At 34.5% G+C, this 72,089-nt stretch overlaps 3 protein-coding genes across 12 annotated transcripts; all 3 read left to right on the forward strand.

The window, feature by feature from the left end:
- The first annotated feature begins 968 nt into the window (after positions 1-968).
- LOC120082769 (beta-glucosidase BoGH3B-like) lies at positions 969-7,260 on the forward strand. Of its 10 annotated transcripts, none has more exons than XM_039038068.1 (9): positions 969-1,237; positions 1,336-1,540; positions 3,117-3,207; positions 3,986-4,131; positions 4,290-4,533; positions 5,054-5,158; positions 5,240-5,422; positions 6,112-6,313; positions 6,414-6,555. In XM_039038068.1, exons 1-9 carry the CDS (start codon positions 1,078-1,080, stop codon positions 6,437-6,439), a joined length of 1,362 nt encoding a protein of 453 aa, XP_038893996.1. In that variant the 5' UTR covers positions 969-1,077; the 3' UTR covers positions 6,440-6,555. The 10 variants fall into 10 exon arrangements, 6 of the variants coding, with proteins under 6 accessions (XP_038893996.1, XP_038893993.1, XP_038893994.1 ...); XR_005483273.1 differs by having other exon boundaries at positions 970-1,237; positions 6,203-6,313; XR_005483271.1 differs by having other exon boundaries at positions 970-1,237; positions 6,207-6,313.
- Positions 7,261-18,826: 11,566 nt separating this feature from the next.
- On the forward strand, positions 18,827-25,800 carry LOC120083950. Its single transcript, XM_039039856.1, has 4 exons — positions 18,827-19,119; positions 24,979-25,148; positions 25,278-25,416; positions 25,479-25,800. The coding sequence occupies exons 1-4, from the start codon at positions 18,827-18,829 to the stop codon at positions 25,798-25,800; spliced, it is 924 nt and encodes a 307-aa protein (XP_038895784.1).
- Positions 25,801-38,066: 12,266 nt separating this feature from the next.
- On the forward strand, positions 38,067-44,053 carry LOC120083083 (beta-glucosidase BoGH3B-like). Its single transcript, XM_039038622.1, has 9 exons — positions 38,067-38,315; positions 38,412-38,616; positions 40,472-40,562; positions 41,149-41,294; positions 41,530-41,773; positions 42,081-42,185; positions 42,263-42,445; positions 42,933-43,134; positions 43,269-44,053. Exons 1-9 carry the CDS (start codon positions 38,156-38,158, stop codon positions 43,790-43,792), a joined length of 1,860 nt encoding a protein of 619 aa, XP_038894550.1. The 5' UTR covers positions 38,067-38,155; the 3' UTR covers positions 43,793-44,053.
- Positions 44,054-72,089: the final 28,036 nt, after the last annotated feature.

The raw sequence follows: 72,089 nt of genomic DNA on the forward strand, positions 1-72,089 counted from the left end.
TTCCTATCATTTTGAAAATACTTCATTTAAATTTCTCTATTAATGAAAACGGTTAAATTCTTACTACCGATTGACATGACCTTTATTTTAATAACTAGTTACAAGTCACATGTGATGTGCGTGTTTATAAAATTTGTGATGTAAATGTTAGAAAATTTATTTATTTTTTTAAAAAAATATATAAATCATGTAATGACTTTAACTACTGTATACTTTATAAGTTTGTGATAAAATTAAAATTTTATCTAAAAACATTAAATAATATTGCAAAATTGGTAAGGGATGCACCAATTCAATAAATTATATTTATTCCACTTAAAGGTATATATATATATATATTTGTAAAATGGAAAATTTGAATAACCACACCTCTATTACCTAATATCTCACACGTAAACTTGAAAAGTCTTTTTTTTAATATATAAATTGTATTAATATATGAATGAATTAATGCATTCCATGTATAAATCATCTAGCAGATTGTCGTATTCCATATCTGAACAAATATCTAAATCCAAAGAGTTATATTTTAAAATTCGAAGGATATCAATAGACACTTGATAATAAACTATACCCTAAACTAATAATTATATCACTTAAAATTCTAATTTTTTTTTATAAATGTATCAATTTAAACTTTAAACTTTTGTAATTATATCAACTTGAATCTTTCATTATGTTTTATCTGAATACACTTATAAATGTTTGGAGGTTAAATTGATACAACTTAAAAATTTAAGATTTAAATTGATATAAGTTTTCATTTAAAATTAAAAAATGATATAGATAAAAATTGCTCCAAAAGAGTGGTCACAGAGTTGTGACGTGTAAAATCATTTGAAAACATACGTTTAATAATGAGGGACTGAGAGGTGTCTTGGGAGTAGTGGGCGGTCACCGGTTTTTATGTTGTCTCAAAAAGACAAAAAGACAAAAAGCAAAATAAAATCGTAAAAATTGACTGATTGAGACTTGGCCGTGTCAACGCCTATAATAGAAAGCTGCGCTTGTAAGCTTCATTCTGGAGTTCACTCTCGCCTTCATAGCGAGTCGAGTTGGGTGTTCTTAGAGACAAAAATGGAGGCCACCGATTGTATCTATAGAAATTCTAGGGCGCCCATAGAAGATCGGATCAAAGATCTTCTCTCACGGATGACTTTGAGGGAAAAAATCGGGCAGATGACCCAAATTGAGCGCACTGTGGCCACTCCCTCTGCGCTTAGGGATTTCGCGATCGGTACCTGCTTCGATTGCCAATTGAATTCCATATTTTGTTGCTTTTTTTCTTCAATTTCTTTGGATGATTGTTGTGGTTTGTGGCCGATGGATTTGTAGGGAGCGTTCTCAACGCCGGTGGTAGCGCTCCTTTCCATGAAGCTTTGTCGTCGGATTGGGCAGACATGATTGACGGGTTCCAGTATTCGGCGCTTCAGTCGCGTCTTGGAATTCCAATTATATATGGGAGTGATGCTGTTCATGGAAATAACAATGTTTATGGTGCTACCATTTTTCCTCATAATGTTGGCCTTGGAGCCACCAGGTATAAATAGTTTTGATACTGATGATCCATTTTGGAGGGTCCAAATGAAATCGGACCCTTTTTTTTTCTTAGAAACTATGTTTTTGGCTTCTGAAATTACCAAAACACAACTTTGAATATTGTGCATGTGGGTTGGTATGTCTCTCTCGTTCCTCTGGCTCTTTAGTCTTTAGGGTTTAGATTTTTTCGCTCTTCACTTACTTTCTCTATTTTCTCTTGCTCTTTTCTCTCACTTTTTGTTCTTTGTTCTTTTTTATTGGCTCTTTTTGAGACTTAAGAGTAAGGATAGAAAGCAAGGATGCATAGGAGAGAGCGAGAGTTGAGAGTCGAGAACCCGACACGCTTGCACATTAAGGTCGTTTCGGTAATTTTCGATGATGATGATGCAACCAAAGGTAAAAAAGTTTTAAGAGGTGGGGCGGATTCTATTTTGGGTCCATTTGGGTGAACTGTACTATTGTCTCATAATTTCTCTTCTCTATAGTTTATATACATGTTTATATCTGCTTGGCATGCATTGAAAATGTTTGTGAATATGATTCTTGTATGAAAATTATTTAAAAGTTGCATCTTGAACTACACCAATCTTTGTGCAATCTGTTCAATTCCCCAACCACAGTTTGTAACATATTAAACTTTTTTTTTCTTCTTTGTTATTGTGTGATTGGAATGAACTGCAAAAAGATGTGCATAGTTTTAAATGCACCCAGTATTGCTCTTTTTGTATTTCTGATTGGACTTTGAAAAATACGATGAAGTGTCTTGGGATGCAGACAGACTTGAGAAATGGTAAACTGGCTAACAGTTGATTTGTATTCTCTTGCTTAATTGTCCTGACGCAGCTGCGATTTTATGGCAATCTCCATCTTATGATTCTCGCCATTGACCTTTTGGCTTTTAGAGCTGAGAGAATACACATGCGAGAAAATTTCATAGAGCTACAGTTATTAGATATAATAATTTTTTATTTATGGCCCTGCATAATTATTAAATATTTCTTTTATGGAGCCTATTACTGCCACATTATTGGGAAATTTTCTATACATTTGCCACTGCCAACTCTATCTTGGGCCATTTGGGATGGCTTCTGATGGAAGAATCACTAACTAAATGCTTCTCTTAAAAAACCCTCCAAACAATTTTTTATTTTAAGAAAAGTTTGAAAAGTGCTTTTAGTGAGGGAAAAAAAGCACCTTTTACCCTTTCGAAATCATCCCAAACTCATCTTTAGTGCAAACCAAATGGATTTGGCACTGCCCAAGATTACAGAAGGAATACTAACATTGCCTACAGTAACTCTCAAAAAAAAAAAAAAAAACATTGCCTACATTACCATTCAACTTTTCTCGTCAGGAAGAAAACTGAACTTAGATATCGAAGTAATGAAGTTGACCTTTTCCTAAGTTGCTGAATTTTTTAGAAATGCATATGCTGGCACATTTTATTTTCAAGAAAACTATAGAAGGATTTAAAATGCCAACTTTGAGCCGTCCTTTCTCTCTTTCAATTTTTTCTTTTTATTATTATTTTTCCTCTGGCTTTACCAGAATCTCAGTGTAATTTGAATGGATGATAGAGATGCTGATTTGGTTAGAAGGATTGGGACAGTAACAGCTCTTGAGGTTAGAGCGAGTGGTGTTCACTACGCATTTGCCCCTTGTGTTGCTGTAAGTAGACATGCATAACTGTACAATATAAATGTGTGTGTTTATGAATATAAGGAAACAAAGCTTTTGCTTGAATTAATGAAATGAGATTAATGGTCAAAGTGTAAAGGAAAAAAAGAAGACAAAATCTTTCGACCATAAAACAAAGAACTAAATAGGAAAAACAAAGAACTAAATAGGAAAAACAAAGACATTCCAAGTTAAACATAAACCTTGAATAGAGAATCTTCTTGCAAAAGACTTGGAACTTAGCACAAAGAGGAGGCCTTCATCCGAGCAAGCTGCAAACCAATCAAACCAAGGAATAGCTTTTAACCGCATCTGATCATTCAAATATGGGTATACCAATAACTGAATTATGTAACCTGTAAACGAATTTTCAAACTCCCACTAAATGCAAAAGATAGAGAACAAGCACCTTAACAAGACTTGAAAAACACAATCAAGGAATAGGTGTTGAAGGTCTTCAATACTAGCCATACAATACTGACACATAGAAGGAGATGATCAGCAAGAAGGAAGCTTCGTTTGTAGAGTGAAGAGCAATTTAAAGACTACCAACATTACCCAAAGAACGATATTAACTCTTCTTGGGCATTTTGACTTTCACAAAGCATTATATTTATTGTTTCTTCTCCTTCCATAGCACATGTTCTGAGAAAGCATCTGTTTGGAGAATGGTCTACTGAGAAGTCTTTTATTTGTTAATGTGCTATATGCTTCCCTTTGTATGTACCATCAGAGTGCAATGTGTATTCACAACAAATGAGTCTGTCAGGTATCCAGAGATCCTAGATGGGGAAGGTGCTATGAGAGTTACAGTGAAGATACTGAAATTGTTAGAAAAATGACTTCTTTAGTTGAAGGGTTGCAGGGGAAGCCGCCAGAAGGATACCCAAAGGGCTATCCGTTTGTAGCTGGAAGGTATAAAGAAAACTTTATCCATATTTCCTGGTCATGCTTCATTGATTCCACTTATAATGATAATCATAATTAGTCTGCATCAACTTGTTTTTTTGAATTACTATTTCTTGTTGGCCTTGTAAAGATTCCCTCTGATTCATTCTTTCTATTTACCTTAGAAATAATGTCATCGCATGTGCAAAACATTTTGTTGGAGATGGGGGGACAGATAAAGGTTTGAATGAAGGGAATACCATTGCATCTTACGATGACTTGGAGAGGATCCATATGGCTCCTTACCTGGACTGTATTGCTCAAGGAGTTTCAACTGTTATGGCATCTTATTCTAGCTGGAATGGGCGTCTGCTTCATGCCGACCGTTTTTTGCTGACGGAAATGTTGAAAAATAAACTTGGGTTTAAGGTACATTGGACAGTGATATTTCTGCAACTTATTTATTGTGTGTGAACTTTTCAGACCCAAGTTGGCTTTTCATCATCCATTACATCATAAAAAATTCTTAAATCACCAATTGACCAAAAAATTTAAGCTGATGGGTGAAGACAAATTTAATTCTCTATCATCTAATACTCTCTTTCACTTGTGGGCTTGAAATATTTAGAAGACCCAATAAGTGGAAATTAATATTAATTGGGAAGGAAATAATATTGTAGGGGTTGAACACAAGACTTCATGACCACCTCCTTTGATCAATCTTAACTCACCAATTACCCAAAAGTTTAAACTGATAGGTAAAGGCAAGTTTAATACGATATCATCTAACAAAAATGTATCGTTAGAGTGAGGATGGTACAATAAGAGTGTTCATGAATTTGTAGTCATCCTCAAAGTTGTAGCTTTCTAAGAGATTATATTTTCCCTTAGAGTTCGATTTCTATTAAGGCAAATGGCTGTAACATTGTGTTGGCATTACTCGATGCAGGGTTTTGTTATTTCTGACTGGCAAGGAATTGATCGGCTTATTAAACCAAGAGGCTCAAGCTATCGGTGGTGCATTTCTGCTGCAGTTAATGCTGGCATAGACATGGTGGGTTTAAGGCCTAAACTACAAATTCATCTTTTTATTGGTTACTTGAGTTTTGCATTTAAAGGACGAATTGATATGCAGGTTATGGTGCCCCTTCGATATGAAAATTTTATCAAGGACTTGCTATTTCTGGTTGAATCCGGGGGGATTCCAATGGCTAGGATTGATGATGCGGTTGAACGGATATTGAGAGTGAAGTTTGTTGCTGGTGTTTTTGAACATCCTTTCAGTGATAGATCATTGCTAGACGTCGTTGGTTGCAAGGCAAGTTTCTGACCTTTGTCGTAGACTAGTAGCTGTTCCACATTTGTGATTACTGTTTTCGTGAAATGATGAGGCAGCATTACTTACTCGTGAAACATAAATCTCATTCATCCCTTCAGCCAAATTGATTCAAGTTGGCCACTTTTTGCTTCATCCATGATCTTCTAGTTACATCAACTGTTTTATTGATTTACTTGTTCAAACAATAAAATGCAAGGGAAAAGATTAGAGATCACACTCAATTGTCATGTGTCTTTTCAGATGCGAAGTTATAGTATAGGCTGTATAGCTAACATTAGCGGCTCTTATGTAGAGAATCAAAGAAGATGAGTTATTTTTCATTTCCATGAGTAGGAAATGCCTTTGGGGGCTTGGGTTGATCAACAGTGAAGTAATTGGAGTTGAGCTAAACCAAGTTCTTGTGCTATGTTGTGCTTACTTTAAAAGGTTTTCCTTTTCAAACATTTTAGTATTCGTTATGCAAATCTTTCCTTTGGGTGCTCTCTCTCCAAGTTCAAGATATATATTTGAATTGGAGTGCTTTTATTTTCTTCGATTAGTTATTTTGTACTTCCTAGTATTTCTATTCTTGTTTCTATTTCATTGTAATCCGAGCATTGGTCCCTTTTCATTATATCAATGAAAACGTTTGTTTCCTTTCCCAAAAAAAAAAAAAAACTTCCCTTCAGCTTCACCGAGATCTAGCGAGAGAAGCTGTTCGCAAGTCTTTGGTTCTTTTGAGAAATGGAAAAGACCCAACAAAACCTTTTCTTCCGTTAGACAGGAAAGCGAAGAAGATTCTTGTAGCTGGTTCACATGCAGATGATCTTGGATATCAGTGTGGAGGGTGGACAATCTCCTGGGATGGGATGACTGGCAGAATCACCATTGGTATATAATTTAATGCATCTCTTCTCAATTTAGAGTTCTTTTTTTATTCTTAGTTGGTATAACATTCTAACACTTGAACCTCTGGTCTCTTGGTTGAAAGGATTAAGTGATTGTCATCTTTGTTAGGTACCACCATCTTAGATGCAATCAAAGAAGCAGTTGGAGACCAAACAGAAGTAATATATGAGCAAAATCCATCAGCAGTCCGCTTGAATGATCAAGATATATCTTTTTCTATTGTGGCTATTGGTGAAAGTCCATATGCCGAATTCACTGGCGACGACTCCAAGCTTATGATACCCTTCGGTGGAAATGACATTGTAAAAGCAGTTGCTGGCAAAATCCCCACATTGGTAATTCTAATATCTGGAAGACCCCTAGTTTTAGAGCCAACAGTAATGGAGAATGTTGAAGCTCTGATTGCTGCTTGGCTTCCTGGAAGTGAAGGAAGCGGAATCACTGACGTTATCTTCGGAGATTATGATTTCACTGGCCGATTACCGGTTACATGGTTTAGAACGGTCGAGCAACTCCCAGTCCATGCTGAAAATTTGCAGGATGCATTATTCCCTTTCGGGTTTGGGTTATCATATGGTAAGGAGGAATCTCCTCAGCAATCACAAGAGTTCAGTCATGAACTGATCTGAGTGAGTCCACAGATCTGATCCAGAAATTGGGCTGCCCTTTCTTGTTGATAGGTATTTTCCACTCTTCTCCCATTCTTGTAATTGGTATTTATGCTGATAGTTTGTGGGGAAATTTGTATGCCTTGGTTTTATGTTGTGCTGCCATTCATCAAATGTGGCTCAAGTTTCTGTTGGAATCATGTGTAGAGTTTGTATAATAAAAGTTGTTTGTATAATAAAAATGATGTCAATAAGAAAAAATTATCAATATGTACTGTATTGTGGACAAGACATGTTTTCAGAATTAAAGTATTTACAGTCTGTTTTGGTTTTCGTCCAAAATAAAAAGTTAACCATGGAGGTTACTTTGCAGTTTGCTGTATATAAATTAAACTAAACAGTATACAAACTATTCTTAAAAAAAAAAAAAAAAATAGCTAAAAGGTCGCCAAACCAGTTGGGTTAGTTCGGCTGGTTTGGTTTGGTTTGGTTGATTTAATTTAATTTTTAATTTGGTTAAATTACTAGTTTAGATTCTGAACTTTCAGATTTATTTTTTGTCTCCAAATTTTATAAAATGTCTAAATAAGTCTTAACTTTTAATCTTAGGTATAATAAGTCCTTAAATTTTTTATGATGTATTTAATAGATCTTTGACAAATTCAAAATTTTATAAAATTAAATGACCTATGAGATATAAATTTAAATATTGTCTAATAGGAATCTAAATTTTTTATGATCTAGTAGATCTGAATTTTTTCTCTCTAGAAAATGAATGTTTAAGGATTGAAATTGTAATTTTGAAAGTATATTTTGGGGATTAAATTTGTAATTTAACATTTTCATTTTACACTCTTTAACAAAATAACATAATTTGCACTTAATCTTTATAGGCATATGTTTTCAATTGGTTCAATTGAGGTAGGATGATTTAAACTCCAAATATATTGGTTTTTAACATACATATCCACGTCCGTGCATGTGTAGTGTGTGCGTATATATACATACGAGATAAGAAATTATAAATAAAAGAAAAAGTTTATTGTTAAGATGCACTATATATTGAATTGAATTTTATCCAACAATCAACGGTATAAATTTAAATTCCCCTAGCACCCAAATAAAAAAAAGAGTTGAATAACCAAAATAAACAAGATCTCGATTTTGTATTAGGATAGAAATAAGCAGCTGCTTTCTTGGCTAAAAAAGACGGCCCTTTAGGGCATTTCCAATTCCATTAGTACTTCAAATTTCTTTTGCATTTAGGGCCCGTAATGGATGGAAATGGAATGGATTGAGTTGTAATTATATTACAAGCAAGAGTACCAAGAAATATCATGAAAATGGCCAAAACCGAGCCTAATGCTCTCAAAATCGCCTAAACTCTCATATTTGGCAGCAGCACTACAACACCACTAACAACGCTGCATCTTTTGAGGGTTAACTTGCCGCTAGCACCTCCGTCTGAAATTGCGAGTGCTATCGCCGGATGCCTGCTTCTATCTCTTGCGTAATGTGCTGGTATCGCGCAGTGTCGTGGTGCCAAACTTCCTTTGCAAGTTAACCCCGAACGACCGAAAACATTTCGAGATGCATGTACTACTTGAGTTCCTATAAATATAGACATTTAAACCTATTAAACATTCTAAACGAGTGAGATTAGAGACACTAAGATAGCTCATTTCAGAAACTATCAAACATTTCCAATCAAAATATTGCTCGTCCTCAAGGAAGAAAAAATAAAATCAGTCATTTGCTGCAAATCAATGACTCTAATCTCAAAGTAATAGATAAAAAAATATTCACAAAGGTAGATTTGCTTAAATGCATACAATCAATAAGAAACTTAAATCTAATATTTCATCCATTACTTGTATGTATGTTTACCCCATCCTACCTTGGTCTTTATAAGTCCAGAAAGATTTTATTCAACCTGTAACTTGTTACCCTACTTTGGTTTGAAAAAGCTCAAGAGCTAAAGTTTCCTAGACTCAAAATGGTGATGAAATACTTAGGGTCTGTCTATTTCACAGATATTACTTTGGGATTTCAGAAAAACATTTAATATTTTTGTTTGTTCACATGATTTCACTTTTTAAAACTCAAGATATTATTATCGAGTGAACTTTAAAATCCATCTGACATTTTTTTAATAATCTTCATACGTGTGAGATTTTTATACCTGGAAAATGAATAGAGTCTAATTAATTAATAAGTTAAATCAATTAATCATTATTATTGGTTTTAATTAATTATTAAATATAAATATATTATCTAGATTTAATAAATTTCAACTATTACATTTATCATTGATATTTCATATTATCTTAATTATTTAATATAATATTTTATTATTAAGTATTAATATTCTAATTAATTTGTATTTATTTAATATTTTTATAAATAAAATAAAATAATTTAAATAATGTTTAATCATTAAAAAATTGGAAAATTCTTATAAATAAAAAAATCCCAAAAATATTTACACTTTATAATAAAAAGTTTGAAAAGTGCTTCGTACTTTTATAACTTTTTGTTAAAATATGTAAATATTTTTAAAGATTTTTTATATTTGAAAAGATCCCTAAAAAATATTTATTTATTGATATTTTAAGGGATTAAATAATTAACCAATATAACAGTATATTAAATAATTAGTTTTAATTATGACTACATTAGTTGTTCTCTTATATTTGATTAAATAATTATTTAGTTTTAGTTTCTATATACAAAATTAATAAATTAAATACATTGATTTAACTTTCTGACATTAAATATTCTGCAAATCTTAACGCAGACATTAACTATCCTAGATATTTAAATTTCAGACATTTAATATCTATACTCATGATATAATATCTACATCAAACGACCCCTTGAGGAAACAAAACTTTTATTTATTTTCACAAAAGAGGAAATTTTGTATAGACACGTCACCTTCGTTTTGGCTTCCCCATACAGGTTATGTGAAAGATCATTCAACTATGAGAAACATATCCTTAAAGGCGTCGAAGTTTACTCACGTTTTCGAAGTGCGTTCATGTAGAGGAAACTTACAGGTGTCATAGTGGCCCCTTATTTCTAGTACCTTTGTTAAGGAGGGATGATCCCCTTCAAAAATATCATATACTACTTTTTTACTTTATAACATGCTCTGTCTTTTACACATTTCTTTTACTTTACAAAACAAGAGTTTAGTAAAAATCTAAGCATGCATTACTAAATTGAGCTTCAGACTCTTTAACAACTATCATCTAGATCTTTCAAGGTGACAACAAGCATATGGGTCAAATAACCCAATCCTGCCTTCAAAATTGTAGATAAGATAACACTATTTGCTCAAAGATATAAAGTAATCAAGATTTTTTTTCTTTTTTTTTTTTTTTTAATTTGGCCCAAAATAATATATGCATTTTCATGATTTGAAAACAATGTGTATAGAAATTCTCTAGAACTAATCACAGGTCATCTAACATCACATAACATGCAGCAAAATCATAAACATGCTACAAGATGAGATGTAAAGTGGGAATGTAAAGATTATTCCCATTTCGCCTCTTTTATATATAGTAAATATTATGCGTCAAAATCAAGTGGAGGAAATCTATATTCAAATGTTAATTCAATTTGATCTTTAAAAGCACAATTATTTTAAATTAAATAGGAAGAAAAATGGAGATTTAAATGTGATAATGATTTAAAAACTAGTAGAGGAAATTTAGGTTCAAATTTTGGTTTGATTTGATCTTCAAGTCCATTTTTCCCTTTTAATGTGATAAAGCCATTTTTCTTTTCTTTTGTTTTTTGTTTGTTTTTTTAAATCTACCATCACCCTTCAGATAACATGAGATTATTTTATTTTATTTTATTTTTCTTTTAGATTGAGTTGAAGATAAAATGTATTTTTTTTTCAAAATCAAATCTCAGAAAAAAAAATCAAGACTAAAACCATTTTTTAAACTATCTTTTAAGGTGGTAAAGGTATTTTTTTTATGTGATAAAAGCTTTTATTTTAGGTTAGCTTTATGAGCTCCAATCTTACTAGATGTTTTGATGATAACAAATGTTTTTATTTATGATTTTTAGTGTTCTAAAGTGTTCATACCTTAGAGCTTAGAGAGACGATTCTAATACATTTTGAATTGCTCAAATTGGATCTCAAATGAAGAAGTTTGTGGCCAAAAGAAGATTAGGAAGAAAATTCCTATGTGACAATGACATGACATACGTGGACAAATCATGTGACAATACGAATGAGATAGTACACACATGGGAAATCAAAACAAATTGGACGGCTCAAATCATGACACGTGGCGTTATCATGAATATTGCTTTTTAAACAAATTAAAAAGAAATTAAAACGAATCTATTTTTCATTTTAAAAAAGAATTAAAATGAAATAAAATAAAAAGAAGAAGGTTTTCCTACTTCCCTTTAAAAAAAATGATATAGCTTATTATTATTTTTATTCTCTAAAATATACTTTCCTTCATTTACTATTTAATCTCCCCCCTTTATTTCTTCAAGTTCTCATCCATGGTCATTTTCAAATCATATTTTTTTAGGCAAAAAAAAAAAAAAAAACTCTTCTTAACAATCATCCTCTTCAAAATTTAATCATTGTCGAATAAAAAATTCTCTAATTATTTTGAAAACTTCTCTCTTGTTCTCCATCGTTCTTCATTCTTTCAAGATTTTATTGTTTTCATAACTTTGCTTTTGTGAGAGAGAGTTTATTTTGAGTACCTAAAATTTGTATATCTACACATCTTTGATGGGTTTTTCAATTTCAAAATTTCAATTGAAAACTTGTAATAAGGTGGGGTAGTACCTTAGTTTGGGTGGAGTGGTTTAATCCTAAACCCAAAAAAGAAAAAGGATTTGTAGTGGGTTATCTTGAATCGTTGAAAAATATCAAAATAGGTTGGATCTTGAATGTGCAAACAGATCGGAAGTGGTTTGACTCTTGAACCTGTATAAAGAGTGGTAAATTGGTTTGGTTCTCACTCTTAAGAGAATACGTGCAGTAAAATACCAAGGAGTCTTGGGGAATAGAGGAGGGATTCCGAAACACGATAAAAATCATGGGTGTCATTTCTTTCTCTATAGTCTTTTAATTTCCACAATCTATTTTTGTTACTAATTATTTCATAGTTTTTTTGAAGCAACCCAGTTTATCTCTAGCGTTGTCATACGATCCTACATTTTAAAATAAATTTGAAATAAAAATCAAGATGTTAATGTGATAATGATTTAAAATCTAGTTGATAAAATTTAGATTCAAATTAATTTGATTTGATCTTAAATCAAATCTCGGGAAGAAAAATCAAGACTAAACCAAAGTTTTTTTTTTCTTTTTCTTTTAACGTGATAAAGCCAAATTTATCTCTTTCTCTCTCTCTCTTTTTTTTTTTTTGAAAATCTGTACAAATGGAATAGGGACCTTTAATATTAATATTGTTGTTTTCAAAACTTATTAGAGAAATATTGTTGTTTTGAAACTTATTAGAGAAATATTGTTGTTTTGGAAGTTTGAGGCTAAAGGTCGAATGTTGAGAACTCGACGAACAAAGAAAAACTTGTAAACAATACATAGGCCGAAACTTCAACCCTCGACAAGGGAAATCTCGCGAATCTCGCTTAGGTTTGTTCAAAGGTTGAAGTTTTGACACACATCCACCCTCGAGATTGCATGTTTATTACTTTTAATTTTTTCCCTTATAAGAGAATTAAAAGTAATGACGATGGTAATATACTATATTGTATCTGTGTACTCGAGCTGCTTCTAACAACCGTATGCATTTTGTTATATTTCGAATTAGGACGGAGCTTGTGGGGATTACTGAGGGGGTGGGGATGGCTATATTTCTGGGAGCGAAACTCCCAGGCGAATATGAGTCATATACAAAGTTATTGCCTTGGAATGAAAGACAATTCCGAATTAGCTTTGTCTTACGAACAAAATTTTGTATATTTAGGTTGTCGAAAGGTTACAAACAAATGTCGAAACTTCAAAGCGATTAAGGAGATAAGTGGGCTGAAGCAGATTAAAGAATCGGAGAGCGAAGATCTCAAAGCGAGATCTTTAGAAGAGAGTAAAGATTCAAAGCGAGAATGTTGGATCGAGATCGAGATGACTAATTCTGAACTAAACATTTGAACTTGGTAAAATGAAATGGTTGAATAATTGAAAAATGAGATTTATTCAGGAATACACTATGGAATGCCTAAGATTTACGCCATTGAGTTACTGGTAGTAGATCCATATAAAAAAAGTGTTGTTTGATTGTTTTAACAGAAGAAATGAAAGCTAGTAATCATTAATGGAAAAAAATAAAACAACAAATAACAGAGTGAGCGAGATATTGAACAGAGAGGCGACGGATTGAGAGCAGAGAGCGAGATCTTAGGACGAGAGTAAGAGTGAGAGAGTAGATCTTCGAGAGAGCGATTACTGAGAGAGCGAGATCTTAGGAGCGAGAGCGAGGACTAAGAGAGCGAAGTCTAGGAGAGAACCGAGAGTCTTCACTTTATTTGGAACTTTTCAATAGAAATATATATAAAAAAAGAGAAAAAAGAGCTAATAATCATACTATAATTGAATATATTAGATTATTATACTATAATTGAATATCATTAGACAATAAATTGAATATATTTAGGATTATTATACTATAATTGAATAATCATTAGACAAAAATTGAATATATTAATTATTATACTATAAATTGGATATATTAGATTATTATAATGGTAAAACTTTATTGATTACAAAAAAAAAAAAAAAAATTGAATATACAGTAGATTATTATAAAAAAAATTGAATATACAATAAATTATAATAAAAAAATTGAATATACAATAAAATGAATATATAATAAAAAAATTATTTATTATTCAATCCCTAACTATCTGGAGTCCATCTTAGTAACGAAGGACACTTCCTTCAATTATGTCTTAACTGGTTACAAAAATCCACATTGTTGTTGAGTGGTTGGTTCTGTCCAATCCATCTCGTTGGGATAATGTGAACTTTTCGGTCTACCAGGTCTTCTCAACAACGATGGATCAGGATGTAAGACGACCATATTAGGGTGCGTGATCCAGTAATCTTCATGCGGTACAGGTTCTCAGTACTTTTGCAACTATGGGCTTGGGAGCGATTTCCAACAATGGCCCCATAGCTACATCATGTTAATGACGCTCAGTTAGTTAGAGCCTACGATTCTTGGTATATTTTTTTAATTCAATTTAATTTTTATATCACCGATCTAGTTAATTTAAATTCTAAATTATCAATTTAAAAATTTAGGTAGAGAGACAAATTTTGTGTGACTAGGACAGCCACACATGTAGTCAACCAGTATAGATACATGTTTGATCTGCTTCAACCTGAACAGGTACATAATACTAAACCTAATTGATTATTTTATTCATATTTTTGTTGTATTTGTCTTTAATATTCTCTAATATAACATTTTGTGTTTCAGGTTATTTGGGAGCCGTACAAAATTATTGTGCATACTTTGCCTAATTTTTTTACGAATGGTCAAAACATATGGCGGACGATGAGTCCTCTCATATGTTTTCACATTGGTGAGTGGCATCTTCCTGACAGGGTGATGAGAGAATTCGATTTTCAGCAGGATGTCCCAACGCCTTGTAATACTGAATCCGTATTGCATGATATTGACCTAAGGACTAGAGATTGGTCCGAAAAAGTTGCACATTTGGTAGTGCGATGGCACTATCGTGCAAGGTTTATTGCAGTGGGGGCTTCTCTTGAACAGTCTGACACAGATGTCACTCTAGAATATATTCATTGGTATAATAATATCACAAGGCGCTATGTCACTCATCCGGGAGCAGTTGTGGGTCATATGGTAAATGAATGAACATTATCTAATTTTTTTAAATTTAAATTTATTTTAAATATTGTCTAATTGTTTTATAATTCACAGAGATTGAACAACAGTAGACTCCGTGAGGTTAGGAATGATCAGAACCAAGTTCTTGCTATATGTAGTGACAACCAAAGCTATATGGAGCAAAGTCATTATATGTACGATATACCTATTGTTCCTCCATCAGATCCTAGATGTAGAGGACCTGTTCGGGAAGAGGATGAGTTTGATGAGGTTGCACATAATGTGGAAGAGTTGCCCCCTATGATGCAGACGCAGACGCAGAGTCAAACTGATTATGTTAGTCCGATGATGATGATGCCAGCCTTTGGTTCAGGACATTATGACTCAGAGGTTGGTCCTTCGTCTTCATACATGCATGGACATGGTCGGGGTTGTGGAGAGCATAATGAATATTAATATTATGAAGCGCTTGCAGAGGTACCAGAGCAACATCAAGAAGAACCCGAGCAACCTCAAGTTCGAAGTCGACGACGACAACCAGCTCTAAATCGACGACGTCCGCCTTGTGGGACACATTGATTTTTGTAATTATTTTTATATAAATGAGATATTTAATTTACATTTTTTTTATTTTTATGAGTTATTATTATTTTTAGAGTTTAAATAAAATAATAAAATATTTTTAGAAATTGTTTTTATAAAATGGAAAATAAAAAAAAAAAAGAAAAAGAAAGAAAGGATTAGAAAGGAGAAGGTGGAATGTGTAATAATTAAAAAGGAAAAAAAAGAGAAATTTGTACAGTATTCTCGCTCTCACTCTCTCAAAATCTTGCTCTCTCTCATAATCTCGCTCTCGAATTTGATTGGGAAGTTCAGTGGCAAAAAGAAGGATATTCATTAACTCGTTATTTAGTCAGAATTGCTGAAATGACAGAATCCGTAAAAATTATTCAACAAGCTTTGGAAGGAATTCCAGGGGGACCTTATGAAAATTTAGAAATACGATCTTTTGATAGAGAAAGGTCTCCGAAATGGTAATTAAACAGACTCAATAATAAAGTTAGGAAGGGCAAGATAGAGGGTTCAAATATTTTTACAAATAGTTTGAAAACAACAATATTTTCCTAAATAGTTTCTAAAAGGACAATATCCTTTTAATTTTCCCAATGGAATAGCATGAAAGTTTACATTAAATGAAAAATAAATGTGAGGAAGATTTCACTTCATCCATCATTGTCCCCTACCTAGTTGATAAGAGCAATTGGAGGAAAGACATTGTAACGCCCTAAAATCTAGGTAAGATTTAAATTAAATCGTGCATTTGAGTGTTTCTTTTATTTAAAGGCCAAGGTTTAGGTCTTCTTCTTCTTCTTTTTTTTTTTTTTTTTAAAAAATAATAATAAATAAAATAAAATAATAATTTATTTAGTGGTTGTTTTACACTTTCCTAAAAAGAGGTAGGGTTAAGGGTTTGGTAATTGTTTTAAATAGGGTAATTGGGAAGCATGCAGTAGAAAAAAAAAATTATAAAGAAAAGAAAACCCTTTTCTTCCTCTTCTCTCCCAACTAGCCGTTCACCACCCTCCAAAGGTCTTTTTTTCTTTTTTCCTTCCGGCCGATCTCTTGCTTCCAACCGTGCGAGTAACCGCCACAGGTCCAGTCACTCGCAACCGTCGACCAAGTCCGCGCTCGCTAGCCGCCACTCTTCCCTGTCCGTCGACCCGAAGCTGCCGTCGATCGCGAACCAGCTGCGCCCAAATCGATCCGTCGACCTGAAACGACGATCGACGAACCGAATTCACAAACTGAAGCCGCGTCCTTCTCTCAGGACACATCGTCCTCCCCGTCTGCCAGCCACCAGTCTAAACCCAAGCGTCGTCCGCCAGTCTTGGCGCGGCCGATTCTGGTTACCGTCAGATCGTGGTGTTTCCGTCCGATCTTTTTGTTGGGGTAATTCTCGGTTCCTTTTGGCAGCCCATCGTCATTTGGAATTCTTGGGCCAAAGCTAATCTTTACCCATGGGATTTGTGGTTGGTTTCAGGAATGTGTGGTGGCAAAGGAAGTTTCCAAGCGGAGTGAGAGTTCGTTTTGGGATAGTTCGATATCCCGAGGTAAGTGGTTTACTGCCGGTTTGCCCTTAATCACAAACATGTGTTACGTATTTATTCCTAGGTTGGAATAAAATATTTTGATAAGCCTGCTGGTCCGAAGGAAAATTTTGAAAGCTTACGCTTATGTCACCGTATGTCGCTGTGGTATGTCATTGCAAAGTTTGCTGCATGGGTAAAATGTGATAAAGTTTGATGCATGGGTAAAATGTGACAAAGTTTGATGTATGGGTAAAATGTGATAAAGTTTGATGGATGGGCAGATTGTGAACTGTTGGATGATCTTGGCATGATTTATGGCCGTGGTTACATGCTTATGTCTGTTTGAGATTTTAATGACTGTTAGTGGCATGATTCATGGCCTTGGTTGCATGCTTATGTCTGTTTGAGATTTTAATGACTGTTAGTGGCATGATTCATGACCTTAATTGCATGCTTATGTCTGTTTGTGATTTTAGTGATTGTTAGTGTTGCCATTGGGCTATGCACATTGCATGTAGACGACAGTTAATGGAAATTGATTATCGTGAGCCTTCAAGCCCACACCCTATGCTTATGTACGGTGTCCTTTTTGGGACCACCACTTATGTTTATGCCTGTAACCTTTAGGGTCACTACTTATGAAAGCGTGCCTTCGGGTTCGCCCCTTATGCCTATGCCTATGCCTACGCTTATGATGCCCTTGTGCACTTTCGTCCAATGGAAATACTAACAGATCACTGAGTGGGTCCAGTAGTGGGCCGCTTACTGAGTATACTTTTATACTCACCCTTTTCTTTTCATATTTTTCAGGTAAGGATAATGATAGACCGACGCATGACAAGAAAGATCCGTGATCTGACCATTTGGACGACTTACTGCTTCCACACTTAGTGTCGTGTTTTTGAGTCTGGTTTAGGAGTTAGGTGTTTTAAGCTCTTATGAAATATTCATTAATTTTATTATTTTATTATTTAATTGTTATTCATTTTGAAGTTGGGTTAGGGGTACCCGAACGATATTTTTTTATTTATTATTTATTTATGTTTTCTCACCTTTGCTTATTTGAGCATTATTTAAATTAAATAAAATTTTGTCTCTTTTATTTATTTGTTTTTTAAAAAAAATGTATTGATAAGCCTATGCCTGCATAAAGTAGCATCCTAGAAACATAAAAGAAAGTAGGGTCGTTACAGTTGGTATCAGAGCCTAAGTTTTAGGTTCTATAGATTGACTTACATCGTGAGTCCAACTTGTTCCTTATGGCCACAAATGGATCTTTCGTCATCGCCAGGTATGTTGTTTAAAGTTCTTTAGGGAAATATGTATGAAATTTTACCTGTTGTGCAGTCGTTTGATGATTTACCCTACCAGCATTTATTAAAGTGTTGCGTGTGGTTACTAGGTATGACACCACGAACTAGAGGGAGAGGCAGTCGAGGTAATAAAGTAGTTGGGAAACGGGACCCTGACATGCAAGAACCTGAGGTGCAGAGCCAAGAGGTGGGGGACCCACCACCTCGTGACCCTTCTGGGTCAACTTGGCAGAAGGATAGACCAAGAAGCGGGCCTTGAGCTTCGACTGTGTCCCCGCCAGGTCTGTCATCCTTAGAAATTCTAGTAGAATATATAGCTATGGCTGCAACTATTGTGAATGTCGTCACGCAGGTCGTAATAGGACAGTTAAGGGGTATGGTGGCCAAGCAGATAGCTCAACATGCTCAGTCACAGCAGGCGCTATCCTCGTCAGTCCCATTACCACCAGTTCAGAATTAAGATAGGGCCGCGAATCAAACTGTGGTAGACCCTTCTTTGGAGGCTAGATACCTACGGGATTTCAAGAAGTATGATCCCTCGACGTTTAACGGGTCCCTGAAAGACCCCATAAACGCATAATTGTGGTTGTCCACTGTAGAGGGGATTTTTCAGTACATGAGGTGTCCAGAGGAGCAGAAGCTACAGTGTGCCGCTTTCGTTCTCATCAATAATGCCAAGCGCTGGTGGCACTCAGCTGAGAGAATGATAGAAGCCAGTGGAGGACAAGCCACGTGGAACCAATTCAAGGAGCGGTTTTACGAGAAGTACTTCTCTGCTCACGTGAGGTACAACAAGCAGGCTGAGTTCATGAATCTGAAGCAGGGAACCATGACGATAGAAGAGTATGAGGAGGAGTTTGACAAATTGTCTTGCTTTGCCCCTGATCTAGTGTCTAATGAAGAAAAGAGGTCTGAAAGATTTATGCAAGGACTTCGGGACGGGGTGCGAGGCATTGTGCAAGCTTTGGAGCCTCCCACCTACGTCGCAACTTTCTGAGCGGCAGCACGCGTGGGTTGTCGTTTAGGGATAGAGTTCCTAAAGTCCTTGACGGAGGAACCGGCCCACGACCAGAAGAGTAAAGTTGAGCAGAAAGCTCCAGGACCTCTGTAGAAGGTTCAGAGTACAAGCAGGTCAGTAGGGCACACCCTGTTGGGGTTGATGCCCTAAAGTCTCGTGTCCTGTAGTTTGTAAACAGTATGTATGAACACTTATGATGTTAATATATGATATTTACTTCACATCTTGTATTTTACTTGGTTATTTATTTTATTTACTTTACCACAAACCAATAAACATAAAATCCTTGGCTATTTGTATGTGACTCAAGCATGTATGTGGTGACATACAAGTGGATCATGTCTTGAGTGATAACAAAAAATGGTCTGTAGTATATGCATAAAGGCGAGAAACCTTATCCTGGTAACGCTACGGACGTGGCCCGCTTTGTGGAATGGTCACAATGTTATGACTTGATCACAGATGATTTGATCCTGATCAATTCTCTGTTGGGGGAATAGCCACACGAGCGAGAGCGTCCTAATACAAAGAGTTTATATAAAGACCTGACTAAGAAGTGTTACGTCTCCGTTTATATAACACGTTATGTTGATGAGCTTTCACTCACTAGGAATGACCATTTCAGGTAATTATTGACTCAATGCTTGAGTGAGTTGGAACTCCTGCATTGGGGCGATCCTTTTGATTTGTATGGGTGGAGTGGCCAGGTTGCCCGAATCAACCTACAATTCTGAAGGATGTCGTTCACTAATTGAGAGCATGGGAACTTCAGCTACAAAGATAGAATTCACTCCTTCCCCGAAGTAGATAGATGGCTCTCTTAAGGGCTGATTCTGGGGCTTAAACGATGTAGCACCACACACCTTCTCTTGGCCCGAAAGGTGTAGTGCTTGATTTTATGAAGTGAATTATGGATGATATGCGACGGTGAAATTGCGTTGTGCACTCAAGTTTCCTCAGCGGAATCTAAGTGTAAATTCCACTGAGTTTCCTGGTAAGTCCAGGATCGAACTTAGGGACTTGTGAAAATAGATTGCGATGGTAATTTTTATGAAAACTTTACGGTAACCGGTAACTCAATTAATTGTTGATTTGTTGTTGATTGCGTTAATGAAATATAAACAAATGTGGCGGATTTGAGAAAAGTCAGTTGTGTGATAGATACACTGAGTATGCGAATGAACGAGTTGAGAAGATCTTTAGCTAGCGTTACTGAGGAACGCGTCAGATTATACAATCATACTACAACCATGCACAACAAGTCATTTTCCAATGCAAATGCGATGCTCCTAAGTCTAGGACGCATGTGTTGAATGCAAAAGTGTCCATAGAGCTTATCCCTAAGTCTCTACTCTTTTCCTATGCGATGATGAAAAATGCATAAAGGCAAGGTGACCGAATACAATCATATCCTATCTCTAGGATGCATGCGATGCATTGATAATAAATAATGCTTATTCCTAAGCTTCTATCTCTTGATTATGCGTTCTAATCTGACTCTCCCGATCCTAGATTCTAACCTGACCTTCCCAAGCCTAGATCTTATCCTTAGACTACCCTTCCGAGTATCTCTAATGGACGAATGAAGCATACATAATACAAGATAATGGCATAGAATGAAAATTCACTAGTTGTGCTAGCTAAATGCTTCTCAACCTGTTCAACAGATTTAGCTACTCATGCGTAAATAACAGAGAATGAACAGATGTAGAGAAGGAAATTCTATTTTTATAAATGAGTTTGAGTACAAAATAACAATGGAAGATAAAGGTAGAGAGCCTGGTAGCAATTCCTTGCTGACCGAAGCTTTTACACTGTCAATCTCTATTCGGTTCCAAAGATATTCCTGCTTCCGCAGGCGTCGACCCTCCCTTTGTTCTGGCAGCTTTCGACGCTCTCCCAAGCTTACCGAAACGATCTGTCAGCACCACCTTCCTCTCTCATGTCCGCCATAAAACGAAAGGAAAACTATGAACAGAGACGTGCAAACTAAAGTATGAAATTTCGAACTGTTGAACCTTTTTTCTGAAGGTCGCCCTTAGTATTTATAGAACATCCAGGGTGAACGGCAGCTTCTCTCTCATGATTGCACAGTTGGGACAACTTTAATTCTCCTAACTGATGCACCGAATATTTGTTACCGAAAAGCTTAATGTACATGTTATCGTTAATCGACGGTCAACTTAATTCGGATTTGACTGCTATCAGCTTTCTATCCCATCGCGATTAATTAGCCTTTTACCCAGATGCGCCCACCATGTTGTGGTGACCAAGTTGCGGCAATCCTTCTCGGGCGAATATTTGCGAACACGATCATCGCAAAGCCTTGCGGTAATACTGCGCTCGACCAATGATTTCCTATGATCACAATTTCTGCCTTGCGTCATCGCATATTATGTACAAAATACACAAATCAACTGTTCTAATGCGATGAACACATGCGACTGCAATATTATGAAATTGATGCTTAATGGACGCAATTTAACATGTTTTATCAATGCAAGCCAACATTGTTTAAGAACTTAGCACTATGATATCATACATTTCTGCCCGTTATCAAGGTGTTCACACATAGTTGGACTACGTTGTATTGTTCATTAGAGGAATTAATGGTATTTAAGGAGTGAGATGTAACTACAGGGGCAAAACAGTAAATTGGCCCAATTGTACTTACGAGCATCTGTGAAGGGTCATCGTACCCATGATTGGTTATATCCAATGGACACAGAAATATATCTGTGGTAAGAAGAGTTTAGCTATTGGTCTTTAGTGGAATCACTGACAGTTAACAGATGGTAGATCTCGTGGCTAAAGAGTTTAGTCAGCTATTCACATGCCGTTGGAGCTTCGAGCCACAAGTCCATTAGGTCACCTGGGTAGCTTGGATAAAGTCGAGAACCAGTGTTTGGGTTAATTTGAAATGTTCAAATTGACAAGAGGAAGTTCAATTATGTATTATATAATTGGACTGGTTAATTATATGATATAATTGGGCTAAATGTATGAGATACATTATTTTGGAGGAAATTAGATATAAATATGATTTATATCAGGTAGAGGAGAAATACTATAGTAGATATGTATATCAACTATAGGATATAAATATAATATGATTATATTTATTAATTAAATTAATTGATTAATTATTTGATAATTAACGAATTTATCCATGTTCGGACGTGGGAAGTGGGCTGCGTAGGTTATGGTAGCCGGCGGATTAAAAATGAATTTTTTTTTCATTTTTCACAATCGTGCATTCACATTATCGTCCGCGCCCAGAAGAATTCGTGAAAACGATCGCGAGAGCCTATATGATAGAAGCTCATCTGTCTAAACGATTGTCTGCCTCGCGTTTTCTCTAAACGAACGTATACGTTTTCCCTAAACGATCGTTCAGCCTTTCATACACGATCGTGTAGCTCTACTATACGATAAGCATTTCCGCTATACGATAGCAGAGTTTCATCTCCCACTTTCTTTTCGTCTACACAACGCGTTCTCTTCCATCCTCTACCAAACTCACCAAAGCCCACTCTTTGGGTTTTTGATGCCGAGGATACTCGAATTTCTCTTGTGGTGGTGTTGTCTTCACTGCAGTGTTCGTGTACGTTCTGATCGTGTTGTTGCAGTCGACCTACTCGCCGGGTGTTGGTAAATTCGTTGGAGGTTTGCCGCTGCTTAGGGTTCAGATGTTCGAATAGTGTCTTCATCTGGTATGAACCCTTTCCTTATTAATTATTGTGTTCTAAGCATGCTGATAATTAGGTTTATACGCATAACTGTTTGTTTGGAATGTATATCTTTTGTGTTTCGGTCACTGTAAAATCGGAGCGATCTAAACCCACTCATGGAACTCTCGGTATGAGATCCTTCAATTGGTATTAGAGCCAGGTTTCTGATACTCCGATTTCATCTGTTGCAACGAAATAACGTATACATTCATGGTGGGTGCATTTCTACGTTGTTTTAAATGTTAATTCTACCGTGTATGTGCCGGATTAAAGGATGTTTTCGGGATAAATTGCCTCGGTTTGTTTAGTTCCTTTTACATTTGCAGTTGTTTGTAAATGCCCTTGCGTTTTTGGGCATAAATAATCGTAATCGAGTCTGTATCCATTGTGTTTGAAGTCTTGAGTCGTTCGTCGAAGTTCTAGGCAAAGGTTGTGGCTCTTCAAGGAAGGAGACGATCTAGGGTTGTTCGCATCGTGCAGAAGAAATTCTACACGATCGATGTCCATCGCATCGTGAAGATGAAAGAGTATGTGATCGTTTTTTAACACATCGGTTAAATGATGGGGTATGCAATCAAGAGTTGGTCGTATCGGGTTGACGATCGGACACGCGATCATTGAGTATCGTTTAATACGCGTGCGCTTTAGACGATCGTTTAGGTCAACAAGCTTCATCGCTTAGTAACTGACTAAATGATCGTTTAGCATCGCAAGGTAAATCGTTTACCGAGTTGCACGCATCGGTTAGACGATGAGACGCTCGCGTATCGTCTAAAGCGTGCTAGACGATCGTTTAGGTCAGCAAGCTTCATCGCTTAGTAACTGACTAAACGATCGCTTAGTAACTCAAGGTAAATTGTTTACCTGTTGTCACGCTACACGATCGCATGGAAGATTAGGCTTCGCAGCCTCGTCGTCGTCTACGCGATCGTTTGCTTATGTTCCTATTGTCTAGTGCACGTTGAACGATCGCCTATCTACTGAAGTTTGCTACAGGATGAAGACCTCCTAGCGGTTCAAGACCCGGTTCGCTTGTGAACCGGTTTGCTCGATGATAAAATGTAATAGATAGGGTTTTTCATTCCGGTTTTTGGTTTAAAGGCTCATCCTAGTCCATTAATCCTTTGTTTAATACATGCGATGTATGTTTTATATGTCATATGGTATGCACATATAGTAAATCCCACCTTAGGTTATACATTGATCATGCATCATCTCTTTATTGTAATTGTTATAATTTAGAGAAGCATGATTTTAATTATGTAAGAGCATGCTCATGCATCATATAATATAAGAGTTATATTTATGCATGCATAAAAAGCATTGACATGCATCATCTTTATATTATAATTATTATAGTACAAGGGTGAATGATAGCATGTTTGCTTGGTTATTACGCGTTATATAAAAGTTATATAGTAATGACCGGACATTGCATGAAGCATGACACATAGGTTACTTTATAAATATTATAAACGCCTCGTTATACACAATGTTTTTTAGTTGTTTCTTTTTAAGAGTTAAAGAGAAATTAGAAATAAAAGAAATAAGAAAGACATGCATGCTCACTTAGATTTAATTCATGGTTTTAAAATGTTTAAAACTTGGATCACATAGACCTAAGATCATGGTTCTAATATGATTAGCAACCCTAAGGCTTTAATCTTTTAATAAGTTTAATTGGATTAAATTGGCTAATAAAAGGTTAAAGTGTAGCAAATTTATCTATAAGGGACCTTTTGTCTAAGGCAGGTTCTGTCTAGGATGAGGCATTTAAGTTGATAGAAACGTAACACCCCTACCTGGGAGCTTACCTAGAAAGGTGAATTAGATAGATTTGATGCATGCATGCAAGTTAAGGACCTGTCTCTTATACACATCTAGATGTGTATAAGAGACAGGATTTGATGCATGCATGCAAGTTAAGGACAGTCCATTAAAGTGTTTAAATGTGACTACTTGAGCTTGTTCATATTTCATAAACAAACATTGTCTGATTGGCACGGGGACTTGTTTCAGATGTAAGCAGACATGGCATACGACGGACCAATGCCCTAGTAGTAGTTCTGGAAGTGCAGGGGGTCAGCCCCCAAGTTTGCATCAGGGTAGTTCAAGCCGACAGCAACAACAGGGTCGGGTCTATGCCACCAGTCGTCGGGAAGCTGAGCATTCAGGAACAGTAGTAACATGTACGCTCCCAATCTTGGGGCACTACGCCTTTGCATTGTTTGACTCTGGCTCGTTGCACTCTTTCATTTCATCATTGTTCGTAAAGCATGTTATGTTAGTTTTAGAACCCTTGGGTTACGTTTTATCAGTGTCTACACTGTCAGGAGAAATTATGGTAGCAAGTGAGAAGATAAAAGCATGTCAGTTGGAAATAGCGAATCACACCATTGATATAACTCTGATAGTATTATACATGCGTGACTTTGATGTAATTCTGGGCATGGATTGGTTGGCTGCCAACCATGCTTGTATAAACTGTTCTTGTAAGTAGGTGAAATTTAACCCCCTAGGGAAGCCAGTTTTAAGTTCAAGAGGGCCAGAACGGTAGTTTTACCCAAAGTGATTTCAGTGGTAAAGGCCAAGAGGTTGATTAACCAAGGTGTCTGGAGTATCTTGGCTAGCGTAGTTGACACAAGAGAAATCAAGATTGCTCTAATCTCTGAACCAATTATGAGATATTATCCCGATGTATTTCTGGAAGAACTTCGAGGATTGCCTCCACTAAGGGAGATTGATTTTGCGAACGAATTGGAGTCAGACACTATTCCTATATCCAAAGCTTCGTATAGAATGGCTCTGGCAGAATTGAAAGAACTGAAGGTCCAATTATAGGAACTGCTTGATAAAGGATCCATACGACCCAGTGTTTCTCCATGGGGTGCACCAATGTTGTTTGTGAAGAAAAAGGATGGGTTGTTACGTTTATGCATAGACTACAGGGAGTTAAATAAGGTGACCATCAAGAATAAGTACCCACTTTCTAGGATCGATGACCTATTTCACAAGCTATAGGGTGCTACTGTATTTTCCAAGATTGACCTATGGTTAGGTTACCATCAACTGAGGATCAGAGACAGTGATATCCCGAAGACTGCGTTCCGATCTAGATACGGGCATTACGAGTTCATTGTAATGTTTTTTGGTCTGACCAATGCTCTAGCAGTATTCATGGATTTGATGAACCGGGTGTTCAGGGACTTCCTGGACACCTTTGTAATTATTTTCATTGAATGACATCTTGGTCTACACCAAGACAGAGGCAGAACATGAGGAACATCTTCGGAAGGTCCTAGAAACATTGAGGGAAAACAAACTGTATGCAAATTTTTCTAAGTGCGAGTTCTAGCTTCGAAAAGTGTCCTTTCTTAGGCACGTGGTGTCAAAGGACGAGATTTCAATGGATCCAGCTAAGATTGAGGACGTTGCCAATTGGCCCCGCCTTACGACGGTCAGCGAGGTGCGCAGTTTCCTGGGGTTGGCTGGGTACTATCGTAGGTTTGTAGAAAATTTCTCTAGCATGGCGACGTCGTTGACTCAGTTAACCAGGAAGGGAGTTTCGTTTGTTTGGAGCAAAGATTGTGAAGACAGTTTTCAGGACCTCAAGCAGAGGTTGGTTTCAGCACCGGTTCTTACCGTACCAGACGACTCTGGGAATTTCGTGATCTATAGTGATGCTTCTAAGAAGGGTTTGGGTTGTGTGCCTATGCAATAGGGTAGAGTGGTCGCCTATTCTTCCTGCCAGTTGAAAAACCATGAGCAAAACTACCCGACTCACGACTTAGAATTGGCAGCGGTGGTGTTTGCCCTGAAGATCTGGTGGCACTATTTGTATGGGGAAAAGATCCAGGTTTTCACCAACCATAAGAGTCTGAAATACTTCTTCACCCAAAAAGAGTTAAACATGAGGCAATGCAGGTGGCTCGAGTTAGTAAAGGATTACGACTGCGAGATCCTCTACCACCCAGGTAAGGTGAATGTGGTAGCCGAGGCCCTCAGTTGGAAAATCGCTCATTCGGCCGCCTTGATCACTAAGCAGGTTCAATTGTGTAAGGATCTGGAGCGAGAAGAGATTGCGGTGGCAGTGGGGGAAGTCACTTCGCATCTAGCTCAGTTGAGAGTGCAACTAACCTTGAGGCAGAGGATTATTGTTGCACAGTAGGGTGATCCGAGTCTAGTTCAGAAATGTCATCAGGTAGGGTCGGGCCAGGCCAGTGATTTTTTTGTGTCGGTGGACAAGGTTCTTCTGTATCAGGGACGGTTGTGCATTCCAGCAGATGATGGCCTGAAGGGGGAACTGTTAGCAGAAGCTCACAACTTTCCATTCTCGATGCACCCATGAAGTACCAAAATGTACCAAGATGTGAAGTAGTATTACTGGTGGCCCAATATGAAAAGGGAGATAGCTGACTATGTCAGCAGATGTTTAGTCTGTCAGCAGGTGAAGGCCCCGAGGCAGAAGATAGCAGGCTTGCTACAGCCATTGGATGTGTCATAATGGAAATGGGAGAGCGTGGCTATGGATTTCATCACGGGTTTGCCCAGGACAGCGAAGGGTTTCTCAATGATTTGGGTTGTGATAGACAGACTCACTAAGGTGGCAACATTTTATTCCAGGAAAGCCCACGTACGCGGTGAGTAAGTGGGCTCAACTATATATGAAGGAGATAGTTGTTGGGTTGTATGTCCTAAAACTCGTAGTTTTTGTATATAAGTGAATTTTAGTACATATGAAGTTATTTAAGTGAATTAATTGTTTATTCTAAATCCAATTAAATTACGAACCCTTGGCTATTATTATGAGTACTTGAACTTTATGTGGAGACATAAACAGGATCAAAGTTCGAGTAAGTAGCCTAAATAGTCTATAATACATGGATCAGGTTGGGTACCTCTTCCTGGAGACACTATTGAATACGACCCGCTTCATGATTGTTACAAATATTGTAAGGTGTCATAAATGAAGTGATCCTGATTTGTTCATGTAGAGACATGTGAGTGGGGGTATTCTACATAATAAGATTGTGTAGGACTGACCCTGAAATAATCACTGTTACGTATTAACACCGTTTACGATTAACACTGATTAATTTCACTTAACGATGACCTAGATAACTTGATCTGAATCTTGAGCTATCTATGAACTCCTGTTTATTCAGAATTATTCCTTGATCTACATAGGTGAGAGTAAGCTCAATAGCATTGCTCAATATTCCTCCCATTTCAGGGATAAGACCGGGTAGATAGCTGGGGACATAGAATTTGCAAGATGGAATTCACTCCTACCCAACTTAGGGATAGTAGAAAGGTTGTTCTCTTAAGTGTTGTTCTCGAGTCTTGAACAAGGGGCCCCATCCTCTCACTGGCCCGAGAGGGAATGGATTTAGTGATTAGATCCTAAATCAATTGTTCATTAGAGGGACAGTGGTACTTAAGGAGAAAAGATGTAATTCAGAGGTAAATCGGTAATTGACCTAGCTGAAGTTATGAACGATCTGTGAAGGATTGACTTATCGATGATGGTTATATCAAATGGACACAAATATATCTACAGTGACGAGAATGTAGCTACGGGCTTTAGTGGAGTGTCCCGTTAGTTAACGAATGTTGGTTAACTAGGTTAAAGAGTTTGGCCAGTTAATCTCGGATCGTTGGACCTCATGATCTGTAGGTCTATTAGGTCTTTCTACTAGCTCCATAAATGGACTAAAATCTTAGATAGTGTGGTGAATGAGTTTGAACCGTTCAAATCTTGGCTTAAGGAATGAAAGTAAGATATATATACGATATATCGATGTTTAATTACGAATTTAACGGACAAATAGAGTTAATTATAATATTTAAATATGATTTAAATATTAATTATATGAATAGGGATTCATATCGTTTTTAGAAAAATCGGGACAAGTGGAAAAAATATATATATTTTTATTAATATTATATCTAATTAAATTAATTAAATATTAAATTATTTGTATTTATTTAATTAATTATTTTTTTAAATTAAAAATCAATTTTAATTCATTTTTTGGAAATTCATTGAAAAATTGATTTTAAAATTGATTTTTGAAGATTGGATTTTCCCACTAATTAAGCTAGGAGCTTGGTTGTCTTCTTCATAATTAACCAACAAATTAACCATTTTATGTTGTCAAATTTTGATGCTATTGGATTGCATGTTATTCTTTAATAAATAGAGATGATTTTGGCATAAAAATGGTTAAGAATTTTGTGAAAAAAAAGGTTAATTTTGCAAAATTCAATCCATTGTTCATCTTCTTCCCAACCTTCATCCCTTCTCAAATTCACCACAAATTTGGATCCCACCATCCAATCTAAGCCTAGAGAATAGTAGAGAAGACTCTTGTGGTGGTCTATAACCAAGTGGTGTTGAAATTCATCAAGAATTGAAGGGGAATTTGGAGCTTCAAGGGTAAGTGTTCTTGAAACTTTATTTTTCCTTTTTTTAATTGCAAGTTTAATCCTCTAAATTAAGCATCTTAGATTGAAAATTGATCAAATCAACTTCTGCTACATGCTCATTTATCCTGCAATAGTAAGATTGCATGGTGTGCCAGTTTCAATTGTGTCTGACAGGGACCCTCGTTTCACCTCCAGTTTTTGGAAGAGCCTCCGGGCAGCCTTGGGGTCACGGTTAAACTTTAGTACAGCCTTCCACCCACAAACTGATGGGCAAACAGAACATTTGAATCAGACATTGGAGGACATGTTGTGCGCTTGTGCGTTGGAATTCTCAGGGGGTAGGACTCCCACTTGCATTTGGCAGAATTTGTTTATAATAATAGCTATCAGGCTACTATTGGCATGATGCCATTTGAAGCTCTTTACGGTAGAGGTTGCAGGTCTCTGGTTTGCTGGGGTGAGATTGGGGAGAGGAAACTGGTGGGAACTGAGTTAGTGGAGTTGACAAATGAAGCCATGCAGAAGATTAGGGCTCGAATGCTAGCAGTGCAAAGTAGGCATAAAAGTTATGCTGATGTTAAGCGTAAAGATCTTGAGTTCGAGGCAGGTGACAAAGTGTTCCTGAAAGTGGCGCCAATGAAGGGTGTCCTGAGATTCGGAAAGAAGGGTAAGCTAAGTCCGCGTTTTGTAGGGTCATCAGTTTGAGGAAGTAACTTAGGAGCAAGAGGACGAGATGAGAACACTGCATCCAGAGCTCTTCAAGGACTAGAACTTTCGAGGACGAAATTTTCTTAAGGAGGGAAGGTTGTAATGCCCCAAAATCTAGGTAAGATTTAAATTAAATCGTGCATTTGGGTGTTTCTTTTATTTAAAGGCCGATGAGCCACTGCAGGTCCAGTTGCTTGCACCCGTGCTCGTCTTTGCCGTCAACAAAGTGTACACTCGCCAGCCGCCACTCTTCCCTGCCTGTCGACACGAAGCCTCCGTCGATCGCGAACCAGCTATGCCCAAATCGGTCCGTCGACCCAAAATGGCGATCGATGAACCGAAGTCACGAACCAAAGCCGCGTCCTTCTCTTTGAGACACGTCATCCTTTCCGTCCGCCAGCCGTTGGTCTAAACCCAAGAGTCGTCCATCAGTCTTGGTGCGACCGATTCTTGTTACCGTCGGATCGCAGTGGTTCCGTCCGATCTTTCTGTTGGGGTAAGTCTAGGTTCTTTTTGGCAGCCCATCGTCATTTGGAATTCTTGGACCAACGTTAATCTTTACCCATGGAATTTATGGTTAGTTTCAAGAATGTGTGGTGGCGAAGGAAGTTTCCAAGTGGAGTGAGGGTTCGTTTTGGGACAGTTCGATATCTGAGGTAAGTGGTTTACTGTTGGTTTGCCCTCAATCACAAGCATGTGTTACATATTGATTCCTAGGTTGGAATAAAATATTTTGATAAGCCTGCTGGTTAGAGGGAAAATTTTGAAAGCTTACACTTGTGTCACCGTATGTCGCTGTGGTATGTCATTGCAAAGTTTGTTGCATGAGTAAAATGTGATAAAGTTTGATGCATGGGTAAAATGTGACAAAGTTTGATGTATGGGTAAAATGTGATAAGTTTGATGGATGGGCAGATTGTGAACTGTTGGATGATCTTGCCATGATTTATGGTCGTGGTTGCATGCTTGTGTCTGTTTGAGATTTTAATGACTGTTAGTGGCATGATTCATGGCCTTGGTTGCATGCTTATGTCTGTTTGAGATTTTAATGACTGTTAGTGGCATGATTCATGGCCTTGATTGCATGCTTATGTCTGTTTGAGATTTTAGTGTCTGTTAGTGTTTCCATTGGGCTATGCACATCACATGTCATGAGTCTTCAGGCCCACACCCTATGTATGTACAGTGTCCTTTTTGGGACCACCACTTATGTTTATGCCTGTGACCTTTGGGGTCACTACTTATGAAAGCGTGCCTTCGGGTTCGCCCCTTATGCCTATGTCTATGTCTATGTCTATGCCTATGATGCCCTTGTGCATTTTGGTCCAATGGAAAGATTAATAGATCACTGAGTGGGCCGCTTATTGAATATACTTTTATACTTTCTTTTCATATTTTTCAGGTAAGGTTAACGATAGACCGACGCATGACAAGAGAAATCCGTGACTTGGCCATTTGGACGATTTATTGCTTCCGCACTTGGTGTCATGTTTTGGAGTCTGGCTTAGGAGTTAGGCGTTCTAAGCTCTTATGAAATATTCATTAATTTTATTATTTGATTATTTAATTGTTATTCATTTTAAAGTTGGGTTAGGGGTACCCAAACAGTATTTTTTTTTATTTATTATTTATTTATGTTTTCTCACCTTTGCTTATTCTAGCATTATTTAAATTAAATAAAATTTCATCTATTTTATTTATTTATTTTAAAAAATGTATTGCTAAGTCTATCCATGCATAAAGTAGCATCTAGAAACATAAAAGAAAGTAGGGTCGACATGAAGCTGCAAAAAGGAAAAAAATACATTAAAAAAAAATTGGAGGAAAGGCATGGAGCTATAAAAAGAAGAAAGAAATTCTTTTAACAAAATAGAAAAAGAGAGAGAGATACTATAGAAAATTGAGAGTGTAATTTAATACAACAAATTTAGATTCAAATTTTAATTCGTTTGGATCTTAAATCAAATCTTGAAAAAATAAAATAAAACCCATTTTTTTTATTGTGATAAAGCTAATATTTTAAAATACATTAATATGAAGAAAATTCAAAATTTTAATGTGATAATACTTTAAAATCAAGGGGAGGCAATTTAGATTTAAATTTTAATTCAATTGGGTCTTTAAATCCAATTTTCTTTGTTTTTTTTTTCTTTTCTTTTAACATGATGAAGTTTTTTTTTTTCTTTTTTATTTTTAAAAATCTACATGTGAAGGATAGGTTTTTAGATAATATGAGATTTTTTTTCTCTTAATGCGAATTAAAGATAAAATGTATCAAGACTAAAACCAAAACTTTTTTTTTTACTCTCTTTTAAAAAGATAAAGGTATTTTTTTATGTTATAAAGCTATTATTTTAAGATAAATATGAAGAAAAATCAAGATGTTAATGGCATATTGCTATAAAATCAAGTTAGAGAGAATTTAGATTCAAATTTTAATTATATTCAATCTTAAATCAAATCTTGGAAAAAAAAATCAAAATTAAACCGATTTTTTTTTTCATTTTGTGGTAAATCCATTTTGGGTAATTGTTTTAAAGGGTAAAATTGTTGAAAATATTTTCAAGTATAACAAAATGTTACTGTTTATCTATCTGCTACTGATAGATGTCTATCGCGGTCTATTATAATGAAATTTTTGCTACATTTATAAATAAGTTGAATCATTTTTTTTATTTTAAAATAATCCATCCATTTAAAAAAATTCTGAAAATCTTTAAAAATGGAATAAAAATATAAATCACATTGACAGTTTATTCTTTTTAAAAATCTACTGTCAATATGAAGAGTAGGTTTGTAGATAATGAGATTTATTTATTTATTTATTCTTTTTGTTGAGTTAGATGAAATGTGATTTTTCTAAAAAATCAAATCTTGAAAAAAAAAAATCAAGACTAAAACAATTTTTTTTTTTACTTTCTTTTAACGTGATAAATGTATTTGTTTTAAATGTAATAAACCTATTATTTTAAAATAAATATGAATAAATCAAGATGTTAAATTCATAATGCTTTAGGATCGAGCTGAGAAAAATTATATTCAAATTGTGATTCTATTTTATCTTAATTCAAATCTCGGAAAAAAAAATCCAAGATTTAACCTATTGAATTTTTTTCCCTTTCAACATGATAAAGCTATTTTTATCCTTTTTTTTTTTTTTTTTTTTTTTTTTTTTTTTGAAAATCTGTAAAAATGAAATAACAAAGAAAGTTTATATAAAATGAAAAATAACTATAAGGAAGATTCCATTTCATCCACCCTCGTCCTCCGCCTAGTTGATAAAAAGAATGGGGAGAAAGATATGAAGTTTGCAAAAAGGGGAAAAAAAAAGTTTTTCGCGACACCAAACATTAAGATCTTTATCCCTGTCTCCACTCGACTTTTTTAAGGAAATCCGCCAATTCATTATACGGTTCCTAAATCTGCTTATTCATGTGGTAGAGCTACATACTCTTTTACTGGTTTTATGGCTTACCACGACGGTCTATATGGAAGGGTAGTTTTGTTGATGCATTCCGGTTGAGAATGAAACAAGCAAACAAACACAGATAATTGAGATAAAAAATGTCAAAAAAATAAAAGACTAAAACTATTTTTTTTAACGTGATAAAGTTATTGTTTTAAAATAAATATGAAGAAAATTCAAGATTCAAATGCAACAATGCTGTCAAATGAAGTTGAGGAAATTTAGATTCAAATTTTAATTCAATTTCCTCTTTAAATCACTATTATTTTAACTTAAATATGAAGAAAAATCAAGATTTTAATATGATAATGCTTTAAAAAGTAGAGGAAATTTATATTCCAATATTTATTAGATAAAATCTTTAAAATCCAATTTTTTTTTTTCTTTTAACATGATGAAGCTATTTTTATTATTTTTTTCATGGTTCATTTTTAAAAGTATACCATTGATGTGAAGGGTAGGTTTTTAGATAATATGAGATTTATTTTTTAATTTTTGTTATTTTAGTACTTAAACTTTTTTTTTACTTTATTTTAATGTGATAAAGGTACTTTTTTTAATGTGATAATGATATTATTTTAAGATAAAGAGGGATTTTCGAATATAAAAAAATTAGGAGAACTATTTACATAAAATAACAAAATTATATTTTTCTTTGATAGAGGCTAATAGAGGCGGATAGAAGTTTATCATGTCTATCAAGGATAGAAAATGATAGAAGTCTATCACTGATATAAATCTACTATCAATGTCCATTCATTTTTTTTTTTTACTATTTTTGTAAATAATTTGACATTTTTTTTATATGTGAAATTTTTCATAAGATGTGAAAAAAATTAAGATGTTATCATCATAATGCCTTCAAATCACCTTGAGAAAATTTAGATTCAAATTTCTCCAACGAAATTCAAGACTAATTTTTTAAAAATAAATCAGATTCCAAAGGCACATAATAATTTAAAATAATTTATTGTATTTAAAATCCTATCATTTGAAATAATTTCTGTCCAAATCCTAACATTAAAAAGAGCATTAGAGTGAGTAAAAGATAAAAATGTGATATTCTTAAAAACACCATTTTTTTTAAACTTTCTTGATAAAGGAATTTCTAAATGTTTGATAATGCTTTAAAATCAAGTGGAGGAAATTTAAATTCAAATTTTAATTCGATTTGATCTTTCACTTCAATTTTTTTTTTTTTTTTTGACGTGATAAAACTGTTTTTCTTTTTAAGAATCTACAACCAATGTGAAGGGTAGGGTTTGAGATAACATGTGATTTATTTCTATTTATTATTTATTTTTAACGTGAGTTAATGATAAAAATGTGATTTTTTAAAAATCAAACCTAAAAAAAAATCAAGACTAAAGCCAATTTTTTTTTTTTTTTTTTTAAAAAAAACTTTCTTTTAGTGTGGTGAAGGTAAATTTTTCTTTATGTGATAAGGCTATTATTTAAAAATAAATATGAATAAAAATCAAAATATTAATGTGATAATACTTTAAAATCAAGCTGAGAAATTTTGGATTTAAATTTTAATTCGATTTGATGTTAAATAAAATCTCGTGAAAAAAATCAAGACTAAATCAAATTTTCTTTTTCCTTTTTCTTTTAATGTGATAAAGCCATTTTGTTCTTTTTCTTTTGAAAATATGTAAAAATGGAATAACAAAGAAAGTTTACATTAAAGGACCGTTTTTTACGTGGATAATTGAAATATTTAGATGCCTAGAATTATAAATATCGGTAAGTCTAACATATTTATATAAACATGTTTGTTTTATGAAAATATTTATTAAGAGATATAGGAATATTTAGATAATTATATTTGTTTGGTAAGATTTCGGAAATGTTTTAAAGTTCTAAAATGTTCCAGGAATGTCCTTATAATTATTCATTAATTTATAATTAATTTTATATAATTTAAAATTATATAACATATTTATTTTTATTAATTTTAATTTATTTTTCAATTAATATAATAATTTTTTTATTTGTTATTTTTCTCAAAATTTAAGATATTTTTTTAAATTAATTTGAATTTTAATATCTTTTAAAAAATAAAAATATATATAATATAATAAAAGAGAGTGAAATACATAAAGAAGAGTGATATATATATATATATAAAGAGTTGAAAATGTAAAAGAGAATGCCCTCTACAAGAGAATCTAAAATAATCCATGTTTTAGGAGGACATCCAAGATACCCTCGATAAGGATGCTTAAGAATCTCCAGATGCTCAGCATTTTGCATTATTGAAAAAAAAATACGGTACCAGATACCCACACCATAAAATCTTGGATTTCCACAAAACAATCCTTAAATGAAAAATAAATATAAGGAAGATTCCAGTTCATCCATCCTATTCCTACCTTGTTGATAACAACATTTGGAAGAAAGACATGAAGCTGCAAGAAGAAAAAAGGCTCCGATCCGATTAAAGGAAAAAAGAGTGATAAAAAAAAATAATAATAATAACTAACACAGGCGACATTGAACTGTATAGAGAAGAAAGAAAATACGTGACAAAATAGAAAAAAAGAAAAGAAAAAGAGATACCTTAGAAAATTGAAAGTGTAATTTATTAGGGAGGAAATTTAGATTCAAATTTTAATTCCATTTGATCTTCAATCATATCTAGAAAAAAGAAAAACTAAAACCAATTTTTTAATGTGTTAAAAGTACTTCTTTTAACATGATAAAGCTATTATTTTAAATTAAATATGAATAAAAATCAAGATTAATCTGATAATGCTTTAAAATCAAGTAGAGGAAATTTTGATTCAAATTTTAGTTCCATTTGATCTTCAAATCTTTTTTTTTTTTTTTTTTTTTTTTTTTAACGTGATAAAGGTTTTTTTAAAATATATATATTTTTTAATTTTATGTTTTCTTTTTTGTTTTTCAAAATCTACCATCAATGTGAAGGGTAGGTTTTTGGATAATATAGTTATTTTTTATTCTTTTTAGCGTGAGCTAAAAAAAAATATGTATTTTTTAAAAAATAATATCTGAAAAAAAATCAAGGCTATAACCATTTTTTTTTCAAGTATGAGTTTAAATGGTCTTTTTAATTAAAAAAAAAAAGCATAAAATTTGAAAAAAGGAATGACTATATTCTGAAGTGGCAAGATGAGTTGGAAAAGATTCCGGTTCTCTTCTTCCCCTCTCATTTTCTTCTCTCTTATTCCATCTCCTCCTTCTTCATTGCTAAATTTCCAAGAACTGAAAATTTAATGGAAGTTGTCGCAAGTGAGGAAGATTCCGGTGGAGAAGAGTTCAAATTGGGTGAATTTTGACAGAAAAGACACCGGTGGGGCCATTTTTCATAAAACCACACGTGGATGACATTAGCAGAATGTACTTTTCATTACTTTTTTTTATCGATGACCATTTTTCATTTCGTCCCTAAATGAGACCATCTGTAAAAAACCCTAAAAAATGATGAGAGGATTATTACATGTTGATATATGATAAAATGGTTTATGAATGTATGATTCTGGAGTTCCAACTGAGCAACAATGGTAAATTAAAAATAGAAAGGAGAGGGGAAGAGAAAGAGATGGATAGGGAAAAAGAAAAACAAATAAAACAAAATTAATTTTAAAATAATAAAAAAAATCTTCATCATGGAAAAAGTGCCCTTTCATCTATAGCATGATCAAGCAAGTTTAGGACCTTTTAAATCCATTTTTTCAAATTTCGAAAATTAAAAGTGTATGGTTTTAAACCTCACGACCAAATAAACACCTACCCAACCTGCATGGACTAAGAGTGTATTTTGTTTTTTTTTCCTATCTTAATGATTCTTTTTAATTAGATGGAACTTTTAAACTCATTCTTGAAAACTCAAGACTAAAGTGACCCATTTAAAATAAGAAATAAATGCACTTATTCTTCCGAACTTAGGATAAAAAATGGTAAATTTTCTCTTTTTTTTATATTGATATTTTTGTAAGGATGGCCCAAATTGAGAGAGGAAAATGAGATTTGTCTCACTTGGTAAAATTGAGGGCTTTTTTACCCTTTGTTGATGCCAACACAAGGTGAAATTACCAAAATGAAACCCTCGTGCGCAAGCGGAAGGACCAATCTCGCTCCTCTCTCTTGTTTCCTTTCTTTCTCTCACAAATCACTCTCCGACATTTAGGTGTTCGTTGCTAGCATGTGCAAGTTGATGCTCACCGAATATGGTATGGTCGCTCACTCGAGAAGAGGAAGAAGAAAACCGTTGTGCAAACCCACGAAGAAGAGGGTGAAGAAGAGAAAAACAAAAGAGAGGAACAAAGAAAGAAAGCAATGATATATATGTAACTTCACTTATACGTGATGTTAGCAGAAAGTCAATTACCGATGTTTTTTAAAAAGTGGGACCTTCTTCATTTTGGACCTTCCAAATAGACCAGCTGTGCACTTTTCTTTTTTATATTATTCTCTTAAAAAATCGTAAAGTTGACTTGAGACTTACCCCTGGAGGCCTTTTTAAATCTTGGGTTGATTTATATTTCCTTCATTCTGTAATTCACTTTGGCGCTTCATAGTGAATTGCATATGGTGTTGTTCTTGAGCGCTCGGGCTTAAAGAAAAAAAATGGAGGCCACTGATTGTATCTATAGAAAGCCTAGCGCGCCAATAAAAGATCGGATCAAAGATCTTCTCTCACGGATGACTTTGAGTGAAAAAATCGGGCAGATGACCCAAATTGAGCTCAGTTTGGCCACTGCTTCTGTCCTTAGTGATTTCGCGATTGGTACTTGCCTCGATTGCTAATCCAATTCCATATATTATTTTTGTTGATTTTGTTCTTCAATTTCTTTGAATGTTTGTGGCTCTGTTGCATTTGCAGGGAGTGTTCTCAACGGCGGTGGTAGCACACCTCTCGATGAAGCTTTGTCGTCGGATTGGGCAGAGATGATTGACGGGTTCCAGTATTCGGCGCTTCAGTCGCGTCTTGGAATTCCAATTATATATGGGAGTGATGCTATTCATGGCCATAACAGTGTTTATGGTGCTACCATTTTTCCTCACAATGTTGGCCTCGGAGCCACCAGGTAAGTTAACAGTTTTCACTTGGATGAGGACCTAATTAACCAAACGTATACATGTTTATATTTGTTTGCGAAAATGTTGGTGAATATGATTCTTGTATGAAAAATACTTAGATGCACCGAACAACTCACTTAATTTTTCAACCACGATTTGTCACATAACCTACTATTTTTTCTTTTTTGTTATTGAGTGATTGGAATGAACGGTACAAAATAGAGTAAATTTCTACTACTACGTTAGTATTGAAAAAATTTTCATACTACTTTTCATTTATTGCTTGGTACAAAATTAGTATTAAGAACCATATGAGATCCGTTAAATAAATAAATAATAAATTTATAGATCATTTATCCACATGTCATGGCGTCAAATAATGAATAGGAATAGTAAATATTAAGTTAATACTATGATGAGTATAGTTCTGGATGCAGCTAGGGATGTCCAATTTCTCCATGAGGACGGGTCCCGCAACACCCACCTCGAACGAGATAGGGATTCCCGATTAGGCAGGGAATGGCATCCCGACCCTGTCCCATAGACATCTTTAAATGCACCAAAATATTGTTCTATTAGTATTTTCAATTGGACTTTGAAAAGTACGATGAAGTGTCTTGGGATGCACAAAGAATTAAGAAATGGTAAATCAGTTAACATCATGCAGTTGATTTGTAGTTTCTAGGTTCTTCTTGTATTTCCAGTTGGACTTTAAAAAGTTCGATAAAGTGTCTGAAGAATTGGGAAATGGTAAATTGGTTAACAGTTGATTTGTATTCTTGTGCTTAATTGAAGTGATATATGCAGCTGCGATTTTATGGCAACTTCTGTCTTATGATTCTCGCTTTTGACCTTTTGGCTTTCAGAACTGAGAGAATACATATGGGAGAAAATTTCATAGCACTACACTCAGATATAATAATTTTTTATTCTATAGTCCCATGTAGTTATTAAGATCATGTTTGGTAATCATTTCATTTTTTATGTTTTTGTTTTTGAAAATTAAGTCTATTTCCTTCCCATCTTACATATTTCTTAAATACAATGGTTGAATTTTTAACCAAATTTCAAAAACAAAAACAAGTTTTTTAAAGCTACTTTTTTTAGTTTTCAAATTTTGGAGTTCATTTTTTAAACCATTGTTAAAAAGTAGATAACAAAAGAAGAAATTTGGAAGTGGAAGTAATGTCTATAGGTTTAATATTTAAAAAAAAAAACTCAAATGGTTATTAAACGAGATCTAAATATTTCTTTGATGGAGCCTGTTACTCCCACATTATTTGGAAAATTTTCTATACATGTGCTGCCAACTACATTTTGGGCCGTTTGGGATGGCTTCTATAGGAAGAATCACGAACTAAAGGCTTCTATTCTATTTTCTATTGCTCCTTTAATATCCTTTGTAATTTTTTCTTTATATTTAGAGTATTACTCCAATGAAAGTTCGCTTCCGTTTAGAAGAAAAAACTAAATCCTTCTCTTAGGAAAAACCTCTAAGCGATTTTTTATTCTAAGTTTTCAAATCATCCGAACTCACCCAAATCAAATGGATTTGGCACTGCCCATGATTACAGAAGGAATACTAACATTACCTTCACCAAAAACACACACACGAAAAAAAAAAAAAGCATTGCCTACATTAGCATGCAACTTTTCTTGTCAGGAAGAAAATCGAACTTAGATATGGAAGTAATGAAGTTGACCTTTTTCTAAGTTTCTGAGTTTTTGAGAATTGCATGTCGCACATTTTATTTAAAAATGCCAACTTTGAGCCGCCCTTCTCACTTTCAAAGTTTTATTATTATTATTATTATTATTCCTCTGGCTTTACCAGAATCTCCGTGTAATTTAAATGGATGATAGAGATGCTGATTTGGTTAGAGAGATTGGGGAAGTAACAGCTCTTGAAGTTAGAGCCAGCGGTGTTCACTACACATTTGCCCCTTGTGTTGCTGTAAGTAACCATCTACTATGAAAAATTTTCCATACTACATCCATTCATTGCTTACTACAATAGTAGCATTTAAAAATTATGTGGGGTCTATAAAATAAATAAATAATAAAATAATAAATCATTTAATGACGTGTTAAATAATGAGTAGAAGGCGTTGATATTATGGTAGTACTAGATTTTTTCCCGTATAATATGTATGTGTTTATGAATATATATATATTATACTTTTCTTTTGGAGGAACAAAGCTTTTTATTGAATTAATGAAATGAGATTAATGTTCCAAGTACAAAGATAAAAAAGCAAGCTTTCGACCATAAAAGACAGAACTAAACGGGAAAAACAAAGGCATTCCAATATAAACATAATCCTTGAATGGAGAATCTTGCAAAAGACTTGAAAAGAGAGCACCAAGAAGAGGCATTAATCTGAGCAAGCTTCAAATTACCAATTACTGAATTATGAAACCTGTAAATGAATTTCCAAAGACCCATTAAATGCAAAAGATAGAGTGCAAGATGATTCAAATCTTCCCTTTGTATGTACTATCAGAATGCAAGATGTATTCACTATAAATGATTATGTCAGGTATCCAGAGATCCCAGATGGGGAAGGTGCTATGAGAGTTACAGTGAAGATACTGAAATTGTTAGAGAAATGACTTCTTTAGTTGAAGGGTTGCAGGGGAAGCCGCCTGAAGGATACCCAAAGGGCTATCCTTTTGTAGCTGGAAGGTACAGAGAAAAGTTTGTCCATATTTTCTGTTTATGCTTCATTGACTCCACTAATAATGATAATCATAATTAGTTTGCATCAACGACTTTACTTGAACGAGATCTGTTCTATAGGTTGGACAACCGTGTCCTTGAATTTTAAAAATTAGTCTGCATCAACTTGTTTTTTTGAATTTTCTTGTTCTTAATGGCCTTGTAGAGATCCCCTCTGATTGATTCTTTCTATTTATGTTAGAAATAAGGTCATCGCATGTGCAAAACATTTTGTTGGAGATGGGGGGACTGATAAAGGTTTGAATGAAGGAAATACCATTGCATCTTATGATGACTTGGAGAGGATCCATATGGCTCCTTACCTGGACTGTATTGCTCAAGGAGTTTCAACTGTTATGGCATCTTTTTCTAGCTGGAATGGACGTCCGCTTCATGCCGACCGTTTTCTGCTGACAGAAGTGTTGAAAGATAAGCTTGGGTTTAAGGTACATTTGACAGTGATATTTTCTGCCACTTAGTTATTGTGTGAATTTGTCAGACTCAAATTGGCTTCTCATCATCCGTTATTACATTAGAAACTTATAAGCTGATGGGTGGAGGCAAATTTAATCTTATATCATCTCATAAAAATGTATCCTCGGAGTGGGAATGGTACAAAATCTGCTTAGAGTGTTCATGAATTTGTAGTCATCCTCAGAGTTGTAGCATTTTTAAGAGATTATATTTTCCCCCATGGTTTGATTTCTATTATGGAAAATGGTTGTAACATTGTGTTGGTATTACTCGATGCAGGGTTTTGTTATTACTGACTGGGAAGCTCTTGATCGGCTTGGTAGTCCAAGAGGCTCAAACTATCGGTCGTGCATTTCTACCGCAATTAATGCTGGAATAGACATGGTGGATTTGAGGCCTAACGCAAATTCATAATATTGGTTATTTGAGTTCTGAATTTAAAGGATGAAATTGATATGCAGGTTATGGTGCCATTTAGATATGAAGAATTTATCAAGGACTTGACATTTCTGGTTGAATCTGAGGAGGTTCCAATGGCTAGGATTGATGATGCTGTTGAAAGGATATTGAGAGTGAAGTTTGTTGCTGGTGTTTTTGAACATCCTTTCAGTGATAGATCATTACTAGACGTCGTCGGTTGCAAGGCGAGTTTCCGACCTCTCTGTACTAAACTAGTAGCTTTTCTTACTCTTGTGAAACATAAATCTTGTTCATGCCATCAACCAAATTGTTTCAAGTTGGCCACTTTTGGCTTCATCCATGATCTTCTGATGCATCAACTGTTCTATTGATTTACTTGTTCAAACAATGAAATGAAATGGAAAAGATTTGAGATCACATTCAATTGTCATTTGTCTATTCAGATACGAAGTTATGGTATAGCTAACCTAAGCACAGAAATTCCTAAAATAAAATTTATTAAGCCTAAATGCAAAATTCCTCGTATTTAGGTTTTTTTTTTCTTTTTCATATCTCCACTTCATCCATGCTTTCTCTTTTTCATGTAGTACTTTTATATATAGTGTGCCTCAATAAAAAGGTCTGCATATTTTTTTTGCGCCTTGTGTTTAAGGCCTAAACGACTATTACGCTTTATTCCGCTTGAGCTTTAAAAAACATTATTTCTTTCAGATTCACCGAGATCTAGCGAGAAAAGCTGTTCGCAAGTCGTTGGTGCTTTTGAAAAATGGAAAAGACCCAACGAAACCGTTTCTTCCATTAGACAGGAAAGCGAAGAAGATTCTTGTAGCTGGTTCACATGCCGATGATCTTGGATATCAGTGTGGAGGGTGGACAATCTCCTGGAATGGGTCAAGTGGCAGAACCACAATTGGTATATATATATATATATTTTATTATTCTTAGTACATGTGGGGTTAGAAGAACTCAAACCTCTTATCTTTTGGCCGAAGATATATGCTAGTTAGCTCAAATTGATGAACTTTATGTGATTGTTATCTTTGTTAGGTACTACCATCTTAGATGCAATCAAAGAAGCAGTTGGAGACGAAACAGAAGTAATATATGAGCAAAATCCATCAGCAGTCACCTTGAATGATCAAGATATATCTTTTGCTATTGTGACTGTTGGTGAAAGTCCATACGCCGAATTCGCTGGCGACAACTCCGAGCTTATCATACCCTTCAATGGAAATGACATTATAAAAGCAGTTGCTGGCCAAATCCCCACGTTGGTAATTCTAATATCTGGAAGACCCCTAGTTTTAGAGCCATCAGTAATGGAAAATGTTGAAGCTCTCGTTGCTGCTTGGCTTCCTGGAAGTGAAGGAAGCGGAATCACTGACGTTATCTTTGGAGATTATGATTTCACTGGCCGATTACCGGTTACATGGTTTAGAACGGTCGAGCAACTCCCAGTCCATGCTGAAAATAATTTGCAGGATTCATTATTCCCTTTTGGGTTCGGGTTATCATATGGTAAGGAGGAATCTCCTCAGCAATCACAAGAGTTCAGTCATGAACTGATCTGAGTGAGTCCACAGATCTGATCCAGAAATTGGCTGCCCTTGTTAGGTATTTTCCACTCTTCTCCCATTCTTGTAATTGGTATTTATGCTGATAGTTTGTGGGGAAATTTGTATGCCTTGATTTTATGTTGTGCTGCCATTCGTTAAATGTAGCTCAAGTTTCTGTTGGAGTCATGTGTCGAGTTTGTATAACAAAAATGATATCAATAAGAAATTATCAACATCGTATTGTTCTGTGGAATAGACATGTTTCCAGAATTAGAAGTACAATGTGTTATGGTATGGTTTAATTCTAAACCAAAAAGTGAACCATGGAGGTCACTTTGCAGTTTACTATATTACTTTCATGTCACATTACACCCCATATGATCCTATTTGAACCTAGGACGAGCTGTAACGACAATAAATCCTGAACTTGCAGTGGAACCTCTAATCCTTGAACTTGAAATAAAATTCTATGCTTGATTACATGTTGCAACAAACTGATGAGTCAGATGGCCAAACTTTTTGTTGAAACTCAAGAGTAACCTGGTGAGGAAAAATAATTTGAAAAGGCCGAGCTAAAATGCCTCATGAGTAGTAAGATTTTATCGAAAAATAATTTGAAAAAACTATACATTCATACTCAATCGAAATTCAAGTTCTATAAACAGGTGGGCTTTGTGGATATGTTTTTAAAATTTATAGTACAAATGCTAATAACTAACAAAAAGTTTTTAGAAAATCAACCATAAATGGGCAATAGGGACTAAATTAAAAATTTATTGAAAGTACATGACTAAAATTGAACATTTGAAAGTATAAGAATCAGAATTGAACGAACTCCAAAATAGTGGAACTAAATTAAAATTCAACTAAATACTAAACAAACTATTCTAAAAAATAGCTAAAAGGTTGCCAAATCAATTTTATTTTATTTTTAGTTGGACTAAATTATAGGTTTAGTCTCTAAACTTTGTTATTGACCTTCAAATTTTAAAAAAATTCTAATACGTCTTCAAATTTTTAATTATTTTTTTTGTCTAATAAGTCTTTATATTTTTTATGTTGTATTTTATTGTTTTTGAAAATTTTAAAATTTTAAAAAATCAACTAATCTATTAGATAAGAATCTTAAAATTATGTCTAATAAAACTCTAAACTTTCAATTTTATGGTTTGATAGATTTGCTAAACTTTATTTTAAAAAATCGAATGTTCAAGGATTGAATATGTAATTTTGAAAGTTCAGAGGCCAAATGATACAAACATCAAAATTTAGGGACTAAATTTATAATTGCCTTTTCATTTTACACACTTAACAAAATATAATCTGCACATTTTAGGCATAAGTGATTGGATTTAAGAAACTTCATATGCATATGTTTTCATTTTTTTTAGTACAATAGGAGTAGGATATTTGAACTTCAAATCTTTTTGTTACTAAAACATCTATTTAGTTATACTCGCTTTAGTCTAGGTTTTCAAATTAATAGGGAATAAAAGAGAAATTATATATTTTTGAAATAAGAAATTACATTAAAAAAAAGTTTAATGTTATGAGGCACCAAATTTTATTGAAATGAATTTTATACAACCCCCAATTAAAAAAAAAAAGGAAAAAAAAAGGCTCTCCATTGAAGCAGACTCACTAGATATTCATAATTCAATAACCTGTAAACAAATTAAACAAGAATCTCGATCTTGTGTTATATATAGAAATAATGTAAAAAATAACAAGTTTTTTAAGTGGCTTTTTTATTGGGATTTTTTGGAAATTTAAAGGCCCAATGATATTATTGTAATTATTGAACAGTGGCAAACTTGTCCTTGTTCTTTTGTCAAGGTCTGCAGAATAATCTGCATCTGTGAAGCCTTCCAACAGTACTGATTTATCACAATCCCTGCTAAAACACAATGATATTCTGGCACTACCTTTCAAATATCGAAACACCCATTTAACTACATTCCAATGCTCCTTCCCAGGATTTGACATAAACCTACTTATCATACTCATAGCATATCCCAAGTCAGGCCCAGTACAAATCATCAAACATCTCTAATCTTTCTTGTTCAGTAATAGGACACTGAGACGAAGAAAGCCTGAAATGTGATGCTAAGGGTGTCGAAACTGCCTTACAACCAGACATATTATACTTCTCAAGCAGTTTATGCACATAACTCTCCTGCAAAATGGTTAACAAATATTTCTCCTTATCTCTTTTCACATCCATGTCTAGGATCCTTTTCAGTTCACCTAAATCTTTCATCTCAAATTCACTACTCAATCGTTTCTTGAGATCAAAGATTTCAAAATAATCCTTAGACACCAGAATCATATCATCTACATACAGAAGTAGATAAGTATATGTATCTTTATGAGATAGTTTCCAGTACACGCAGGCATCATATGAGCTCCTGTGAAACCCCTGCTTCAGAATAAAGGTGTCAAATCTGATATACCATTGTCTCGACGATTGCTTCAGTCCATAGATGGACCTGTGAAGACGACAAACCATGTCTTCCTTTCCTTTCACCCCATAGCCCTTAGGTTGAGCCATGTAGATCACTTCCTCCAATTCACCATGAAGGAAAGTTGTGGTAACATCCATCTGTTCAACAAACATATCAAAGTGAATAACAATAAATAAAATTAATCGAATGGACGAATGCCTCACCACCGGAGAGAAAATCTCATGAAAGTCAACTCCCTCTTGAGTGTAGCCCTTGGCTACCAGTCTAGCCTTATACCTAGGCTTGCTGTCACCTCTTGTACCTGGCTTGATTTTATAAATCCACTTTGACTAAATGAGTTTCTGATTAGGAGGCTTTAGAACCAATGACCATGTCTGATTCTTTTGCAACGAGAACAACTCTGCTTCCATAGCATCCTTCCACTGTTCCTTCAAATCAGATACGATAGCCTCCTTAAAAGTAAGAGGCTCTGCTTCAATACTGTCAACTGCACAAGTAAAAGCATAAGCAACTAAATCAGCATAACCATAGCTCGTAGGAGCTTGCCTCACCCGTTGAGGCCTGTCACGTGTAAGCTGATAGTTCTGTAGGTCACTGCCACTTGAGCTTTCTTCACCAAAAGCTCCCTCATCAATCAAAGTTCTCTGCAGTTGAGGCTGTCTACCATCAGAACTGGATGACTGATCACTGGAATCACCTGAACTAACTGATGGTTGTGCTTCAGAATCAATTCTAACCTCTGGTTCAACCTGATCAACTTTCTGCTATTCTGCTGCTCTTTGACACGAAATGACATCTCCGTTTCATTAAAGGTCACATCTCTCCTGATAATGCATTTATTTCTGCCCTCTTCCAAGCACCAAAGTATATATCCTTTAACACCCTGAGGATAGCCAATAAACATACATTTCAGTGCCCTCTTGTTCAACTTCCCTTCCTTAACATGAGCATAAGCTGAACATCCAAACACTCTGAGATGATCCAAGCTTGGAGCTTTTCCTGTCCATATCTTCTGAGGAGTCTTTAGGCCTAAAGTGGAAGACGGACTCCTATTAATAAAATAACAAACTTTTTGGGCAACTTCCCCCCAGAACTTCAAGGGTAATCAAGCATTTGTCAAGAGACATCTTGTACGCTCCATAATTGTTCTGTTGAACCTCTCAGCTAAACCATTTTGCTGAGAAGTGTACGTAACAGTGAAATGCCTCGTAATTATCCCTATCTTCTCCAAAATTAAGGCTTTTTTTTCGTGGGTCTCCTTTTGGCCAAGAAAAAACAGTGGCAGCCGCCAAAGAAGAGCGGGACTAATGCAAGACCAAAATCGAGAGAGCCGCTTGGGACTCTAATCGGAGGCCGCCGGTGGAAGTAGATCACGATCGATCGGTGAGCGTGGTACTTGTAGATCAGCTGGGCAGCGTGGGAGATTTTCGTTAGACGGTTCGGTCTTAGAAGTTCACGGCATGGGCGGCGATTCGGGCTGTCGCGGTCCAATCTAGGAGGTTAGCCGATCTGAGTAGTAGGCAGTTCGGTTTCGCAGTGGAGGTTGCTTCTGGCAGCAGTGAGAGATACGCGCGGGCCTGCGCGTGGTTCGCCGGTTAGAGGTGGGTAGCACACTGTTTTGGGTTGTTTTGCAGCGGGTTGTTCTCAGTTTTCAGAGGCGACGTTGTATGCGGATCTCTCGGTATCAGTGGACACTAAAATTATAGATTGGTGATTTTGTTGATTATCTATAATTTGTAAAATTCCTTTATTGCTCATTAATAAATTAATTCAAGCTGGTTCTCAAAATGGATGTAGACCAAACTGGTCGAACCACTATATATCTTGGTGTTCTTTACTACTTTCGATTTATTTCTGCTGATTGTTTGCGTTCTGTTTGGCCATCTAAGTTAGGTTCAGAAACTCTCACAAATAAGCAGCTGCTTTCTGTTTTCTCAAAAGCACACTATTGGTCTTTTAGGGCATTTCCAATAGTACTTCAAATTTATTTTGCATTTACATTTTATCAACACTATGGGGTTTACCTAACATTTTGGAAGGTCATTTGGAGGAGGAAGAAGATACTCTTCTAGAGTGAAAAGACTGGGTCTCCACAGTAAATCTTGAGATGAATTAACCGATTGATGTTGCGAGTTTTGTTTTACAATTGAATGTAAAAGCATGAAGTAATAGCGTAATTTAAATATGAATAACTCGATTATAAAACCTAGCCTAGGAATCAGGAATCCACTCATTAGTTTGGTTGTTCATCGAACTTAAAAAATTGTTTGTATGCTCAATTCTATTCTTGGCTCGTTGGTTAGTCTAACAATTAAAACCAACGCGCTATTGAACTAATCAATTCCTTAATTAGACTAGATGCTTAATTAACTGGTTCCATTAGAGGCCGAATCAATTAAAACACCCCATTAAGCCTAGGTAATCTAGCCAAGGTAATTAACAATTGGAAAAGGCCTCAAATTACTAATGATGTGATTCTTGAACAATTAGTCATGCAATGTAGAATGAATTATTATAAATAACCTACAAATTACTCACAAGCATGCTCTAATTTGTGCGCTAATTGGGAGTAACACGTAGATATATTTCTCTCTAGCAAAGAAAAGAAAATACCATGGGTGATCAAGCCACAATAAATTCTAAGCATTTATAGTAAAATGCATCAAGAATTCATAGAAAACAGCAGAATACCATTAATTACAAATTCTCACAACGAAGTCAAAATGAGTTTTAACTTAACCCTAAGTTAGAAGTACTTACCTTAACCACTTATGTGCCAACATGAAATTTCAAATGTAAATAAAAGAAGAAGTAAAAGAAATAAAGTCTAGGAAGGAAAATATATAGAGAGAATGAAGTTGGTGGCTGAAAAATTGAGCATGGACTGACCTAAATTGGACAAAAACCCTTTTATAAAACTGCAAAGTGTCGATACGCTGCCTTTTTGTTGTCGTAGTGTAACCCTTCAGCGTAACGATGCCTAGCGTTGTGCTCTCTTTGTGCACATGATTCTGCCGTCAAGCTCCATAGCATAGCTAAGCTCCAGGGCAGCATCGCTATGCTCGCTCAATCGTAAAGCAAAACGTAAGGGGCAAGGTTACTACACTCCACAGTAGTAATTTGGTCATTTTTCTTCCTTTCTTCACTGTTAATGCCACGAAGCTCTGTTTTGGCTCTTTTTTTTGTTTCGGCTCCAAAAGGTCCATTATACCTCTTAGTTGCCCAATATCTATAAAATAGCACAATAAACATGTAAAATCCACGAACGAGCCCGAATTAAGATAAGAAAAATAGCACTTTTATGGTGCTATCATGAACCAATTACAAATCGTCAAGTCATTTCTCAAATTAATGACAAAATTATAAATAATCAATTTTGGGATTAATTAAAAGTTGACACATATCTCAAATAGAAATTGAAGACATAAATTGACAAATACTAATGGTGCCATGTGTCTTCAATGTGATTGTTGGATTGAATAAAATATTTTGGTCCAATTTGATATAAACATTTGGACTCAAGTTCAATTGAGCCCAAAATAGGTTTGATTTGGCCCAAATGCCAACCAAGCCCAAGATTCAATTAATTGAGCACAAGGGTCAAGTCCATGGACCAACCAAGTCCAAGCCCACAAAGTTTACTTAAGAACTTTATCGATAGAGTTCTTCATCATTTGAAGGGTTTAGAAATTTTAAACTATAAAGAGCCTAGATAGAATTCTCTCAACAATTAGAAGACTCCCTAAGCTCTCAAAAACTGAACCATACTTGAAAACTAAAGTCATTTGAAGATATAAATATTCTTGCAAGGCTGCAACTTCAAGAAAATCTATGCATTTTGTCTTCTCAAATAGAGAATCAAGTACGAGAGATTGAACCATATCCTCATAAATCAACATCGAAATAAAAAATTAGGTTATCTAACACACTACCAAACTTGTCACACATGATGTTACAAAATTTCCAGAAACATCATAAATAAACGAAAAAAACTAAAACCAGAACAAAACATGTCTATAAGGCAGTGTGCCCGTGGCAAAATGTATTCACCAATATAAAGTTAAGCAATTACAACGATGTACTTATCTACAAATAAACGGCAATTACAGTGACACTCTAATAGCCTAGACTCCCTCCCAATGAAACTTAGGCTCCCCTAAGCATGAGATCCCCTCAACTTCAACGTACTTAGGCTCCCTCTAAGTATAAGAATATTAGTAATGACCACTTAGACTCCCTCTAAGTGTGAGACTTCTTCTCTACTAGTATCTTTCCACCTTCTTGCGAATATCTCTTTACATTATGAACTGTTGGATTTTATGTCCTAAAACTCATAGTTTGTAAATTGAAACATATTCTGTTTTGTTTTTCGATAAAATTATTATTGCAATTGGAATCTTGAATCCAATAAACTAAGGTCCTGAGGCTATTTAATGTAGACTTGAATTTTATGTGATGACATAAAACATGGATCAAGTTCGAGTATTTAGCCTAAAATGGTCTATAGTATAGGGATAAGTTTGGGCACCTTGTTCTGGGGACACTATGGATGCGGCCTACTTTGTAGTTAGTACAAACGATGTGTTCCTGAATCGTTCATATAGAGATATGTGAGTGGGGGCATCCTATGCAATGAGTTTGTATAAGACTGGACCACGACTTAGTCACTTTTACTTTATAACACCGTTTAATATTTAAACTGACTAATTCAAATTTGATGACCTAGGTAACTCGATCTCAATCCTGAGTTAACTATGAACTCCTGTTTATTCGGGATTATCCTTAGATATGCATGGGTGAGAGCAGCTCAGCAGTGCTGGCTTAATAAGCCTTCCATTTCAGGGGTAAGACCGGGTAAATAGCTAGGGACATAGGGTACAAGACGAACTTCACTTCTACCCATCTCTAAGGGTAGTAGATAGGTTGTTCCCTTAAGTGCCGATTTCGGAATAAGAACAAGGGGCCTCACCCTCTCACTAGGCTGAGAGGGACTCGATTTGTTGGTTGGACCACAAATCAATTGTTCTTTGGAGGTTCAGTGGAACTGAAGAAGCAAGAAGTGTTCTTGGGGGTAAAACGGTATTTTGACCCAACCAAGATCATGAACAACCTGTAAAAGATTGACTTACTGGTTATGGTTATATCAGATGGACAGAAACATATCTACAGTGAGGGGAGTGCAACTACGGGACTTTAGTGGAATGACCCATTAGTTAACAAATGTTGATTAATTAGGTTAAAGAGTTTTACCGGTTAATCTCGGATTGTTAGAGCCCATGATCTGTAGGTCCATTAGGTCCCCCTTCTAGCTCATATGGATTAAACTTAGAACAGTATGTTGAATTAATTCGAATTGTTCGGTTTAGGAAAAGGGATTAAACCGACAAGTATATGCGATATCACTATCGGTTCTTTATGGTGCTCTATATTCAAATGTGATTTGAATTTTGAAAATATGAATGCGGATTCATGTTTGGGAGGTCAAAATTAGTCAAGAGGGTCAAAACTGTAAAAATTCAGAGGGTTGATTTTTTCACTAGGGAAAGTTAAAGTTTGACTTTGACCAAATGAAAAAAGACCATTTTGCTCTTGACTAGAGTTAGTGGAATTATCCAACATTTTTGTTGGATAATCCTACTAACTTAAGTGGACTATGTGTAAACATTATAGAATGACACATAGCCCACTTTGGTTTAGTACTTTGTGAGGTGTTGATCTTTGGTGAGTTTTTACATGCATTAGATGCATGTAATAGTTTTATAAAAAGAAGTTTTCTTTTGAAATAAACTTCTTCTTTTCTCCTTTGAACAAGCTATTTTTTTATATAATTTTTGGTTTTCAAATTCTCACAAAAAATTCCCTTTTTTCTCACATTAACCTTGAATATCCCTTTATTCTCTTTTCATTCCTTCATTCACCGAGTCCCACAACCTAGTTCTAAGTCCAGAGAATAGCGGATAAACTCTAGTGGTGGTCCGGAAGAGTTCGAGTCGAGATTCAGCGAGAAAAAGCGTTTTTTGGGAGCTATAAAGGTTATATTATATCTCTTTTAGTTTACTGTTTTTTATACATTTGAATGCTAAATTTTCTTTTAATTAAAAGCAATTAGAGTGTAATTAGATCCTTATTCCACTGCGTATGTCAAGTGTTTCATCATGAATTTAGGCTCCCCCTAAAATTCTAAGTTAGAGAATCTCTTTTCAAGAGATGATGTCTTAGGCTCCCCTAAGACTAACCAATTTTCTCATGAGGCATGCTTCAACAGCGAACAACAACACCATTTCAAGATCAACAAAATTTTGAATCAAAGTTCAACCACCACAAAAACAGAACTCGTTTTGAAAAATCAATAAAAACTAGAGACATTCAAGACCAACAATAGTAAAAGCTTCACAAGCTCATAAATTGATATACTTGTGTTTTTTGGCATGAACATAAGACAATGACTTGAATATTTTTCAAAACGGTCAACCTTAAAATTGAACAAAATCATCATATATATTTGGCAAGTTTGAGAATATATTTAAGGAAATAATAAATCAACTTTGCAAGGAAAAATACAACAGACCACAAAAAATCTGGAAAATCCTACTAATAGATAAGAAAATATATTATGAAGCTTTTTAGGTCATCACGTAACAATGTCACAGATAATGTCACGACATGTTGTATGACATGTCACAAAGTAATTACAATGCTAGTCATGATTGTAAATTGCTAAAATAAAACAAATTATTTATATTAAATATCATTGCAAAAACTCATTTAATCCAATCATATTTAGAAAAATTCTTAATGAACCCTAATAACATTTAATTTTGCAATGATACTTTAGTGATTTAGAATAAATTCCACCTCGGGGTGTACATTTATTCCTTCACTAAATTGAGATTTTCTCAATTAAACATTAAATCATAATAACTCTCATTTATATAATATTTAATTACTATTGATTTGTTCAATAAATCATTAACTTTCTTAATATTTTCTTGTAAGTGTAACCCTTCATTTTCAACCCTATAGCCCTGCCCCAATTAACCTACCTTAGGGAACGACATAATTGGTGCATTGACTATAATGATCCTATCCATTTCTGGAGTTCATTCTGTATTTTTCCATGCAAACACCTTCTTAAGGGGGACGCTCCTAAGGCATGACAAAGCCGAGCATGGAAAAACATTACAAACTAATGAAGGAGACTGTAGGATGTGTTGACACACATCCGTCTCCTATACTTATTCTAAACACTTTCTCCATTAACTTTGATATTGACCCATGCAAACACCTTCCTAAGGGAGGGAGTGCCCAGGGCACCACGAGATCGAGAATGGATCTCACAATGTGAAATTTTAGGGAGAATGATAACTTATAGAAATACAAGTTATTTTACCTCTTTTATCTAAAATACTTAAGAAAAATCATGGACATAATGCAGAATTGGTAAGAAATTCATGATTTGATTATATTATGCGATCGTATATGTACAACATTTCATAACCTTAAAAGTTATAAAATTGTACTTTTGAAATGCAGAAATCCTGTTATGCAGTCAATAGTTCATCGTGGAGGAAATTCCTGACGCCAACATTGAAAACGCAGAGCTGGAGATGCATAAACTCATGCGATTGAAGAAAGGGAAGGTGACATGACACATAGGCGATAGAAGTCAAATCAAAGAACAATTTGGTAGCTGACAAGAAAGGTTCATGACAAAGCTAATGAACTTTTGACTAGAGATGTCCACAGGGCGGGATGGGGCCACAGATGCCATTCTCCATCCCATCCCCGCTCCCCATTCATTCCCCATCCCCGTGAAATTTCTCACAGGGATCGAAACAAGGATTCCCTGCAGGAAATTCGTAGGGATTGGGTTCCCCGCGGGGAATTTTCACCGTTACCTTTTTTTTTTTTTTTGTTATAAGCCAATTAATTTAAATGACTAATGTTAGCAAATTTTAATTAAATAATTAACTTTATCGCTAAATTGTTTATTATGGTTAGTTTTATATGGAAATTTGAATTTAAAGATAAATTACTCAAATTTTGGCCTAAAAAAGTTAATTATTTTTTTTATTAGAAAGAAATAAATATAAATCAAATTATTCACATATATAATCTAAATTAAACATATTCATTATCTTTCTCAATAAATAATCAAATTTGAAATTTAAATGTAATATTTGTATAATAATAATAATAACAACATATCGTTAGATAATTATACTAAATAAATATGTAGAAACTAATCGGGGCAGAGACGAAGAACAGAGGGGGGGCGAGGACCGTGAATGCATTCCCCATCCCCGTCCCGTTTAGCTCATGGGAAAATTTTCCCCCACCCTCCCCTATTCCCCGCCCTGTGGAAAAATTGGACATCTCTACTTCTGACGCAAAATAGACGGTACATCAGGGTATGGAATCTAATGCATGTCGTTAGAATAATCATTAGTGAAAGATAGAAAAGCTACCTCATGACGCCTATAAATACCCTACAAGATTTCATGCAAAAGAGAGTAAGGAAATGTTGGAAAAACTTTGCAAAAATCTTCACTTCACATGTTTCTTTCGAGCTCTCGTAAAATCTTGAATGAAAGCTCGAAAGCTCTCTTAGAGCAGAAGGGAAGCCATCATCTTCAACACAATTCTCAAGAAGTAGTTGTTTAAAGAGTCGAAAGGAGCAAGAAACTGTCACCTATGACTTGACTTTCTATCTCTATCTCTGTTGAAATGCCTTGGAATCTGTTTGCTGGCATTTCGAACAACCTATTCAGATTTTGTATTCAACATATTTATTTATTTAGCGAGATTTATGATTTTGACCCTAGGGTTCAGAGTAGTGCGCTATATAAACTCTCTAACCTTAGAGGCACTGTTTTGATATAATTTTGAAAATATTCTCTCAAATAATATTGTTCTCCCTCTGCCCGTGGACATAGCTAACACACTGTTAGTGAACCACGTATATTTGTGTGTCAATCTTCCCCATCTCTATGTTCCTTTTTTTGTGTTCATTAATTGTCGATTTCGCAACAATCTCTATATTTTCTTTTTACTACAGTTGTTCATATTGTGTAAAACATTAAAAAACTCATTTTACCAATATGAATGCATTCATAGTTTATTATTTATCTATCTCTTCATCTTTATCCATGAGTAACTAATTTCTGTATGGATTGAGAATCATTGCAACTAACATGAACTAAGTAAAGCCTGGTCACGTGTTCAACATATTTTATGCATGCTTTGTAAGCTATTTGAATCATTTGAGAGATTGCTTTAAATATACTGAATCTATGCTAGAAAAACTAAAGGATTTAGGCTTCATAGAATAAGAAGAGATTATCTTTAAAACTAAAGAAATATCTCTTACATTAAAAGTTCATCGCATGCATTCTAGAAATAGGATAACGTGGCTAAATACACTGAGAAGTGTAGTTATGATTTGCGAGTAATTTACTTAAATGCATCGTTTGTGCATTTACTTAGGGAATACTAGTGAATATGTGCCTCAACCTTAATTCATCCCTTGGAAAACTCCACCGCATTGTATAAGCTACTTCCGTTACGATTGTGATTTCCAACGTATTCATCATCTTTCATTCAACACTTAGGAACATAAACCCATCACTTTTATTTAACAATAAATTAGCATCAAGATCGAAATAATAGTGTCATCGTATCAATAGCAAGCAATCCCTGTGTTCAACCCTGGACTCACCAAGTGCCAGTTAAATTTACACTTGGATTTAATTAAGCAAAATAATGCATTCTTGAAGATATCATAGAGCATTTAACCATCGCATATATCAAAACGTATCAGAGAACCTGAGTAAAAAATAACATATTGTATACATCTTTTTCCTCCCCCTAAGTGTTTTAGAATCTAAAGTTTATTAACTTAGATAAATCTAGCTAACTAATTTAACTAAGTTATTGTTAATTTGCTCAATACGTTTATATTGAATAGTTTATCAATATATGATATTATTTATTAAACACTTTAATAAATCCAATTATTTATTGCATGCTTATAAAATATTTGTCTAATTCACCTTCCAGGTCGGTTCCTAGGTAGGGATGTTCAGTTTTCATCAGCTTAAATACTTCAGCCTTAAATAGAACCTTCCTTAGACAAAGGTCCCTTATAGAAAATTATTTTATAAATTTAATCTTTTATTATTTTAAATTAATCATACTAAAAGAAAAACAAAAGATTATCCTATTTCTAATCATATTAGAAATATTTAACATATGTCTAGGTGAATTGATTTTAAGCCATTTAAAATTAAAGTAGACCTTGCATGCAACTCTTGGTTATAGATTTTAAACTAACTCATTAATCTTATAACTTTTATAAATTAATGAAATTATTAAAACTTATAACATACATCTAACGACATTAATCAAATATAACAATTATATTTATTAAGTAATATCATGCTCAATGTAATTTTATTTTCATCATATAATATAACACTTATATTAATCACTAATGAAAATTAAAAGTATATTCATCATACATATATAACAATTATATTAAAGTATGATGCATGGAAATGCTTTACTATATGTATGCATTCATACAACATAACAATTATATTAATCATGGTGCATGTGCATGCTTGTAAAATCATTAAATCATGCAACTATATAATATAACATTTATATTAAATATGATGCATGAATAATAATTATCATAAGGTGGGATTTAAGGGGAAAAAAAACTATATGGCATACACTATGCAATAAATAAATTTAATTATACATCAAATGTAAAAATTAAATAAACAATAAAAATAGATCAAATTTTGACATCCTAAAAAAATTAATTAAATCAATATAACAGTTAAATTAATTAAATTAATTAAAATAAAATAAAATTATATTATTCGAAATTAAAGCAAAAAACTGCTCCATAGCTACCCCAGAGGATCGAACCCACGATTTGGCTACCAATTGCATAAGCGCATCACATGTCTATAGTGTAGCCTGGTCCTTTTTTGGAAGTGCAGCCATGCGTAGCGATGTTGGACAGAAATCATGTGCAACACCACTGCACTCAAGAAGAGCGCCGCAGCTTTCCACATGGTTTCTCCCAAGCGCTGTTATGCTGCAGTAGGCCGTCACGACACTTTAGTAGAAACAATGTCCTTCATTTTTCATCAGTTTATGCTATGAAATCTAGTCTCCATCATGGCAAACGCTTCACCACGAATGATAAGGACTAATACAGACTCAATAGATAATAATCGTCCAAAACAATTGGCGCTTACAACTTTAATCAAAATTAAAGCAGTAAAACTAAGTGCCAAAACTTGTAATTATCCATTTTTACAGACCAACATTCACAATGCAGTAAACCCATCTTTTCACGAATTGCACGATTTGACTTTGATGCCAATTAAAGGAATCAAATTTCTCGCGGAAGCACATGAACACCATGCAATTTGAAATTCATTTTGTAAAACAATGAAATGTAGAGAAACAAACATGTTAAAGATATAACTATTCATGCAAATCCTCTTGAAGTGTAACGAACACTGAAACTCTACTTGCCTCTCAATCAATAGCGTAAAGAAAACTTTAGTAGGGATACCACCAAAAGTGATCTTCCTTGTTATTCTCTGTGAACAAAAAATTGGTTGTATGGGCTTTAAAAACTTTTTGGTAGCGGGAATTTGCAAGAGAGAATTCTTTTCAAGGAAGAGAGAGTTTTTGTACATACTACAACTTCTGTATGTTCTGTGTTTACTAAAAAACACAGATAACAGAGAAGAGCGAAGGACGTTCTGCAGAGTTAACTCTCTTGTCATGAGGAGTTAACTTTAATTTAGAAATATTATATTGTAACTAATATATATAATATGATTAATTAACTATTTAATAAACCATATTATATGCATTATAATCATATTAAAATGCAACTCTCTCTTATAATATATAGTTTTAATATGAATCTTATTCACATTAAATTTTAACCTATTATATCTATATAAATCTTATTTATATAAATAATATTTGAATCTTATTCAAATATTTATCTCTCACATATTATATAGTTTTCATTATAATCATATTTATAATTAACTATCGAGATTAATTATTTGACTTTTTAATTAGATTAATCAATATTCATTAAGGTTTCTCCACTAATCACTAAAAACTGCACACTTCACATTGTGGATATATTTCTGTGTCCATGGATTTAGCCAATCAACAGTAAGTTGACTCTTCACAAATTACTTATAGCTGGGTCAAATTACCATTTTACCCCTGTAGTTACATCTAACTTCGTAAGTACCACTGATTCCTCTAATGAACAAACGGTCTATAGTCCAACTATAAACTAACCCCTCTTGGATCAATGAGGGGATGAGGCCTCATTGTTCAAGATTCAGAATCAACTATTAAGGGAAATTCATCTACTTTCCCTAGCGATCGGAAGGAGTGAATCCATCTTATGTAGTTGTGTTCTCAACTCCTTACTTGGATAAATCCCAAAATGGTAGGCTTATTGAATTGGTTAAACTGACCACTCTCATCTATACAGATCAAGGGATTGCTCTCTTATACAAGAGTTCAAAACTCACTTAGGATTAAGATTAAGTCACTTATATTCATCTTAGTGAAATGAGTCTCTTCAAGTAACCGTGTTATAAAGAGAAACCAATTATTTTGCAGTCTGGTCTTGTAGAAATTCTTTATATAGGATACCCCCACTGTGTCCACATAAATAATATGGATCATATTTTTTCTGTAATATTTGCAACTCATGTAACAGTTACAAAGTGGATCGTATCCGCAATGTCACTAGAAAGACATCCAACTTTATCCATATACTGCAGACCTTTTAGGTCATTACTTGCACATGATCCACTTTATGAGTATGTCCACCACATACTATTCAAGTTACATTAATCAGCCTTAGATCTTAGTTTATTTGACTAAATTAATGTGATCTAAATGTCAAATAAAATACTTTTTATTTTATTAAATAAATAATTTATTTTTACAAAATACAAACTACAAGATTCACGAGACTTAGGACACTAAGTTCAACAGGAACATGTTACATAAATATGTTGTTCAAGTTTTGCCTATAATAAATAAGTCAATCATACTCCAATAACAAACACCCTAACAAAAAAATAAGCTACAAAGCCCTCGAGATAAATCCATGTTCGAGCATTAGCTACAAAGTCCCCGAGACAAATTCACATTGAGAATAAGTTGTAAAGCCCTCAAGAAAAGTTTAAATTTCGAAAGAAAGTATCAAACGTTCATTTATTAGAAATTGTACTCACGATACTGAAATTAATACAAATACGAAGTTCATTCAATGAATTAAATTCTCTTTGAAAATTTCGTCGAACAAGTTAGCACACCCAGTGGGACATTTATGCCTTTTATCTCTTTCTCTCATATGAAATCTATCTCAAGAAGTAATAACACGCAAAATAAATGCTTTCAAAACTGTAAGTGAGGCTTGCATAGGGCCAAACATTCATGTTCACTCTAATGAGCTCCAACAATCTGAAAAGGAGCAAATCCCTAAGATTGCAAATAATATTTGGGAGAAAATGAGAAAGCAAGCAAAAGGTGAAGTTATAATGGAGAATCCCTTATTAAACAAAACCACTTCATCTTTTGAACAATCAAGCAAAGTAGCATTAAAACCCAATATAATATCAGTCATCATAGGCACAGGTGAAGAAAAAATGGTTGAACTCGAAAAGATGATGAACATGCTAATGACGGAAATCGAAGATAGAGATTATGAAATCGCTTTAAAGAATCACATCAAAAATCGTGATACTGCTAAGTTAAGTCGGACACCTGTTGCCATGGATGATGACAAAGGGATGACAGTCTTGCAAGCCAACAACAACATTCAATTTAAATTGCTTCGTTAGTTCAATCGTTGCAAGATATGATTACAAAATCCATCAAAGTCAGTATAATAGTCCTTCTCAAAGCTCTCTTTTGTATTTTGAACCATATACAAAAATAATTGTTAATTTGAGAATGCCAACTAGATACCAACCACCTAAATTTCAATAGTCTGATGGGAAAGGCAAACTAAAGCAACATGTTGCTCATTTCATCGAAATATGTGAAAATGCTGGTACACGAAGAGATTTATTGGTCAAACACAGTTCGTTCGAACAATGAAAGGGAACACTTTTGATTGGTACATTGACCTAGAGTTTGAGTAATTGATAGTCTCTATAGGAAAATGCCTTTTAGTAATGAAAAAAAATGCTTTCTTAAAGGTCAAAAAGCGCCACTAAAAGGATGAACAACGCAGAGGCCGGCGTCACTAAGAATGTCGTTGTAGTTGTGTAGATAAAGGTTTTAGTGATATATTTATCATGCATCGCTAAAAAGTCTATTTTTACTAACACAACGCATTAAATATGTACTTTTAGCACCACATTATTTTTTTAAGTGCAATTTGTCCCGCATCGGTTAAATTGAAGAACAGAGATGAGCTTCAAGCCTATAAAAGAAGCTTATGGCTCTAGTTTCAAGTCATCCCAGTTAGAAGCACTTTACGCTTAGTGTGCTGACTTTAATAAACTTTCTTTTGTATTCTCTAATTGGAGAGTGGGAAAAAGGTGTGAGTAGTCAAAAGTTTTGAGAGAGTGCTCTTGTAATTAGAATCCAGGAGAGAATATTCTGTGTGATTGTAACAATTTTTCACATAGTGGATTTCTTTCTGATGGGTCATGGTTTTTCTCCGAGTTGGGAGTTTTCCATGTAAATTATGGTGTTTCCAGTTTTATTGCTTTTTATTATTTTTCTACTTATTTCTGCGGTAGAAGTGGGAGGGTTTTTCCCAACAAGTGGTATCAGAGTGTCAGGTTCATAGTTTCTTAAATGTCTGAGTATGCTCTATGGTTGCAGCTTTATCTGAGATTCCACATCAGAAAAGAATTCTTAAAGTAGGCTATAATATTTTGTGAATAGTGTGAGTTTTTCACTATATGCTGATTTTCTAGGAGTGAAGGAGATGTGTGCCAACCTTTATGAGTTCAATAAAGTTTGATGTGAAGAAATTTGATGGGAGGATCAACTTCGGCTTGTGGAAAGTGCAAGTCAAAGATGTGTTGGTACAATTTGGATTACATAAGTGCAAGTTAAACAGTGATGGTATTCTAGTGCAGTTTTGGAGTGATTCTAGCAGAGGTTTAAAAAGGAGAGTCTTTGATCAATAGATAGGTTGCTGGGCATGTTAAGCTGCAGTCTCCACTGCATAACCCCAAAACGAGTCAGGTAAGGAAGTGTAACTCATCATAGACCGAACCATGTTCAACAGTATTCGATTTCTCCTCCCTGATACACTATTTTGTTGAGGTGTACTAGGTGCTCAAAGTTGGGAAACTATTTCATGTTCTATCAAATACTTCTAGAGAGATGAATCCAAAAATTCTCCATCTCGATCAGATCGAAATGTTTTAATCGTTCTATTTAATGCGTTTTCAACTTCAGCCTTGAATTCTTTGAACTTTTCAAAAGACTCAGACTTCTATTGCATTAAATAAATGTATCCATATCTAGAATAATCATCAGTGAAAGTGATGAAATATTCATAACCTCCCCTGGCTCTTACATTTATCAGGCCACAAAGGTTTAAATGCACTAGCTCTAGTAGTTCTTTGGCCTTATGACCTTTTACAGTAAAAGGACTTTTAGTCATTTTGCCTTACAGGCATGACTCACACACATGTAAATAATTTTCTTCTAACTCGTTTAGAAGTCTATTCTTCATCAACCTCTCAATCCTATTGAGATTAATGTGTCCTAATCTTAGGTGCCAAAGTTGGGTATTTTTCTTAGTAGAAATTCCAAGTAGTTTATTTTGAGTTATGACAGTTTTAAACATCTCTATGTTATGGAGAACATTTGTTGCTAACGGCCTTAACACATACAAATTACTTTCCAGATGAGCAGAACATATATTAACACTACTCTTAGTAATAAACACTTTATTATAAGAGAAAAAGAGTTGATATTTACATTCCAACAAACACTTTACAGACACTAAGTTCCTTTTTAAATCAGGAACTACAAATATATCATTCAAAATGAGAAATTTGTTCTGTAAAATTAATCGAAGACCTCCAATTGCCACAATTAAGACGACGTGTCCGGTTCCAACTCGCATCGTTATCTCACCAGCACCAACCTGCCATCAGGAACTAATTTTTTGAAATGAAGTACGAACATGGTTAGTGGTCTCAGAGTCAATAATCCAGGCATAATCATCATTCTCCACTAAACAAGTCTCCAAAATAAGTAAATCATATTTACCTTGTTTGGCTTTCTTCTTCTTTACCAAATATCTGGGGTAGTTCCTCTTCCAGTGACTATCGTTGTTGCAATGGAAACATTTTTCTTTGTCAACCCGCACTGGTTGTCTACCCCTTGGAGTAGGGGCTTATGGGTTAGCAAGTGCCTTCCCCTTACCACCCTTCTTCTTCTTCCACTTTCTGGTGCCAGAGGAAGAATGTGCAGACTTAGTTCCAGATCTCGAACCTTTGTGAAACTTTTTAGATGCTGAAGCAACATTTGCTTCACCTTTCTTCTCCTTGCTTTTCAACAAGGATTGGAAAGTCTATAACTCGTTGAGTAGAGTTGTAAGGTTGTAGTCAATTCTCTTCAGAACAACATTGCTACGAAAATAAAAGAAGCTATCTGGCAAGGATTCCATAATTATGCTGACTTGACTGGCCTTATTGATGCTAGACCCATTCATCTCAGGCACGTTGAAATGGATCATCATATGAGAACATGTTCCTAAATAGATGACCCCTCTTGCATCTGTGAGTTGAAGATGTATTTGAGAGCGTCGTGCCTGAGTTGTGTGGACGGTTGTCCGAACATCCCCCACAAGGACTCCATGATCTCATGTTCAGTGATCATGGGCTCATGCTTCTTGGCCAAAACTTCATTAAGGCTGGCTAAGATGTACACTCGGGCCTTCTCGTTTGCCCGTGTTTATCGCTCATACACTTCTCGAACGATTAGAGCAACAGTAGGAGGTGGAATAGAAGGACACTCCTCCGTGAGAATGAACAGAAGATCATCAATGATTAAAATCGTGTTTATGGTATTTTTCCAACTAGCATAGTTCTCGCCAGTTAGTTTATCGGCGACAAGTAAACTTAAAGTCGCGGTAGCTATAATTAAATTGCTGAAAAAAGAACAAATTTAATTAAGTCTACTTGCATTAAACCGCTTTTAAAACCAATCATGTTTTAGCAAAATAGTCTAGTGTACCCTAAGTGACATCTATTTTCCAATGATGCTTCAGTGAGGCAAGAAAAAAGTCACCGTAGGGTGATCAAGTGCCCCTTCACTGAAATGAGACATTCTTAACCATTAGATAGAAACAACTCCTTGTAACTGAATCTAATAGTCACCATTGTTTGGTCTAGAATTTCTTAACATCCTTAAGAATTCTGTATAAGTGTAACCCCTCAGTTTAGGTCCTAGAGTCCTACCCTAATGAGCCAACCTTAGGAAAAAGTAGATTAGAATAAGAGACTAAAGCAACCCTATCCATTTCTGGAGATCAAATAAAGAGTTATGCAAAACCGACATCCTTTAGGGGTACACCCACGATGCCAGAGGCGATGCGTAAAACTTTATCCAACCTAATGAGAGAGACCAAGGGATATGTTGTCACACGTCTTGCTCCTACTTACTAGGAACATTCTCTCCATTCACCTTGGTATTGACCTACCCAAATGCCACCCGTAGGGGGACACCCATGGTGCCTCGAGGTTGAGTATAGATCTCACGGTGTGAACTTTTTAGGGAGAAACATGTAGAGGTTAAAGTGAAGTATCATATACTCCATTTTCCTCCCACTGAATGTTCTACCTAGGGTTCATTAATTTAGAAAATTCGGCTACTAATTTTATCTAAATGATTTGTTTAATATGCTCAAAAACAACATTTGCTTTTGATGATTAAACAACTTTGATTCAAATATTATTAAACTCTTTAACAGACCTTCATCAAATTTGCATGCATGTAGCACATCTATCTAATTCACCTTTCCAGGTAGGTTTCCAGGTAGGGGTGCAATGTTTCCATCAACTTAAATACCCCAACCTAGCCAAAACCAGCCTTAGACAAAAGGTCCCTTATAGATACACTTGTTACAGATTTAATCTTTTATTAGATTCAATTTAATTCTATTAAACCTATTTAAAAGATTAAACTTAGATTTCTAATCTTATTAGAAACGTGATCTTAGGTCTATCTCAATCAAATTTTAAAACACTTTTAAAAGATGATTAAAGCCTAAGGTGTGCATGCAACTCTTTATTATTGATTTTAATTCTAATTTCATTAAGTATAACACTTATAAGAAATGAAACAATTAAAACCAACTAACATTGCAAGCTAGATATACATAAGTTATTTATAACTATTATAAATTAACCTAAGTAGTGTCATGTTTCATACAATGTTCATTCATTACTAATATATAACATTTATATAAACAATTAATGAACTAAGCTATAACATACATTCCATACATACATACAACCTTATATTATAACATTTATAATATAAATGATGTATGGATATGCTATAATGCATGCATACATATATTATCTCTTATATTATACGATGCATGAGCATGCTTTATGTAATTTAAATCATGCATACTAATATATTATAACACTTATAATATAAAATGATGCATGAAAAAAAAAATGCATAACCTATGGTGGGTTTAAAACTATATGACATATAAAATAAACATACATCATATGCATATTTAAATAAAGATGGAAAAGGCTAAACTATTACAAACGTTGAGTCCTCCGGTTCGGAACAAGTGAATTAGGTCTTGAACCGCTTGCCTTGAAGCCTTGCAACTTGATCGTGTAGCAAATCTTCTGATCATCGAGCAACGAGCGTTGAGTGTAAACGATCATGTAACTACGATCATGTAGCTTTGGACTATGCAATGAGCATGAAAGCTTATGCGATCGCGCAACGTGCATTCAATAACACATACCATGTGATCGTGTAGCTAAAGACTATGCAATAAGCATGTTAGTCTACACGATCGTGTAGCGTGCACCAAGTAACGTATACTATGCAATCGTGTAGCTACTGACTATGCAATGAGCATGATAGTCTACACGATCGTTTAGCATGCATGCCTTGCGTCAAGTATCATATACGGTACGATCGTCTACCCATCGAGCGCCTACGTGATCATGTAGCCAACACAACACGATCGTGTAGAAAACTCTACACGATCGCGTAGCATAAGCTATGCGATGGTTTAGTAAATGCTACACGATTGTGTAGAAAACTCTATATGAATACATAACAAAATCTAAACAATCGTTTAGCTTTAGCTACACGATGCGACCACCGTTTCGTCTTCTCCATCAAAACGCACTGCAACCTTCACTTCTGAAGCTCACGAACGACTCAAAACAAAACGAATACAGACTCGATTGCAAGTTTAATGCCCAAAAAATGTAGAAGCCCTTACAAAACATTTGTAAATTAAACAGAAAGTCAAAACAAAGAGTACTATCCCGTAAACATCCATCAACAACTATCCACATACATTTAATAGTTAAACGCAATGCAGAAACTAAAACCCACAAAATTGTAAACAATTTCAATACAAAAAATGGAATTTGAAATCAGAACTACAACCTAGCTCTGATACCAATTGAAGGAACTCGATATACAAGATCCATGAGCGGAAGCGGATCAGTCCAAATCCTATTTAGATTGAAAACAAACATTTACACTAAACAACCAGATTACGCATTCTAAGTAAAATTACAACATACTTTAGAGTTCAAAGATCATACCTTAGAAGAACACTTTTTGGCATTAATCTCTCGAACAATTACGAACTCCTCGAATAGTCACGAACTCTCCAAACAGCAACAAGAACAAACCCAAAGTGTGAAGACACTACCACTTGGTATCCTCGGTATTCTCAGGGTGAGAACCCAAGAGTGGTGGACTCTGACTATTTTGGTTAGGAGGGAGTTTGAGAGTTTGAAGGTGGAAGATTATTGAAGAAGAAGTACTATCGTATAAGAATTGCTTCAATCGTTTAGACAATAAGCCTATCGTATATGCTTTGTGTGAATCGTGTAGATCACTCACAAGTCGGGAAGATTTTATTTTTTTTGAAAAAATAAAATCTTATTTTATTTATTCCATTTGCCACCAAAAAGCACTTAAATACCCACTAAAGTAGTTAGAGAGAAAAATGGTTAATTATCCAAAATGATAAATAATATAAATAAATATGATAACCAATTTATCATATTATATTTATAATCTATAGTTTTAATATTGCATCATATACAATAAACTATAGTTCTTTTTCTCTATTTTATGACATTTAATATAAATTAACAACTATGAGTTTCATTCATAGAAAATATATTTGAATAACATTCAAATATTTATTCCTCCCATTAAACAATAATGTATCAAATACATTATGACAATTATATCATATATAATTGAATGAATTTAATTATATCAATATAATTAAATTCCCTCTTATTAATTTGAACAATTCAAATTAACCCAAAAACTGATTCTCAACTAGATCCTTTTAAGCTACCAAGAGGACCTTATGAACCTATAGCTTGAAGCTCCAATCGTGCATAAATAATTAATTAAACTCTTTAATTACATTATCTACCATCCGTTAATTGTCAGACACTCCAAAAATCGGTTGTTGCACTCTTCGCACTACAGATATATTTTTGTGTCCATTGGATATAACTAATCAACAATATAATGACCCTTCACGAATTACTCGTAAGTACAGTTGGGCCAAATTACCGTTTTTCCCCTGTAGTTACATCTAACTCCTTAAGTACCATTGATCCCTCTAATGAACAATAGAGCATAGTCCTACTATGACTAAACCTCTCTTGGGCCAGGAGAGGGTGTGACGCCACATTGTTCAAGACTTGGAATCAGCCCTTAAAGGAGCATTTTATCTACTTATTCCTACTTTAGAAAAGAAGTGAATTCCATCTTGTGTAGCTATGTTCCCAACTCCCCAATCACAAGAATCCCCAAAATGGTAGGCTTGTTGAGTCGGTAATCTGGTCACTCACCCATACAAATCAAATGACCGCTCTCATAGGCAGAAGTTCACAATTCACTCAAGATTAAGGTCATGTTACCTATGGTCATCCTGGTGAAATGAAAGTCTCTATTATGAACAATTTTATATAATGAGACTAAACATTTCGTGGTCCAGTCTAGTTTGTATAGAATATCCCCGCTCCCATGTCTAATACATGAATGATCAGAATCAGATCATTTATAGCACTTTACAATAATTGTAACACCTACAAAGCGGGTCATACTCGTAGTGTCACCAAGATAAGGTACCTAGTCTTATCCATATACTACAAACCATTTAGGTTATCACTTAAACATGATCAACCTGTATGTCTCCACATACATGTTTAAGTTGCAACAATAACCTTGGATGTTAGTTTATTGGTTTGTGGTTAATGCAATTAAAATATCACATATTTTATAGAAAAAATGAATAAAAATAACATATATTATTAATCACATAAGAGTTTGTTCATACATGGTTTACAAACTATAGGACCCTACGAAATTTAGGGCATCAATCCTAATAGTTGTTTATGGAATCTGAAAATGGAGGGTCACACTTACAAGAGTTACTAAGTGTTAGTAAGTTCTTGACCGAAAACGGTAATTAAGTAACTAATAGAATAAAGAGTTATTCTGAAGATTAGTATTTAGTCAAGAATTTCTTGCTTTAGTGAAGGAATATTTGACTACCCCTCGGTAGTATCTATTTTGACTCACTAAAGTATCGTTGTAAATAAATTTAAAAAATATGGGTAATTTATTACTTTTGCTAAAAATTGGATTTAGATGCATTTTTCTAATAGAATTTTTTTTCTTATTTTAGCATGGCGAATTCGATGATTCAACTCCTAGCTTCTGATAAGTTCAATGGTGAGGGTTATTCGAATTGGAAATCAAACATAAATACGATACTAGTGGTTGATGACCTGCAATTCGTTTTAACGGAGGAATGTCCCCTTCTTCTCAGTTCAAATTCAAACCGAAGTATTTGAGATGCCTATGATAGGTGGGTTAGGGCTAATGAAAAAGCCAGAACCTACATTTTAGCAAGCATTTCTGATGTGCTTACTAAAAAGCATGAAACCATGGTCACTGCTAGAGAGATCGTAGAGTGATTACAAGGGATGTTTGGACAGTTGTCCTCATCAATATGACATGATGCTATAAAATACATCTACAATTCCTGCATGAAGGAAGAGACCTTTGTTAGGAAACACGTCCTGGACATGATGGTTCACTTTAATGTTGCAGAGGCAAATGGCGCTGTCATAGACGAGAAAAGTCAAGTTACTATGATCATGGAATCTCTTCCAAAGAGTTTCCTAATTTTTCATACAAATGTTCTAATGAATAAGATTAATTACAATATAAACACTCTCTTAAATAAACTCAGACTTATCAATCTTTAATGAAAAATAAAGAAGGGGAAGCAAATGTTGTTACCCAAAGAAAGTTTCAGAAGGGATCAACATCTAATTCGAAACCTTCTGAAAAGAAATCTTCTTTGAGTGATTGCGGGTGACAGGTCCAATGTAGGAGTCACTTGCAGCAGTAGCTTTGGATGCAACTTTATTTGATGCCATGATTTTTTGACTTGGATGATGAGATAGAGATGAGAGGTAAAGAGGTCCCACTAGGCATGCCAATTTGTTTGCACGAGGCAAAGAAACATTTTTCATGGAATTTGAAGTTTGTATTTGTATCAATTTCAGTATAGCAAGTACAATCTCTAACACAATAATTCTTTGATGCGTTCAAAATAAAATTTAATATTTAAACTGGTTGATCTTCTTGGATTATTGGCTTTTGGGCTTGTTGACCTTTTTAGATGATCCAATTTTGGGCTTGTTGATCTTCTTAGATGATCGGCCTTTGAGCTTGTTGATCTTCTTGGATGATCGACCTTTGGGCTTTATGATCTTCTTGGATGATCGGCCTTTGGGCTTATTAATCTTCTTGAATGATCGGCCTTTGGGCTTGATGATCTTCTTGGATGATCGACCTTTGGGTTTGTTGATCTTCTTAGATCATCGGCCTTTGGGCTTGATGATCTTCTTGGAGGATTAATTTTCGCATGAGGCTTTCGGAGAAACTTTTTTTGTGAGTTGAACTTGAGTTGATGTTGATGTTGTTGTTGATTTGATGCGATGTGTTTCGATCTATAATATTTAATCCTCTGATTCTCTCTTCATTGAATGCGTACGCTTGATGTATAGAAGCTAAGTGTGTGAATATTCTTGAACTTGGAGTCTTGAAAGAATGCTTGTATCTTTAAAGGACTTCATGTTCAAGTGTGGTCAACTTCAGAAGTTGGGGCATTTTCTGATTGTTGGGAGAATTCTCTCTAGGTCCTCTGGAGTATAGAGTTGCTAATTCCCCACTAATGGAGATACCTCCTTTATTTATAGAATTCTCTGGCAGACTTCGTGGCTTTAGGCTTAGTTGGTCCATGGGTTTGTCCTTGGGCCCAATTAGTTGGATTTGGGCCTAATTTGATATTTGGATCAAATTATGTCTATTTTAGGTTCAATTGGATTTTAGTCCAAATTATAATATCAAATTGGACCAAATTAATTTTATTCGATTCAATGGTCAAGATGAAAACACATGGCATCATCGGAATTCATGAATTTATATGTTCAACTTCAATTTAGGACACATGGCGACTTCTAATTTTCCCTATTTCATTTATTCAATGAAATGTTTCTATTAAAGCTCAAAATCACACCAATTGAAAATATATGTTAGAACAAGTGCCAAGTAAAAGCATCCAAAACAATATTCCACTAAAAGGATGTCCCACCAACAGAGATGAAAGTAGATAAAAAGAAAAAAGAAAAAAAAAAAAGAAAAATAGAGTTAGGAAAGACCAAATACGAAGTAAACGCATCCAAAACAATATTCCAAAAGAGTCGCAAAAGGATGCCCTATGAACAGAGATTAAAGTGATATTGTTGTTTTAAAAACTATTTATACAAATATTGTTGTTTTCAAACTATTTATAAAAATACTGTTGTTTTTTTTAGGTGTCGAGTCTTCAAAATTTGACCAACCTAGTTCGAATTTTCAAGATTCGACCTTCATTGTCTGTGTGTGTGTGTGTTTTTTTTTAATTTTCCATTAATTCGACCTCATTTTTTCATTTTTTTTTTAATTTTCCGTTCGTTATTATTTGGTATATTCAACTTTACATTATTTTATTATTTTATTTAACTTAACTCTAAAAGGAACAAATTAAAAAATAATAATATCTCATAAAAATAATAAAGTGTAAATTAAAATATTTCATTTCTATAAAAATAATTACAAAAATCAATGTGTCCCCCAAGACAGATGTCGTCGATTTTGAGTTGGTTGTCGTCGTCGATTTCGAACTTGAGTTTTCTTTGATTCTTCTTGATGTTGCCCTAGTACCTCTGTAGGCGCTTCATAATATAAATATTCATTATGCTCTCCACAACCCCAACCATGTCCATGCACGTATGAAGATGAAAGACCAGCCTCTAAGTCATAATGTCCTTAACCAAATGCTGGCATCATCATCATCGGACTAACATAATCAGTTTGACTCTACATATGCATCACAAGGGCAACTCTTCCACATTGTAGGCAACCTCATCGAACTCATCCTCTTCCCGAATAGGTCCTCTACATCTAGGAGTTGGTGGAGGAATAATAGGTATATCGTACATATTAAGTATCTCCTTTATATAGCTCTGGTTGTCACTATATATAGCAAGAACTTGGTTCGGATCATTCGCAATGTCACGGAATCTATTATTGTTCGATCTCTGTGAATTATAAAAAAATTAGATAATATTTAAAATAAATTTAAATTAAAAATAATTAGATAATATTTAAAATAAATTTTAATTAAAAATAATTAGATAATATTCGTTCATTTACCAGATGACCCACAGCTGCTCCCGGACGAGTGACGTAGCGTCTTGTGATATTATTATACCAATGAATGTAGTCTTGAATGACATCCCTGTCAAACTGTTCAATAGAAACCCCCATTACAATAAACCTTGCACGATAGTGTAATCGCACTATCAAATGTGCAACTTTTTCGAACCAATCTCCAGTTCTTAAGTCAATATCATGCCGTAGGGGTTTAGTATTACAAGGCGATGAGACATCCTGCTGTAATACTCATCGTCCGCCATATATTTTGACTATTTGTACATAAATTGGACAAAGTGTGCATAATAATTTTGTAGGGCTCCCAAATAACCTGAAACACAAAATATTATATTGGAAAACATTAAAGATAAATACAATAAAAATGTGTATAAAATAATCAATTTGGTTCAGTATTAATGTACTTAATCAGGTTGAAGCAGATCAAACATGTATTTGTAACTACATGTGTGGTTGTCCTAGTTACACAAAATTTGTCTCTCCACCTAAATTTTTAAATTGATAATTTAGTATCTAAATTAACTAGGTCAGTCATATAAAATTAAATTAAATTAAAATAACATACCGAGAACCATAGGCTCGTCCAGCTAACTGAGCGTCATTTACACGTTGTAGCTGTGGAGCCATTGTTAGAAATATTTGACCGCGTGTTGTAACATTTCTTTATCTTGACAAATCATCCATTTATACAAATATCCACAAGGGCTACAATTGGGTCATGTTCTCGAATACTATCTAGTATGTTCATATCCAATCGTTGAATGTAT

Source organism: Benincasa hispida, chromosome 8, assembly GCF_009727055.1.
Source record: "Benincasa hispida cultivar B227 chromosome 8, ASM972705v1, whole genome shotgun sequence".
Lineage (NCBI taxonomy): Eukaryota > Viridiplantae > Streptophyta > Magnoliopsida > Cucurbitales > Cucurbitaceae > Benincasa > Benincasa hispida.

Coding starts and splice junctions, on each gene's coding strand:
- LOC120082769 (XM_039038065.1), top strand. CDS start 1,078: ATGGAGGCCACCGATTGTATCTATAGAAATTCTAGGGCGCCCATAGAA. Junction 1,238..1,335: donor GCTTAGGGATTTCGCGATCG/GTACCTGCTTCG, acceptor ATGGATTTGTAG/GGAGCGTTCTCAACGCCGGT. Junction 5,159..5,239: donor TTAATGCTGGCATAGACATG/GTGGGTTTAAGG, acceptor ATTGATATGCAG/GTTATGGTGCCCCTTCGATA.
- LOC120083950 (XM_039039856.1), top strand. CDS start 18,827: ATGAGGTGTCCAGAGGAGCAGAAGCTACAGTGTGCCGCTTTCGTTCTC. Junction 19,120..24,978: donor GTGTCTAATGAAGAAAAGAG/GTCTGAAAGATT, acceptor GACTTGTTTCAG/ATGTAAGCAGACATGGCATA. Junction 25,417..25,478: donor GTAATTCTGGGCATGGATTG/GTTGGCTGCCAA, acceptor TTAACCCCCTAG/GGAAGCCAGTTTTAAGTTCA.
- LOC120083083 (XM_039038622.1), top strand. CDS start 38,156: ATGGAGGCCACTGATTGTATCTATAGAAAGCCTAGCGCGCCAATAAAA. Junction 38,316..38,411: donor CCTTAGTGATTTCGCGATTG/GTACTTGCCTCG, acceptor TTGCATTTGCAG/GGAGTGTTCTCAACGGCGGT. Junction 42,186..42,262: donor TTAATGCTGGAATAGACATG/GTGGATTTGAGG, acceptor ATTGATATGCAG/GTTATGGTGCCATTTAGATA.